This window comes from Amborella trichopoda, chromosome 10 (assembly GCF_054954075.1).
Source record: "Amborella trichopoda isolate Santa Cruz 75 chromosome 10, AtrichopodaSantaCruz75HAP2 v2.0, whole genome shotgun sequence".
Lineage (NCBI taxonomy): Eukaryota > Viridiplantae > Streptophyta > Magnoliopsida > Amborellales > Amborellaceae > Amborella > Amborella trichopoda.
In genome coordinates, this window is record NC_142345.1 from 8,696,577 (window position 1) to 8,768,665 (window position 72,089).

The window sequence follows — 72,089 nt, forward strand, 5'->3', positions numbered from 1 at the left end:
CATGCTAAACGCAAGATTGGGAAATGAACAATAAAAAAAGACCAACCACATGTACAAAGACCAACCACAACTCTCTCTCCAAAAAAAAAAAAAAAAAAAAAAAAGAAAAAAAAAAAAAAAAACCTCTCTCTCTATCACTCTCATGCTTTTTTTTTTTTTTAACCTCGGTGCCAATTACATGCCCCTACCCGTTTTAGAAATAGACAGATTTTTATTGCATTAGTAAAACGAGGCCGTGACTTTCAACTGGGAGACGGTGGTACTACCACCACGACCCAACCCCATTCTCTCTTATTGTGCACATAAGCTTTAAAACCGATGGGTTGATTTTTGACAAATAAAATATGAAAAATAAAATTACGAGAACACAAATATTCATGGGCATGACAAATTGAAATCTATTATACTCATGAGTGAACTATTTTAAACCACTCTTCATTCCTTCTATTTACTTCTGACAATCATTAATGATAATATCAGATAGAGATCCAAGAGCAACAAGAAATTGACTTTCCCTCTAACTAAAAGGAAAGACTACTCAAAATCTTTATGGGAACTATTTCTCACTTCTCTATAAAAAAAAACTCTCTCAATCTTCACCATCACAATGTTTCTCTCAATCTTCAGAGTCCACAAGAGGCACCATCACAATATTTCTCTCCATAATAAGCTCTCTTCTCTCTAAGATGAAACGCGTTTCTCTCCATAATAAGCTCTCCTTTTTTTAATAAGATGATTGCATCTTATGCACAAGAGGCTTTACTTCCCTCTCTCTATCTCTCTCTCTCGAGGAGGCCATTTTCTCATAGGGTCCTAAATAAGCACACAAATTCATTGCACTTTTATCCCATATATATAATATTAGGAGTCCATACTAAATAGGAAACTTACTATAGATGTTACATATATCTCAAGGACCAAGAGATATATATCCAAAAGTCTTAATTCTTTTGGATTTCTATTTCATTTAAGAAACTTGTCAAATATCAATGTCAATCTCACATAATAAGAAAATATCTCAATCCCATATAATATAAAAAAATCTCAATCTCACATAATATGGTAATATCCTTATGTAATTGATTTTAGACAGCACCATATCCAAAAGTCTTAATTCTTTTGGATTTCTATTTCATTTAAGAAACTTGTCAAATATCAATGTCAATCTCACATAATAAGAAAATATCTCAATCCCATATAATATAAAAAAATCTCAATCTCACATAATATGGTAATATCCTTATGTAATTGATTTTAGACAGCACCATATCCAACACCTCTCTAACTCTCTCACGCTTCTTTATACTGGATGTTGTTTTGGAATAAATAAATCATTTTCTTTTCTGGTGCAATTTAAAAAGTGTTGCATTTCTTAAGATGATATAAAATTTAAATTGTTTGTATAAAATTGATTTTGTAGATTATTACAATCTTACTCCTATAAATAAAGTTAGAACTTTATATAAACTTTCACCTTTTTTTGACTCTATCTCTTTATCATACTACGTACTTCACCATGGACAGTGATGTGCCCATCTCATCTTGACCATTCGACCCCATGATCTTTGTGGATCGATTGTTGTTTGGTGACAATAGCATTTTGTTAGCCAGTGAGCCTGTTGATGTTTGATCTGGACTGGTATTAAAAAAAGGGTTGACCAAATATATTTTTTTATAAAGAGGTCACAATTATTTTTTGCCATTAGATTCAAAATTAGATGGTTTAGGGGATGCCATAAAGTTCGAAAATTTGTCTTTGAACTTTGAGTCTAGTCAATGACATACTCACAACCACCTGATTTGAAATCTATAAAGACAAGAGTGAGTGTGAACTTCTTGTAAAAAAAGTTTATAGATGGCATTATCCAAGTATTAAGGAAGTCAAAATCCCTTTTTTTTTTTATTTGTTGGGTCTTTACCAAAATGCACAACGCTTGCACGCCCATGTGCATGGCAGTGATCTGTTTTCCCTGCCTTTAATGATGGTTGTCATCCGATAATCTAAAAAACTATTATTAGTTATTAGCTTATTGTCGATAATATGAAATCGTGATCTAGATTGGGAATTGGCCAGGACCGGTCTAGTTTCAACCAAGTATCAGAATCGGCCGGTCCCCTAAAGCCCACTTTATTTTTCAACCCTTGTTATTCTTTTTTGGCTTTTTCCGTGTAGTCTAGTGTTTAAAAGCCCACTACAACTTCCCTCATTTGGTTTTAATTTTTTTTTAATATTTACCTAGAGCGGGATCAACAGAAAGGTGATAAAGGCCACCAATCTAGCTGTGTGGCAATAGGCGGGGCTTGGGCAGAGCCGCCCTTGGCTCTAGCCCTATCCTAGTCCCCATAGGGCTGGTCTTGCCTTGACCGGGCCAAAAAGGCCTTGGCCCAGGCTTGGGCCTAATCCTATTAGAGCCGGGTCAGCTTAGTCCCCAACTCCGGCCTTGGGCTGTGGTTGCTTGGCCTTGGCTTGGCCCTCGAGCCACATTTCGTGGCCCATGCAATAGTTTTTTAGGGACAGGGTAGCTAGGCCACCTGGCCCCTTGCCACCCTTACAATCTTGTTTTGAGCACCGGTTATTAATTTATTTTAGTTTAATTTTTATTGTTCTTTTTGTAGGATAAGCTTCAAGAGTCGCACCCCGAGCCTTTCATAGACCGCGTGGTTATACCATGGAACCCTAGGGCCAAATACGCCCTGGCCCCTACATGCACCATTGAAGGTAAAGAAGCCTCTATGATCATCTTGACAAAAATGATAGATTGCCAGAAGTGTCCACCACTGTCAACAGAGCGGATGGGTGTGGAGATGGGGAAGTGGGACCCACAAATATGGGTCATGGCCTGTCTTGGTCAGTCTCACTCTCGTTCCATCACCATCAATTCATTTCATTGAACGATGATGAAATTTATCGTAAAAAAACTTTCTGTCCTCGTTTAGATCAAGGTACCCTTCCCCATTGGAGCAGTGATACCATGCAAAAATCACATTGGGGATACTAATACCATTTGTTGAGTGCCTATAGACCGTGCATTTTGTTAAAGAAAAGTATATTTGGAAACCATTTATTGTTTTAAATATTAGTAATAAAATAAAAAAAGATTACAAAATATGTCAATCTTATGCTATTCCAGCAAGGTACATATAAAGAATCCTACATAATAGATTATTCATAGTTGAAAACCCCACCAAATGATCATCTCAACCTCGTGATGTACCAATGCAAAAAAAAAAATAATTCAAGTCTTAAAAATAAAGCATCTTATAAGAAGTTAACAGGACTATTTGTTTTCAAGATTTTCAAATGTTTATTGATTTGTCTAATCTGTACCATTTTTAGAATTTTAAATTTCATAAGGAGGGATGAAATTTGATTTTCAAGCTATTTCTAACCAGAACTACATCTCAAGGCAAAATTTTGAGGTGCGCCGAACTTGTACAGTACAACGAGGCCACCTTATAGAAACCTCAAACAAAATACATGTCTCCATAATGCTCTTGAGGACCTGTAAATTGTATTGGTCTCATAAAATACATGAGATTAGACTCCTAACGACAGTATGTTGTAGGGCTGCTCCAAATCTAAGGGCCATCAGTGGCCCACCCACCGGAAAAATTTTGAGACCATCCCATCCTAACCACAATTTGGTGACAAGCATGGAGAAAGTGGGCTCACATGCTTCCCCACTTGATTAAAGACAATACCTAGCCAAAACTTACCCTTGTGTGCATATAGGATTTGTTGTTTTCTCCCCCTCATCTCCATGGATTCAAAAGCTTGTTTGCATGGCTCTCTTTCTTCCAATAGTCACATCTTTGCCCTATGTTCTATCCATCAAATCCTACCCAAAGATAGAGAAGACATTGAAGAATTAGCTGCATTTTTTTGTGCAAGTTTTCAACAAGGGGGAAAGACCTCCATCCTCTCCTTTGTTTATGTCTTTGCAGTGCCCGACCAAGGATTTGTGGTGGTCTTAGCTATGGCCATAAGGTGCTTGGGGTTTAGGCTACAGTGGCTAGATATGGGGGTCAATGACAGTTGTTGTAACTATGTTGATTGCTCCATTAGGCATGATCTCTTCGCTCGGTTGACAGGTGGCTTACGATCTCATAAAATTTGAAAAAATAGTCCATCCTACCCTTTTTGTCCTCAATTTTTTAGGGTTTGGTTCCCTTATGGCATAAATCTTTGATTTGGTTCCCTAATGTGAACCAAGATCTCTATAGTTGTAGGGTTTGGTTCCCTAATGTGACCAAAATCAATGTTTACTTTTGTTTCCTAATGTGAATCAAAAGCGTAACTCTTTTCAGTTTGGTTGTATAGTACTATCCATATCTAAGGTTAAATTCAGTGTTCCTTACTCATTGGATTTTATTATTAAAATGACTTAGGGCATGGTTGGTTCCTTAGTGTGAACCAAACCAAGTGTGACTCAGTCCCCTGGATATGGTCCCCTGAGATGACCCACATCTAGGGATTGGTTTCCTAATAAACCCTAGGGCCATGATGTTGCCCTAGAAAATTTGATCAAGTGAACACCTCTCTTAGGTCCTATCCACAACGTGGCTTTCCATATATCACACATAGTGCCCTCTAACACATGCTTTATGTGAAAAGTGATACTATTTTTGCATGTATTTGCAAGACATAATATTTGATGGAGGGACTTCCAAGGGCACTAAGAGCACTATCTTATCTTCCAGAGTTTCAAGCTATCGTGCCATCTTTTTACCATATCTCCAAGCTCTCGTGTTATCTTTGCCTTATCCAAAAGCTCCTTTTTAAAATAAAAAAGGGAACACCTTTTTGGTTTCTCTTATTGTTTCCGTCACTAACTTTGGATCCAAGATATAAATTCATGAAATTATCCTTTTTGGGAAAGTAAAGGAGCTTGATATTTAGATATTAGTCACTTACGCCAAAAAAAAAAAGAAAGAAGATATTAGTCCCCTATAAAGATACAGATACAGGATATGAAGTAGCCAGCTCAAGGAAAGGAGGCAATGGACCACGCATAAAAAGTTTTCCTTACTCGAAAATTATCCATACTATTGACCCAACTTTTTAAGCATGATGTCCTCAATACTTTTGAAATTACACTATTAATTTCAATATGATTTATTTTGTACGCACTATTCAAGTTAAAAAGTTTTTTTTTAAGATAAAATGCCCCGATAATGCATGTTTCTCTCAAGGGAAAAAAATCAAGCTAGTTCAACAAAATGTGTGCCAAACCGGCATCAATAATATCAAAGCTAGATAAGGCCAAAATGAAGTTGGTCTGACGCAATATGTGCTAAACTGGTTTCAATAGAGACCAAAAACTAATTAGGCACACTATGTGCCAAGCTGATTTTATTATTTAAACTTTAAAATGATGTTGGTCAACAAAATCAATACAGTCCAGAAGTAGGTCCAATATGCTATGTACTGGAATGGCTTCATAAAAAAAACAAGGTGGTGAAAGAAGCAAGGGTTATAGGGGATATTTTTGTTTTACAAAAATATTTCATACTTAGAAAATGTACAAAATAATATTGAGATAAGTGGTGTGATTTACAAATAAAATAAAAATAAATAAAAAATTATTATTATTATTCTTATTAGGTTCGGATTTTCAGTATGTTTTCGTATATTCAGACACATATGCAACATAAAGTGTACCGTTAATCAAGATCGCGATAAAGCATGCATTTCTCTTTTAACTTAACTTTTAAATTCTATTAACAACTTTAACTTTTAAATTCTATTAACAACTTTAACTTAACTTTTAAATTATATTAACAACTTTAAGTTTTTCAAAAGATCTTCAAAATTTTTTTTATGTCTTTAAAAGAATCGATATAAATCCATATTTTTTTACTTTTTCAAATAAACATTTCAAGAAGTCTTCTTTTGTATAACTTTATTGAAATTTTAATTCTCTACATTGATTTAATACCTTTGAATTTTGATTTAGAGATTTTCATAAAAAAATTATTTAAAAAATTTATTAAAAAAGCACAAGCAATATATTCCCAAACAAATAATCTATCAACAATATATCTTAAAATATGGATAGAGTTCGAAGAGTAACCCAATGAAAAATTTTCTTCTTTTTAAGTGACAACTAAAAATTTAGACATCTAGAAATTCAGGGTGAGATTTTAATATTTAGATTTACGTAAATATTTTGTTGCTTTCTTTCTACATACAGAAGTTAATTTCACTTTTTGAAACTTGTTTTTATTATTTCATTGGTTATAAACAAAGCATTTTGGATGGACCATTATTTTACATTTTTAGTTTTTTACAATTTAATTAACTGCAATCCTATACTGAAGGCCTTTTGCGTTATTTTCTTCTAACAATAATCCTATACATTGGGTTATAGTTCTTGTTGTTTCATTATATGCTCACAATAGGCCTGTCATAGGTTTTGCGTTATGACATTGGAGTAAGCATTATTGTTGTACTTATTGAAAATTTAGACAAATATTTGTCAAGTATTACCCTAATGCTATTAGGTAAGGGGATAAAATTATTGTTCAATAGATTTAATGTATTCATAGAACAACTACAAATCATAATCTTATCACGTGTCATCTTTAGATATCTGATGTTTTCACTCTGTATTTTTTAGTTAAATCTGAAATATTCACGATTTTTAACTTTCCTAATTTTTAGAGATCCGTATTTTTTACCCAAATTTTTTGCCTCCGACTTTTTAGATAAAATCGATTTATTACTGATATTTTAGTTTACTGATGTATTGTTATTTGCCACCTAGCTAACTATGGTCGAGTCCAATGTAAATTGATTTTACAGATAATAACAATGATGTCTTCAAGTGGGATCGTTGACACCTTGGGTATATTTTTTACTTATATGTATTATTATTATTACTATTATTTTCTTAACAGAATTGTGGACCATGATTCGTGTAGCCAACCGTAATTAGTTAAAAAAACATTTTGACAACAATGATATATATATATATATATATATATATATATATATATATATATATATGATAAAAGATGGGATTAGCCTACTAGCTCATATGAGCACATGAGCCCAACGTCCGAGATTGAATCTGGGTCAATCTGACGATCACGGATGTCTGGTAGTGTTTGAATTTTAGTTTTTTTTTCTAAAAATCCAAATTACTTGAAATTTTAGGTATGTGTTCATAAAAAATTGGTGAATATTTTACATGAAATAAATTGACCAAAAGACCCCCGAAATATTTTGGGGGGTATTTTGGTCTTGTTTTTTTAAAATAATTTTTTTTATATTTTTATTTGGTGCGACTTGATGAGAAGAATACACACCTAAAATTTCAAATGATTTAGATATGTAAAAAATAAAATAAAATTCAAGCACTACTGAACATCCGTGATCGTCAGATTAGCCTAAATTAAATCTGAACCGTTGGGCTCATATGTTCATATGAGCTAGTGGGCTAATCACATCTCTTTCCTCTCTCTCTCTCTATATATATATATATATATATATATATATATATATATATATATATATATATATATATAATCTTGCCTTATTGTGAAAATTAACTAACAAAATTATTGATTGAGTCAGCCAAGAATGCTTATCCAAAACACTCATTTACAGACTTTTATATAAAAACTCTTACAGCACTCAGAGTTGCATGGATAATTCCACAATTTATATCCTTCTATATAAATTGTCATTTTATTAAGGAGCATTTCGTTTTAGAAATTTTTGCGTGTTCAGTTTATTTCAGCTGCAAAAAAAATAGTTGATATTTTCACCAAAGGCCCATCTCCTATTTGATTCTTTTTTCTACGTGACAAGCTGACCGTGTAAACCAGTCGCATGCTCAACTTTAGGGGAGAGTGTTGAGAGAGAATAATAGGGACACATTGGAGCAAGATCTTTCACACCTTGAGTATATCTTTGACTTACGTATTGTATATTTCTTTATAATCTTGTCTTCTTGTAAAAATTGACAGTATCTTGTCTTACATAAATAAGCTAAATTTTCAAAAATCACTGATGATAAACAGTTTACATAAGAAGTTAAAGTTAAATGACTGGTGTTTTGACAATTAATGGAATTTAAAGCTAAGAATAAAAAGGGTTAGACTTTATCGGGGCATCTAATTGTGATCCTCTTGTTTTCTGACAGAACATTACATGTAATTTGTGATACCCGTACCACTCGGACTAAAGGCATTTTTGGTCACTTTCAAATGATTTCAGCTTTAAGAGATTCTTTTCTTTTCATTAGAGGCTTTCTATTGATCTAATCATTGTACGTGAAATACATGTCTTCTTTTTCTTGCTCTTTAGCATAAGCCACTTAGCTTTAACTCAGATTGGACAAGTGACCAACAAGTTTATTTCAAGCAAAAAAATGTATAGTATGCTCCCTCATGAGCATAGTTTATTTCTACTCCCTCTGCCAAAATACTAGGATTTTATAATTTCAAATTTTGAGAACCAATTAAGAATTATTAGATGATTAAAAATAAAATTGAAATTTGATTTTTCTAACACTAGATCTTACAATCTGAAAATTTGATGGTCTCTATTCAATCCCACGACATTATTTTTTTAAAGAATATAGAGGGCACATTTAGTTGTTTTTTATTTTTATTGAGATTAATATATGGGTTGAAGAGGTTGCATCCCAAAATTTGAGTTCTTAACATCAATTCTAGGTTATGTTTTACCTGAGGGAGTAAATGTACAGCCTACTCCTAAGGGACTAGAATATCTTTCGGCTCTAAGGTAAGCCAAGTACAAAATCCTTTCAAAAACAAGGGTTTGGTTATGTTATTTCCTTCATTCAATTACTCATTACCTAAACTATTTCAAAGGGTCATCACCAAAGCCCTCCATCACTTGCCCAAAAATAAGTTTTCCTTTTATACGTTACCTCCACGACACCCGTACTTCTCAATTTCCATTTAGGAAGAAACATGAATTGAGTGAGAGACTTCAACTTAGAATAAAACTGTAAAACAATAATTTAAAGCACATCGAGAAACGTAAATATCGACCTTCTCAGCCAAACATAAATATCCATCACCAGATTTTTTATACTCCTTTTCCTGTTTTTGGATGGCATATGAATTGATGTGGTAACTTCCACTCAGAAAATAATGCACAATGATTACTTGAACGATGGGATATGTTATACTTTCCACGACAATGTGGTTATATTTGTATCTCTAAATGAAGGGGGGAAAGCTCATGAAAATAAAATAGGGTCCACAAAAATGGCGACATATATTATATTATATGTGTGTGCGAAAAAAGTTTATATTGGGTTACAACCTTATACTATAGAATTGAGGTGCACCTCAAAAATCATTTGAAAAGGGTCGTTTTGATGGTGGAAAACCTTATAATTGATTTTATCAATATTGAGATGTATGGATATTAAAAAAAAAATTATTAATTCCTTAAAATTAGTGGATCTTACAACACATTACCAGGAACTGGAACATCCATTTTCAAAATTTTCATGTATGTTAGATCTACTTGATTTGAATCAATTTTGGAGTTTAAAATTTTATAATTAGAGATGAAAGTAGATTTTCAAGCTACCCTAGGAATTTTTTAGAACAAAAAAATAGCATATGCTAAAATTTGTAGACCATTCTCCTATTGTACATGGAAGTCACAATCATTCCCACGCATTAAATGTCAAATTGGATGGCTTGGGATGAGTCATGAAGTCCGATAATTATTATTTTTGTTTATTCAATGACACTCTTACAATCACTCATTTTGAAATTTAAGGGACAAGAATGTTTGTGACCTTCATGTACAAAAGACAAAGGGGCGCTTTGTAAACAATCCCTATATATATATATATATATATATATATATATATATATATATATATATATATATATATATATATATATATATATATATATATATATATATATATATATATATATATATATATATATATATATAGGAAATGCTGAGATTAGGCCACTAGCTCATATGAACATATGAGCCTAACAGCTTAGATTGAATCTAGGCTGATCTGACGGTCATTCCAAATTTCAGCTCATTCCGATTAGTAAACAAAAAAAAATTAATTGAAACACTATCAGACAACTGTGACCGTGCGATGAAGTTTAGATGGTGAATAGGGTAGCCGAAATCACTGAACATATGAGCCCAACAGGCTAGATTGAATCTGGGCCGACTTGATAATCACGATCCAGTAGTATTTGAATTTTATTTTTATTTTTACAAAATAACTTGAAATAAAATTCAATTTCATTTTGGATGGGCTTTGTTTTAATCATCCTTCACTTGAAATAAAATTCAATTTCATTTGGATGGGCAGTGTTTTAATCATCCTTTAAATTTAATTTTCATATATTTTTTCAGATTTTTTTGACCAGCTAGGCTTTATCTGGTTAGGTTGGTTGAATGGAGTGATTTACCGGCTACTCAAAACCAGCCCTTGGCCAGTGTCTGAGGCCGGTTCGATTTTGTTTAGTACACTGTCAAACATAAATAAAAGTCTACCTCAAAAATTTGGAGATATCGATAGTTACCAAACTTTGAGGGTTATTCTACCTTACAAAAGTGTCAAACATAAATAGGAGTTAGTCTGCCTTAAAACTTTTGACAAATTTAGTGTACCTTAAACATAAATAGGAGTTAGTCTACCCTAAGACATTAAGGATCCGGTTTTTGTGTGGCCAAGCCTACATATATAGAAATGCGGGCTTCTTAATAAATCTATTTTTGAGATAGATTTTAAGATTTAATTTTTAAAGACATGTAATCTCTAACATGGAGATCATGAATATAAAAAAACTACATAAATTTAAAAATAATAATTATAGTAAGAAACATTTAGACTACTAGTTTTCATTATTTTTAGATGGAACTCCTACTGGCATCCATCTTTAAAATAGATGCTTTATACTTTCTAGACCGCATATGTAGAAATAAAATCTAGCCCACATGAAACAATTTTCCAAAACATAAATAAGAGTTAATCTAGCCTGCTCGGCCCAGATGAGGCCCAATATCGGCCCATTGGCTGCCCAAAATCAGACCCGGACTGGAAGCCCGAGGCGTGGCCCTGTCCATTGGCAGCCCTAATCTAGCCGTGTTTCCTAACTCAAAAATAGAAGAAAAAACTCAATTTTCTCAGCCACTGTTGCTTTCCCCAGTTTGAGTTTCCCAAGTTTGATAACGGTGAATAGCATGAAAATGCGGAGAGAGGCGAGGCAATTCGTTCTCACGTTTTCCCCCATTTCTAGGGAAAACCACAGCCCACCCTAAGGCCCCATGCTCTGTCCTTCTCTCTCTCTAACCCACGTTCAACCCTCTCTCTCTCTACCCAAGCCCCCATTCTCCTCTGTAACTGCCCTCTCTTTCTCCATGACCAATTCTTGCTTCTCTTTCTCTCTTCAACTCTAAACCCCATTTTTTGTCACGAGCTCTTCTGTTACTCTCTTGATACCCTAACCCCATCGATCCGCGCTCTCTCTTCAAGACCTAGACTTCATTTCCAGGTATGGTGTTTTCTTTTCTTTTTTCTCATTTTTGCTTTCATATCCTTCTTGTTAAGGTTATCGATTTCTTGGAAGGTAGACTTGATATTTAGTGACATTTAACAGTTAATAGGATATTTACTGATGTTTAACTATGGTATTTACTGAACTTTCACCAGTAAATGTGATAGTTTACTAATTTTACAGAAATATCAGAAAATTAGTGTGATGTTAATTTTATATAGCTGGTTTTGCTTTATAATTCAGTAGTCTGGTTTTCCTTGCATTATGGTAATATTTATAGGAAAATAATGGAATTTTCTGATATTTAGAATATAATATTTATCAGAAAATGGTTTATACTGATATTTATCAGAAAATGATAATTCTGGTATTTATTAAGAAAAAATAATTTTACTGATTACTAATATTTATTGGTCAATTTGGAAATTTGTTGATATTTACTGATATTTATCAGTAAATAGCATATTTACTAATATGCATAAGTGAAATTGACATTTATCAGTAATTGATATTAATCAACGATTGATATTAATCAATAATTATATTTTGTTTGCTAGTATTTATTAGTAATTCAATCGAAGTTGATACTTACAGGCAATGTTTCAAAACGCGGACCGCGTAGCGCCTAGGCGGTCCAGAAGGCGTGGGCGCATTGCCCAAGCCTAGGCGGCCAGCCCTAGGGCCTTCGCTCCGCCCTGGGGCTGAAATGAATTTTATTTAGTATTTAGTTTTTAGAAAATAAAAGCTTTTAAGGGTGGGTTTTAGATTCATTCTAAACCTAAACCCAATGGGTTCCATATTTTCATGGCGATAAGGATTTGGGTTTTCTTTAAATTTCACATAGTCCCCATATTTAAAACTTTGATTTTAATGCCGTGTGCAACAACTTCAGATTCGCAATTCTTAAAAATTTGGAATCAATGTTTTGCACAAGTAGAATCACATTATTGTGTAGCTAAGAATCACAAAGTCTGCGATGTGGAATCTTGATTCCAGGTTTCTAAGAACCGAGATTCATAAACTAAATTGAATCGCATTTCGAGAAACTTGGAAACGTGATTCCTTTGTTTCAGAATCGAGTTTCGTCCTGGGAAACACGAAATCGAGATTCCGAAATGGAATCGCCACCCTAGTGGGCGATTCGGGTAACTATAAGACAAAGCACCCAATCTAGACATGCTCACTAGGTCGAATTGTTCATTAGTTAGATCCCAATCATCCAATTGATGGGTTTTCTTGTCAATTCTGATATCCAATTTTCCCTGAAGTACAACAAATAGACAACATGTGGGTCACTATACAGATACATATACTTCCCATATGTTATTTAGAAAGACTACAATTTAAAAAAAAATGATGAACTAATGGACATAGAAGATGAATTTATTCATATACCTGTCCTTGCAAAATATAATAAGACGTATGTGTCTTATACAGCTGCAGCAAACTCGGGTCCTCAGGACTTCTTCACTAGACCCCATCTGGATGGGTACCATTCATGATCACTGAAATCCCATATGTACACCAAGTTAATCATAAGGTTTCATATGCGAAACTCAATCATAAAATGTTGCAAATCCAAATTCCATGACACACTGGATATCCTAGATAAACAATACTAGTGTGAATAAAAGCAAACGAGTATATAAATTTATAAACTTCCATACAGAGAATAGAGAAATCCATACTTATCTATCTATAGATATTGTATGAATTACTTACATGATTGATTCAAATTGAAGACAATCTTATGAAACCCATATTTACATAACTACATAATTTAAAACTATAGCAAAAAGATGGAGGTCCAGAAGATTGGACAGAACAGCGAAACCAATGAAATTCAAGGTCAAGGAACAAAATAGCTAAAAAACACACAAACACCATCATATAAAAAATAGTTGCTAAACTTTTCCCCAATGAATGATATAATGGAACAATTTAAAGAAAACCCAAATCCTTATCGCCATGAAAATATGGAACCCATTGTGGTTTCTATTATGAAGCCCACTTCGAGACCACTGCGAGCAAAAGATGAAATTGCAAAATCAACATGTAGAAACTACAGAAACCCACCAAGCAAATTCCACAGGGAATGATACAATAGAGAAAAAAAACCCCTTTTCCCTGCGCCATCTCTCCTCCACTGTTTCACTCACACTCTCCTCCCCCTTTCTCCCGCCCAAAAGCCCCTTTCTCCATGAAGAATCCCACTCTTTGCTCTGTAGAAATATTGTCTCAGATCTGGATGGAAGGTTGAGGGTCGATTTCTTGGACTTTATTTGACGGATTTTAGATTTAGGGAGAAGGTATGTATGTGAAAAATGTTGATTTGAGGGTCGATTTCAGAATCCTAGAATGTATAATATGTCGATTTAGAGCTTCTTAGTTGAGTAATGAATTGTTATTATGCGCACTATTTTCGAATTTCGTTGTCAATTTGTTTGAAGGATAGTAGTTTATGGAATCAAATACAATGACTTTAATGGATGGATTTTTTTGCATTATTATGGAATGATCTAAGCTTAATCAACACTTTTTAAGGTGGAAATTTTGAACTTTTTTGCTGTATTTGGTTTTTTGCTTATGCCTTCAATGATTAGTGGTGCTTATGGCCTAATCTTTATATGAAGTATAAATGCATAATTTTTGTGCAAAATTTATATGCGACAAGGATGATATTAGACAAGAAAGATATATGCATGTAATAACATAAACTTCGTGGTATTCTGTAATAAAGCTAAAAATAACGGATATATACATTGTTTTCTCTATCTATACAGAGCTCTTTAAAGATCTTCCCAAGACTATCTACTTCTTCCATTCTACTCTCTTTCATCATACTGCTCATTGATTTGTTTTGGATACGTTCTCGTAGAATTCAATATAAATATTAAAAAACGGTGTAAGAGATAGTTCTCCAGAATCTCTCAAAAAAACGAGACAGTTCTCTAGAGTGGAGTATTGATCTTTAATCGACTTTTGTCATGTCCTTAGCTGTTGGCTTCGAGATAGTTTAATTAGCGCTGGTGGTGTCACTATGTAGTGGTATTGAGTCCATTGAGGTAAACCTAAATCTTTAAGAAGAGCATGGAGCCAAGTCTTCTTCACGTGAGTGCCTGAAATGGATCATTATGCTCATTGAACTTGGACTCTCTAGGGTTTCTTCTCGCTTTTCAATTATATGAGAGTGGAACCCACTAAGATAGGAGCTACTTCCTTGTATATTGTTTTGAAAAATTGCTTAATCCGAAGCCAAATGGCTATGAAATGTCTAAAGAAATAGAAGCATGAGAAAGTTGCCTCAATGAAGCTCCATTGCATACATTGATGGATGATATGGAGAACACACATGTTATCTGGAGTTATCATGAAGTATGAGGGGTTGCACGTGATGTATTAGTAATGAATGGTGGTGCCCTTGTTAAGATGTTCTTGAAGCCCTTAGAGCCATACTTTGTTTAAAGACCTTCCATTTATTTTTCAATTAGTATTGTTTTTTAAATTCACGTACCTTTCATGTACCTTTACTATCCTATAAGTTACTTATGGTACCTTTACTATCCTATAAGTCACTTATGCTTTCCTTTGAGGTTCTTGCTGATCTGCATTTACGGTTCCTTTATTGTTTGCAAAAAACCCTCCTAGGTCCACCCGTGGACCCTCATGATTTGCCTTAATTGTGAGACTGACCCATGAACCTCCAACCAAACTTTGTTTGCATGACTAGGAGCAGCCCAAATTTTAGTTATTGGACATCATCATATCAGTGCCAATTGATTTCATATTCAGTTGACAGCCAATCACTCTTGGTGCTTATTTAGAAGGTAATTCTAATCCACCCTGCCATTTTTTCCAATGCAAATTTTCGAGAGAATGAATTTGATTATTAGTCATTTGAGGTACGCCAGAAATAGGTTTGGACAGTAAGAAATGGCCATGAGCTGCTCATAAACATGTATGGAACTGACAATATGCCTTCAACTTCACCATATGCTGGCAGAAGTCATATAAAGAACCCTTGAGAAATATGTTATGTGAAATACATGTAATTACTCCATGGCAAGCCTAAATATGAGACTCTCAAGTGCTAGATATTGGTGGGGCCCCTTTGAAATGTTAGCAGTAGTCTTGTCAATTTGATCCTTGGGCTAGTAATATTTGGGTCATCCTCCAAAATGATGGATGTAGTTATATTGTTGCTTCCCCCAAGATTGAACTCTTCCCTGTATGAAATAGTGAACCTTCTCTATGTGCTTATTCAGTTATTCTTGGCTTGAATTGTAGTTATCTTGAGTCATCTCTATGTCAAAAAATGAAGAATGCAAAGATGTAATATGCTGGAGAGATGAGAAGGGGAAGAGAGAAGTGGATTTAGTATTTTTATTACTTTTATGGGAGTGTCTTCATTGCACTGGCCCCATAGAAAAGATAATCAGGATAGAAAGAGGGATAGTCAGAATCAGAAGGCTGATATGGGAGAGAAGATTTGTAATGATTCAATAAGTAGTGTCCTTGAATATTTTGTTGTTCTCTTGGTGGAAATTTTGCCATCGTTTAGAAGTGAGTGTTCCCCAATAAAAAAAAAAGGTCATTGTCCCTTGTTATCTTGTGATGGATTTATTTTATTTTATTGTATGGTCCTGTTCCTACTAACTAGCAGATCCGACTCAGGTTTTGGTGTCAGTGCCTGGTTGATTTTCTGGTAGCGTGTTCATACAAGGTCATCAACTCTTGAAGGACAACTCTTGAATAATAGGTCAATACAGTTTGAGTCTTAAATTCAATGCCAGAATGGGAAATTAAAGGTGATTGATCCTTGTCTACGACTGAATAGGGAGGGAAATGTTGGAAAAGTTGAAAAATATGATTTTGAAAGAAATATTTGAAGGCAATGTGAAATCAAAGGAGAAGAGTTCCCTCAAAACCTTCAACCTACGAAGAGGGCGTGTTTGGTTCAAGGTGCCGTCAGTGGGCAACTTAAGGATACATTCTTTCGCCCAATCATGTACGGGCCTACCAAGGCCTGATACTTAGGATTTGGCAATGGCCAGCAAATCTTAAAGCTGCCTTCTAGCATGACACTGAAATGGCCCATCTCTAAAAATGGACTAAATACTAAATTTAAACTAAATAATAAAGAAGAGGAGAGTAATTACCTTGCTGGGCAAAAGGAAGTTCAATCGGACTTACGCAAGTTCCCTAGATAATGATATGAAAAAGTAATTAAGATGATTAAAGGTTGATATGGTTAGATTTGGTTAGATCTATGTAGTAATCTTTGCGTACTATTTAGGTCTAGGGTAATGAAAACTAGGCTTTGGGGTAAAATTAGGATTCAAGGATGTGGAGTAAGGGTTCAAAAATTTGTGGCAAGGAACTAAAAGATTTGGAGATCTAGAGTTGCAAATTTTGGATAGAATTGGAATAATTAGGGCTAATTGAGACAATTGGGGCTCATTAGAGGCTTATTGGGTACTTGGGACTTATTTGGGATTAGATAGGATTGGGGATTCGTGGTTAGCCCAACAGTTCAGAAGTAGGAACTCTAGGAGACTGGGTTGGGTATCGCGTTGGGGCTGCGGATGTAATTGGGACTCAAGGAGGGTATTTATAGGATGAGGACAAGGGAGTGTTTCATTTGAATGGTTGTGATCCCCTGATTAAAAAGCATTAAATCACATGCAGACTCTCTTAGAATCCTTTTAGAAACTTCCAAACCATTTTCCGAGGGGAGGGACCCATGAAATTGATCTTCAGTACGAGGCGTACTGGATCTGGTACATAGTTTACTAGAAGGACTATATATAACTTTTGTAATTCTTCAATAAATCGGTTAAATTTTTAAAATGGTGTATTAGATTAGTACTTGCTCTATTTCCTTCAAGTTAGTATAGTTTTTAACACTGTTGGAAAAATCGGGTGATCTAACCGGTAACTTCCCTGTTAGATCGGAACTGGCCACTGGCCGGTTTCGGTTTCGGGTGGTTTTAGTGATCAGCCCGTATTTAAACAAAAAATTAAAAAATGTATATAAATTCCTAAAAATAAAGAATTTGGTTTGTAATACATTTTTTAATATTCTTTACATTATGGTTAAGATCAAAAATTGTTTTGGTCATTAATACTCACTTTTATATTTTCCCATCTTTTTCAAAAAAATTTAAAACCCCTAGGCACAAATAGCTTCTTTAAAATCCATTTTTTCATTAATTTTCAACTTCATTTGAATGTGTTTTGTTTTAATCATTCTTCATATGCTTTTCATATTTTGGTATATTTTGTTTTGTATCTTTTTTATTTTTTTCAACTCTTTTTTCGCTGCCCGGGACTTGCCCGGTTAGAACTGTTGAATCGATCGGACCGGTTAAGCCGGTTAAATTGCTTCCGGGCCCATGTCCGGTTAACCGTTCCTGTTTGATTTTGCAAACATTGGTTTTTAACCTATTTTGGATGTGGTTTGGATAAGGCTAACTAGCTGGGTTTCTAGGGGTATTCTGGTAATCTAATGACTCATCCCAGGTTTTGTGTGGTGAGTTGTGCTCTGAGATAGGATTCTATAATCTTTATGATGTATTGAGCAAATTACTTGTCTCCATCTTCCAATAATAGAATTTTTTTTTTACTAATGAAACTTTATGTCAATTCTCATGTATGGCGAAGATGAGATGGTTGAATATTCAAATGAACTAATAATGAAAAGTTGCATGCATGTTCTAGGACGCCCAGATATGGCCATGGATGCATAGAACGGGGATGCAACTTGACATTTCTTGAAATCCAGGATATAGATATGTATACGACAAAAATATATGGATGTAGCACATTTATACTAATCTAGACCGTACTTAATGCATAATTCTTGCATTTTTTTACGTTTAGGCCATTCAATATTGACAATGTATCCAAATGAACTAATGAAAAGTTGCATGCATGTTCTAGGACATCCAGATATGGGCATGGATGCATAGAACGGGGATGCAACTTGACATTTCTTGAAATTCAGGATACAGATATGTATATGATGATCCTAACACATCCATAAACATATGAAATAGTTTGCATAGTACAAAAATATATGGATGTAGCACATTTATACTAATCTAGACTGTACCTAATGCATAATTCTTGCATTTTTTTTACGTTTAGGCCATTCAATGTTGACAATGTATCCAAATGAACTAATGAAAAGTTGCATGCATGTTCTAGGATGCCCAGATATGGGCATGGATGCATAGAACGGGGATGCAACTTGACATTTCTTGAAATCTAGGATACAGATATGTATACGATGATCCTAACACATCCATAAACATATGAAATAGTTTGCATAGTACAAAAATATATGGATGTAGCACATTTATACTAATCTAGACCGTACCTAATGCATAATTCTTGCATTTTTTATGTTTAGGCCATTCAATATTGATAATTTATCCTGGCAGTTTCCTCTATCAGTATCAGTATCAGTATCAGTATCAATATCAGTATCGACATGTTACTGCATCGGCACATTAAGCATATACAAGTAACTGTGCATCATAGTTTATGGTCCATAATAGTAATCAATGTCAAGTTACTTTCAAGGTGGTTACTCCAGCAAGAGCTGATGATTGAAGTTGAAACAGTTGGACCAAAGGGGAGCTTTTGGTTGTAGATTCCATTTCAAATGACTTCCATATCTGGCTATTGTGATTTTAGCTTATGTCAGAATCTTACATCATATAAGCTAGCAGAGTTACTTGGATTGAAGTCAAAATCTCATCCCTAATCTTATTTACTTTTGCTATTGCACAATATTTCTTCAGTTTTAATCGTAATGTACTTTCAAGTTTGCATAATCAGAAGGTTTAAATATGAGGTTAGCTGTCATAGCAATCCATTTTGGCAATTTCCAGTTTGCTTCGAATAGTCCCCATTTGTGGTATGGGTCCTATGACTATGCTATCTTTTACCGGAGAAAAAAATATTTGGAGGCTAGTCAAGGCTGGTGAAGGTTGTGGCATATATCTAGCCAAAACTAAAGATGGCTCTCCTTAAAAGCCGAACAAGCAGGCTCTACAAGTGTTAAATATTGGTAAAAATTGCATGTTGTCCTGAAACCATTATTTTCACATCCATGCTAGAGAGTATAAGAATATTGAACATTCTCTTGTGAAAGGAAGGAATTGGAGTGGCTTTCAGTTTGGAAACAAGATTCCTCGGTGTTACTCTATATTTGGCATGCATCGTCAATCAGTTCTTCAATATGATGAAACAGAGATGTAAGTTCAAGAGCTAGCGGATGAAGTAGAATGACATGCTTCAGAACCAGCAGGTTCTTTCATGGCTGTGTCAAAGAAAGAATGGGTTTATTTTATCTATTTAGGGGTTAGAGGCATCTATTGGGATGGGAATTCTGCAATTATGTGCAATTTTGCTACATAAGACCCATTTACCTTTTTTCTTTTTCTTTTTTTTCTCAATGGGTTCGTAGTGCAACTCAGGACTTATTATCATCTTTTGAGGTTTATTCTGATTTTCTTTTGCATGCATCATGTGACAGTCATTTCACAAGGAAAGTAATAGTTGAATTGTTTACTAATACAAAAGGTTGTATGGTTCGTAGGTCCACATTGTTGATTCGACTTAGAGTGGACAAGAACCTAAGACAAATTCAATGGAATCATACAGCACATCATCACAAGTGTAGGGTGCATGATCACAAGCATCATGCCAAACATAGGTTTCAAGTTGGAGATGTGGTGTGGTTACTCTTGGAGAAAGAATTTTGGGGTCTCCCTAAAATGAAATGCCTTAATCGCGGTAAGTTTATCCATGGGTAAAGTGGAGGAGGAGAATTTTCCTTTGGCTAATATAACTTTGGGGGGTCCAAAATCCTCTTAATTGGGAAGGGTGGTTGGATGTTTTTGATGAATGAAATGGAAAGAGAGAAAAAAAATGATGACGCGAGAAAGTGAAAGAAACAAAGTTGTGTAGTTGGCCAATTCTCAAAGCCTCTTGACCCCTTCTTGTTCAAGGAAGTTCTCTCTTTAAAATAAGGTTTTTACAACCCTATATATTTAAATTCACAATTCTACACAAACATGAACTCATGTAGCCAAATTACAAAAGATAGATCAATGCCAAATACATGGAAAATGTGAGAGATATTTGTCTTGAAAAGCCCAAAAGGTTTAGAGAGAAAAATTCAATAGTTGATTCCTTTTCATATTATATCATCCTTGCTTTGCCTCTTCTCCCTCCCTCTCTCACACATTCTCTCTTTCCTCTTTGTAACTTAATCCGGATGAAAGGATACCTGAATAGGATCATGAAAGAAGGTGGTGAATGAGGTCTCTATGGATTCGAGACGTCAGTGAGGCTGGGGCTTCTCATGCTCTTGAGGAGCAACCTTTGTAACTCGACCACTAGGTTCATGGGTGTGAGCCTTGAGTTTGCTGATGGGTGAGAAAGAGCAAGCCATGGGGTTATTCATTGTTGAGGTTTGAGCGTTGGGCTCAACACTGGGTTGGGTGGGTCTGAAGCCTAGGCGTAGTAGACCCACCACTCCAGAATAGGCTTAGGTTTGCACACACACCTTTGGGCTTGGCCTTGCTTCACTTGGTTTGCGTTTCTTCTGGTGGGTGTTTGTGGTATTGTGTTCCATAAGCTGAGACCCAGTGCCACGTTCTTTGCTCTCTTCCACTGTGTTACCATTTTCTCTCTCTCAACTATACTCGGACCAGCTCGCAATAACAGTTTGATCTCCCTTAAAGCCTTGCATGCACAAAGGTGAGATGTCTCTCTCTAAAACTGGCTTCATCTACTGTCAATGGGGAGTTCTCGTCTAACCTGGCTCTTAAATTCTAAAGAGAAAACCGACATCCCATATCATTATCTGGAGTTCTCTTATTGTAATATACAATCTCTCTCCCTCTAGAAGTGTTTTTTTTTAAGCTGTTAACTGTAGTATTAAGAGAGAAAGATTAAGTACAATGGGTAGCGAAGGTGGTCCACAAGCTAGGCCTCATCCCCAAAAAAGAATTAGAGTTCCTTGGAAGGGTACTCCTGTACAAAAAAAGGTCTGGTGTTATACAAAAAAGAAGCCACCTTGATAAATAGAATAAAAGTCAAGAATTGGCCACAACAATTTGCCCTTACAATAAGAGAAAGATAGGTTAAAACAGAAACCAGGCACTCATAAGGCTGAGCTATTAGCTGTCACTCCATCTTTAGCGAGATGATCCGCCATGTAGTTGGATTCCCTCCAGTTATGCTTCCATGAGACGGCGATATCCCTGCAAACGTGATAAATTTTATCAAAGATCGAAGCCAGGTACAAGGGAAGGGGGCCGGAGCCTGCTGCCTAAGATATAACGTTTTTTGCATCTCCTTCCACTAAGAGTGGTTGGGGCCAGGAGGGGTTGAAAAGCTTGAGACCAGTTAGCACTGCCATGGACTTTACCATTTGGGAGTCTGAGTGGCCAATGTTTTTGGAGTAGCAGGCGAGAACAGTGCCAAGGTGGTCGCGAAAGACCCCACCTACTCCATCCGGACCTGGGTTGCCCAAGGAGCAACCTTCGAAATTAAGCTTGGTATGGCCCTCCGGGGGAGCAGACCAGTTGCTCGGTCTATGCACCCTAGGTGACTGGGTTTGTAAGATTTCCTTCCACTGGTATATGAAAGAGGAGGCTGAAAGTCCTTTGGAGGCCTTGTGATTGGAAGCCCAAAATGCTAGATCAAAGGTTATTTTGCGGAATAAACCGAGAACTTCACATTGTTTCCTCTAAAAATCCTTGAATTCCTCTCCATCCGAATTGCCCAAATGGTGGCTGCAATGGAGGTTTTCCAGAGTAGCCTCCCAGCTGGAGGCCACTGGGACTCCCTTGCAATATTAAAGACAGCTCGAATAGGAGGGGTTACCCACGAGAAGCCGAAGAGATGGAGCAGGATACTCCAGAGCTCAAAAGCAAACTTGCAGTGAATGAAGAGGTGGGAGTTTGATTCTTTGTCCTTTGTGCACATTACACAGTGGCTAGGGATAAAAACTCCCCGCCGTTGTAATTGGTCCACTGTTAGGGTCTTCTTGGAGCAAGCTATCCAATTGAATGCCTGCACTTTTGGAGGTGCAAAGGATGACAAGACTTGGGCCAGAAATGATCTCGGAGAAAGAGGGAAAGTGGGAGGTTGGAGGAGTTTCTTATAAAAGGAGGCTATTGAAAAAGATCGTGAGGGGGCAGGGGTCCAGAAAATGCGGTCAGGTCCTATATGAGCTAAGAATGATGAGCTCAAGATGGACTACAAAGAGAGGAATTCTTCAATTTCGGAGCCATTAAGTGGTCTTCTAAAGGCAGGGTTTCAGACTCTGATGTTTCCTGAGATGGGCATCTCCTTTGCAATAGAAGAGGAAGCGTTTGTAGCCAGGGAGAAGAGAGAAGGGAAGAGGTCCCTAAAAGGGGTATGTCCTAGCCAAAGGTTTGGCCAGGGTTGCTTTGATCAGGGTAGATCTCCCAATGAAGGAAAGGAGCCTTCCTTTCCACCCTGCAAGCTGTCTATCGACCTTGTCAATCACGTGAGACCACTGCCTCTTTTTGGGTTTGCCAAGATCCTGTGGCATGCCAAGTTAACTAGTGGGTAAGTCCTCGACTTTGCATTCCCATTTCGGGATGAGAGCTCTCGTATCTGACAAAGAGAGTTCCACCCCGATCATGGTGGATTTTCCCATGTTCACCTTGAAGCCCGTTGCAAAATTGAAGCATTTGAGAAACAAGAGCAAGGGTTGCTGCTTCCTGGGGCACTGCATTGAGGAACACAGGGGTGTCGTCAGCATACTGAAGGTAGGTAACGACAGGGTACCTTGCGCTACTCTTGAAGCTTGTTAGCCGGCCAGACTAGTACATGCGGGTGATAGATTGGCTGAAGACCTCAACAACTATAAAGAAGAGAAAGGGAGAAAGGGGGTCTCCTTGATGATGCCCTTTCGACGAGGGGAAGTAACCTTTCGGAATGTACCATTGATGAACACTGAGAAGAAGGGTCTGAAGTAGCAACCTTTCATTCACTTTCTCCAATGCTCACCCAAGCCCATCTGGGTCATAGTTTCTTCCAGGATGGCCCAATCGACATGATCGTAGGCCTTCTCCTAGTCACTCATGCGCTATCAAAACTCTGTCAAGAATTTGCCTTTCCTTAATGAAGGCGCTCTGGAAAGGTGAGATCACGAGAGGAAGGGCCTCTTTGAGTCTAAAAACGAGCACTTTGGAAAGGATTTTGTAAGAGGAGTTCACTAAACTGATCGGTCTGAAGTCCTTTAGTTCTTCAACACCTTCAATTTTGGGAATGAGGGCCATGAAAGTGGCATTCATAGCTTTGTGAATTATACCTCGGTGGAAGAATTCTTCAAAGAAAAGTAAGAAATCAATTCTAAAGGTTCCCCAAAATTCCTTAAACGGTGCCAGGGGGAATCCGTCAGGTCCTCGGGATTTATCTCTTCCAAGATCCGCTAAGGCTGTGATAATCTTGGGTTCAAAAAATGGCCGTTAACCTGATTTGCTGGAAGGGAAAGGAATCGGAGGTCGGACATCCTAGGTTTAGGTCCCTATGGGGCAGAGTACAACGCTTTGAAGAAGGATATAATGGCTTCTTCAATCTCGGCCGGCTGGTCTAGAACTCTCAGATCAATCTCGGCCTCTCTCTCTAGAAGTTGGAGCTTTGGATTTCTGTTCTCCGCAACTCTCAGAGGCATTCGATGATGTGGAAAAATTGATAAAGAATAGTAAAATCAGCCAACTTCAGGCAAAGCGCAAGCAACAAATAGAAGAAGCCTAGGGTTTCTTCTTCAAACCCAACGAGGGTTCCAAAAATCTTAGGCTTTCTCTTTTTCAATAATCAATTGATTGGAAAATTAAAGAGGATGCCTACAAGCTAGTCTTCAATGGCTTTCCATTGATTAAACCAGAAAGAAAGTTCTCTAACTCATGTCTCTCGCCATTCTAAATTTTATGGATAGACCATATTTATAATTAAAAGACCTTAACTAGAGCCCAATAAATCCTTATAATTAAAAGACCTTAACTAAAACAAAATATGCCACCAGCACTCTAATTACTTTTCTAAAGAACTCCTAAAATACCAAAAATATAAAAAAAACTAGAATCCTAAAAACACTTAAAAAATCAAAAAATAAACCTAAAATTAAAAGTAAAATATACATCCTTGGAGATTAAATAAAATTTTTATCCTACATCAGTCTCCCATGGTTGGAGAAGACTTGCCCTCGAGTTTTGAATTAGGTGAAGATAAATTCAGCATTAAACCCACTTTCTTCAACCCCCTTCTTTGTTGGCTCAAATAGTATTTGTGGTAGGAAGAAATCCTCAAGAAACAGATCCTGATATGTATATTGAGCAATCAATACAAATTTATGAAATTTGGCTATGTTAGAACTCGCATTGAAAATCCTATAGGAAACTGCAAACTCAATTTTCTGGCATTTAGATAATTGAGCTTGCGGATCTGCTGGCGAAGGACGGAGCCAAGGCCCATGAAGAAGGCTAGGCCCCTAACTTTTTTGCATTGGGCCGGTCACAAAGAATCCTGCTAGGAGAACACTTGTCTTCGAACGAGCAATTTATTTTTGTGCTTCTTTGTAAACTAACTGTATACTCTGTAAGGGGACTTAATCCTGCTAGGAGAACACTTGTCTTCGAACGGGCAATTTATTTTTTGTGCTTCTTTGTAAACTAACTGTATACTTTGTAAGGGGACTTACTTATAACTCCATTTTGTATAGGGTCTGTTCACCTATTCTTTTTTGTCGAGAGTCCCGGTTAGTAGGGCACTCTCGGACTAACCTAAACTTGTACCTTCTCTCCTACAGCAATACAAAAGTTAACATTTATAAAAAAAAAAAAAAAAAAAAAAAACTTTCTTTTAAAGGGTTTCTCGTCATCTACTTCATTCCTCTATGAATCCAGGGCCACAACTTGTTGTTTATGAGTTGACCATGCTTCCACTGTACTACTCTGATTCCAATGCCCTAGATATCTTGAATGTTGCCCCTCTTTGATATCCTTGAGATGTTCAATATTTTATTTTGATTAGTCCTCCTATTCCTTGTCTCCATTGTCTTCATGAACAAGATCCTCTTCTGAAACATCTTATCTTCACCTAGAACCTTATCATGGATTGGATCCCCTAAGAGATCTTGTTGTTCATCTTAGCATGCATCAAAGATTGGTGTTGAATCCCAATTTACATCTTGTTGATTTTGGAAACAATTTGATGCAAATAAAGATTCTCCATGGTCGGCCTCCTCAATAGCATGAACCAAATTGTATCCACTCATAGCGAGATTACCTCTCGTTTGGTTGTGTCAAATTATGCTCGTGAAAATCAAGAAAGTCCACCTTCAAATTGACATCCCTACAGTGATGCACTCAATGTCTACGTTTTCTGTCACTCTCATCTTCACTTGACTTTTCACGTGGAGCACGACGGTGAAAAGGGCCGTACTTGACATCTTTTTCGGAGGAAAGACCACTGTCTTGTCCATGAATGATGTCTGCGAGCTGCTTGTAAGCTGCCAAACCTGCCTCTTGAGGTCTTCAAACGCCTCATCTATGAGATCATGGGGTAGGTCTATGAGTGCCCTTCTTCCTTGGGCTCTTCCTATTGCCATGGGTTCCCAAAATCACAAACCCTAGGTACAAAATCATCAATATGAAATCAACAAGATCTAGGATGAATTGAGAAAATCTTGGGCTTAAATTAACAAACATTTGGCTGAAATTCACACGTCATGGCCCAAATTCAGCAACCATAGACTTGGTTGTAAAATTCTTGCCCTACTATTGAGGAAACCTAGGCTCTAATACCATTGATATGGGAAAATTGATAGAGAATAGCGAAGTAAATAAACTTCATGCCAAAAACAAGCAACAAATAGAAGCAGCCAAGGGTTTCTTCTTCAACCCAACTAGGGCTCCTGGAAGCCTAAGCTTTCTCTTTCTTCAATAATCTATTCATTAGGAAATTAATGAGGAAGCCTGTAAGCTAGGCTTCAATGGCTCTGCATTGGTTAAACCCAGAAAACAGATCTCCAACTCAATTCTAGCTCTATTCTAAATTCTCTACATAGACCTATATTTATAATAAAAGATCACCTAGAGCCCAAGAAACCCTAATTCTAATCGAAATAAAAGTTTAATCAAAACAAAATTCATACAACATTTTATCTCTAATAAAACAAAATTTTCCATAAGCACTCTATCTAATTTTGTAAACAACTCCTAAAATGCTAAAATTATCAAAACAACCCTAGAATCCCAAAATTTTTTTAAAAACCCTAAAAAAAAACCCTAAAGTTTAAAATATACATCCTTATGAATTAAACAAGAATTCAAAATAAGAGTAATTTCGTCTTGCATCATGCGGTTATCAGAATTAACGGGTCTCTATAATGGTCGCTGATTGGCAAAAGAAGCATAGAAAAGACATGAGCACACTTCTACTTACTCCCTTTTTCTTCATATTACTCTCTCTTTTCTTTCATTTATTAAAGTTTCCCTTTCTCTGTCTTTCTATCTCTTCCCTGTCGCTAATAAAAGTTCCCTTTGCCTTCTCAAAACCCCTCTCTAACCAAACTGTCTTTAATCAGCGAAGATGAGAAGCTAGTTATTGGGTTATGACCAGATTTTCTGTCAGGTTCATTGAGCATGGTATCACCTCTCTTCTTCTCCAATGTTATGGCTGCGTCAATAGGAGTCCCCATAAAATCTTGAGCTCATCATAAGCGTTCCAATCATTTTCTTGCCACTTGTTTTTCTCCTCTGGTTGATCACCACCATTTTGTTAATCTAAAAGACTAGAGGATTAAAACCCATCTTCTCAGTATTAATCTTCGTTGCAACAACTGCCGTAAAGGATGAGGGAGAAGGTGGAGGAGAAGATGGTTCCTCATTGATAGAACTCTATTAGATATTCTAGAGAGAGAAAAAGAGATATTGTTCGTTCTCTTCGAATTTTTTTCGGAAGACTTGGCCATTTGAGTTTGTGATGAACCATGACGAAGAGAAAAATTGGTTCAATTTCAGCAATTCAGAATGCTAGTTCGAAGGTGTGAGAAATATAAGGCATGAAAGAAGAGTGAGAAAGTGGAGCGAGGAAATTATGAGTGGATCCATGGAGTTGAGTAAGGGCATGGACTTGGAGAGAGAAGACATGGAAACTCTAGCAATTCTGAAAGAGAGTAACAGCTGGATGAGAGAGAATGGGGATAATAGATTGAGAGTGGGGCCCTTTTGCCATGCATTTTGCATAGATATACTTTTCTGTAATATGTCTACATGAGTTCATGTTTATGTAGAATGTTAAAGTTCAATTCTGATGACAAAAAAAAAAAAGGGTGGGGGGGGCAAAAAACTCTCGACCTTTCCTTTTGTTTTCGAAAGCAGTTTTTCTATGAAAGGAAGTAAGAAGAGGGTGTTTGTGTGTTTATTTTTGTTTATAGTTTGTATCGGAGTCCCTCGGAAAGTATGAACAAAAGAGAGCAATAGAGGGAAAGGACTTCATTAGCAAGATTAGAAATAATTTTGCTAAATGCAAAGAGCCTCAATGGCCTCTGTTCAAATTATTTATTATTCTCTTAGTGGATTTTTACCATTTTTGACCACATGTTTCTTAAACTGTTAGTTCCCGTATCGAAAGAAAAGATTGTTCCTTATTCTTTTGCAATTGGTTATGCTTTATTTGATGTTATTTTCTTGATCCTTCTATCCTAATATTGATGTGATCTGGGAATTGCTTTGGTGTTTGAGTAACCGATGTAGTTGGATCAAGTAAGGCATGCTTAGGAGAGTGATCAACAATCTGGAATAATGCAGATGATGTGTAAGCATTGTGAGTCTGGGGGCACTACTTGCCTCCTTTTGCTCTATTTAAAAATCATAGGACAACTTGTTTTCTTGTTAAGTATTGGAAATAAGGTTCTCAACAAATATTTATAATCCTAGTTTGCAAGAGCCTATCATTTGAGAAGCATACCAAGAGCAAGTGGCGTAAACGAGTGAGGCAAGAATTGCTGAACTGGTTTTGAGAAATAAAACGAGAAATTAATATTTCTTTAATGTATCATCAGGTTTTCCTGGATTTCTTGTGGTATTTTCTTGGAAACTAGCATATTTGATTTGCAACTTTGTATCGAGTGGGCATAATATGTTTGGCAAATCTTGTGTGACTTGAAACTGTTGGGGCATAAGGCCTTTAAAGGCCTTGAGAGCCTGTAAAAATTATGACTATAGTGATATTGTACTCCTGTGGGAGGGTGGTCCATGTGGGCCTGAGGCATGTTACATGGTGCTCGTTAGCTTCCCAGGTTGAGCGATCTAGGTCTGAGAGTGGAGTTCAGAACCATTTTGCCGTGGTCATAAGGCACAACCGTGGAGGGTTAGCCTTTGTTGAGGTCAAGATTCCTAGAAAGGTTAACTAGGAGGTTACCTGTCTCTTGTGTACAGTTGGTACCTTGTCAGAGCAAGGGCCAAATCTTTGACATTACCACCGCCCATGTACATATAATAGCTGTATCTATGGGAAGCGACCCATTGGGTAATATATATACATGTGCTAAAGAGAGGTTCCTTGGCCATAGCAATAGTGTGTACACGTCTATGTGAGACGTGACTTTTCCATAGGGGGAAACTTGTAATCCACGCACTAGACCCATGTTCCCTTTATTTATTTGCCAACTTTGATAGGCTAGCATCAGCTCTTGTGATCGATTGTAGTTCATGGGTTCCATTAGGTTGTTTTGAGAAGTAAGACGATGGACTACGAGAACTAGCATAAGTGGGGTATCTTAGTATTTTTACATATTCCTGACCTGATGGATCCGATTATCTTTCCATCATGTTTGCCTATGTTTTAGAAAATTTATTAATCACAAAAATAAATTTTTTAAAATGCATTATATATTTTATTTTTGCATCATAATTTTTTAATTTACATGACGTTTTAAAAATACTTAAGAATGGTTCAGAAATTTGTTTTGGGCATTTAAAATTGTCTATGACCCATGTGGAGCCTTGTGGCCAAGGGCCCACATGTGGGAAGGCCCATTAGGCATGGGGCGTGGGGCTCACTATGGCTCCCAGGCCACAAACCCCTTTCTTTCCTTTTGTTTCCGCTTTTGTTGACCAAGGAATTGGTAATTATCTTGAAAGATGTTTGGAAAAGTTAGGAAAGGTTGGATAAGTATTAAGAAGGTTTGAAAAGCTTCTAGATGATTTGTGATAATTGTGATAAGATATGCAAGATCTTTGGACAAATATCTTATCTTTTTGTGTTAAAAGAGAATGGGTCAAGGCTTATGTTAAAAAATTTGGCCGTCCACCTGCTTAGGCGGGTGGGTGGGAGGCCTTACCACCCGGCGCTTGGACAATTCAGCCTAGTACAGGATAGTGGCCCTAGGCGGCCGACTTGTTGCCCAAGGCCCCGCCTGCGCTTGGGGGAAAGGATATTTTTTCCCTTTTGGTGAGGCCCATTTTCTGGTCTCGCCAAAAGGGTCCAAGGCCGACACCCATCTTAAGGAGATTCAGTAGGGAGTGAGAACGATGTGCTATCGAGCTAGGTGATTCGGAGTGGGGTATACCAAAGTCCTTTGGAAGTGATTCGAGGCAGCTTGTTTGGGTGAAAAGGCTTCCCTATTCCTAATTCACTTTGTTATTATAGTTTTCTATTTTTTCATGAATAAAAGAGTTATATTGAATGCCAGCAAGTGAGGATCTTTAGATTGTAATTATTATTTTTAATTGTAAGTGGTTTTTGGAAGTAGACTTGCCGGTATGGATGCGGAAATTTTTTAAATACATATACCGTGCTCGATCTGCATCTCAGCCTTTCAAAAACTTGAAAGAGAATGTAGCATCAATTGCCATTGGACTTGTAGTATGCGATTTATTATCTTATATATGTAAATTTAGATTTCTCAAATAACAAATACCTTAATGAACAAAAGACTCAAGGCCAGGGGGGGGGGGGGGGGGTAAAGAAATAATTATAATAAAGGCTACCAACTTCATTCCCAAGTCATAGCTTTGGTCAACAAATCAATTTGCTGGCCGATCCATTATGGAAATATGGGGTGGCTGATCTATTGTTGAGCCATAAGGTAATGAGGTCAGGGCATCAAGAAATTTCTACTAGATGAAATTGCTACCCAATCTCAAGGTGCTTTATCTAGTCGAGGAAACATGATCGAAAGGATTTTGAAGCCAGTTTGACATTTTTCCAGTAGAAAGGTGTTGGTGTGCAAAGATAAGCAACAAAATCCAAATGGAAGATACTAGAACTACTCCCCATTCCAGCAACATAGTAAGTACCCAACTTGTGAACGTTCTATGTTTCTCAAGCTGCAAAATGTCATGAATTTAAGAGTATTCATATATTGCTGAAAAAAAAGGTTATAAGCTGAAGGGATCTAAAGAAGAAAAGGAAGAGATATGGAGATCTTAGAGTGAGAACAAATGTAATGAATGGCGTGATTGACATCTGACAAGAATGGCATCTTTGGAGAGACTATGAACTAACAAAATGAGTTGTATACATGTTATGTGACAAAGTTGTCAATTAAATAAGGTTCCTATCAAGTTTTGAGAAAAGGGTGGCATTGAAGATGGAAAAGACAATCTGAATAGGTAATTATTCTATGGAATTGTTGAAGCATGATGTGACCAAGCAGCCTTGGGCCTAAAGATGGCGAAGATGATCCGCATCAATTATATGAAATTGTGAACACAATTAGTGCTTGGTCACGATCGTTGTTAACCATAGCTACTGGGATCCACCTACCAAGTGTTCGATGCAGCTCTCTAATCTTGATCATGGCCTCCGGGAAGGGGATCTTGCTCCTTCTTGATTCTTTAATTTTGGAATCTTGATCCTTCCTATTAGGCATCGAAGTTTTGAATTACACGGGATCCACATTCTTAACCGTAGTTACCTGAAGCGAATTCAGAAATCCAATCGATTTATGAATCTGAAGCGCGAAATTGCCGCTCACTAGAAGATTCTTGTTTTTTGAATCGACATCCGTACAAGAGGAATCATGGGGGACGAGATTCCTATTTTTAGGAATTTAGATTCGAGTAAATAGAACAGAGATCGCTACATAGATGGAATCGAGATTCCTAGCTCTTTTGAATGGAGTTTATGACCTAGTTAGAGTCGACTGATATGGAGTTGAGATTCCTTCATTTATGGAATCGAGATTCTGACATCATTGGAATCGGGAGATAACTGAGAGGGATACAAGACATGTCTTAATGTCATTCATTGATTGACATGCCATACATGCATGTTTACATTATTTATATAACATTATTTCTAACCTCTTGGAGTTTCAATCTCTCAATTGGATCAATAGAATGCATACTTAAAGAATTAAGTAGAGAACGTGGATCACCACTTTGGTTTCTATTGGTCATTTCATGGGAAAAAAGATGACTACACAATTCTATAGATGTTGGAATCGAGATTCCTGAAATAAGAAATCGAGATTCTAGACTTCACAGAAACTAGTTCCACGAAGATTTCTAGTTGGAATCGCCAAATCGGGGTTTTGAATCAAAATCGTGACATTTGGTTAGAGATTCGGGTAACTATGTTCTTAACATTGTAGTATAGTATTACTGTATGATAAGATTGATAGATATAATGTAGTAGAACATTATAGGATAGATTAGCAGTATGGTATAGCATAGTTATATTCGATACAGTATAGTATAATCTAGCATTTTGGTATAGTATAGTTATATTCTATACAGTATAGTATAATCTAGCAATTTGGTGTAGTATAGTTTATGTATTATTTTTTGATATATTCGATTGATAATCCATGATAATGGAGAGACTGACAAAGATGTCGCACATAAAAATAGAGCTGGTTGGACGAAGCAGAGATGTACTTTTGGAGTCATATGTGATTGTCGCATACTAAGGAAACTAAAGGGCAAGTTCTATGGAACCGCTGATAACATGCTTTATGGGACAGAATGTTGGGTGGTCAAGAAACAACATATCCATCTAATTAGTATAGTAGAGATGAGGATGTTGAGATGACTGAGTGGCAAGACAAAAAAATATTGGAATTCAAAGTGAATACATTCGTCGAAATTTACGGGTGGCTCTAATAGGTGATAAGATATAAGATGAGGGAAAATAGACTTAGGTGTTCTGGCCATGTGCAACGTCAACCTTGAACACCGGTTGGGAGGGGTGGTGTAGTTCAAGTGGAAGGCTCTAAAAGGGCAAGGGAAAGACCAAAAAAGGCATGGAAAAAAATAGGGAAAAAATATATGGTGACTTATAGTCAGGTTGAGGGGTATGACCCTCAATAGAGCAGAATGACAGAACAGGTTCGTGTAGTATATAGCATAATATTGTAGTATAGTATTGTATAACAATGTGGTATTTTATAATAGTATATGCTATACAACTACACTAGTTGGTCCTCTCTGGTTCCTTGATTTTTAACTAGATGTAGCTCAGTCTTGTATAATTTATCACTCGATTACAATTACATATGGGTCGAGCTCCCCCACATATTGGGATAGAGATCCCTAAATTTCAAGGTGTACAAACTGTGATCCCAACCATAGGAGCATTCTGCATGTCACAATCTCGTTGTCTCGATCCCAATCCCAACTCTAATTCAATCTCGATTACGATATCTTTGTTGTTAATATTCATCAATATAAGTATTTACTACTACTTCCCTAGTTAGAGAAGTCCACGAAGATTTGGAGTAAACACTCTGAGAGAACCCAACCACCATAAATTGCTGCCAAATATGTCCAACCCAATTTTTGATTATTGGTTTGAGTCCATCTAGTGCCTTGCCATTTTGACTAACCTGTAACATATCCAATAACAAACTAGGGGTTGATCGCATGTTGACATTAACTCAGAACAAAACTGAAAAGAATGTCATCTATGCATAGCTTCATGAATGGAATTGGGGTCGACTCCTATGTTCTTGTAATTGGGAGGAGAAAAGTTGCCTCATAATCATTTCATACTATAGTAATGTAGCCTATTGTGCGGAGTTGGAATTTAAACGATCCATGTTTCCATCCATTTGGTCTTTGCTTTTTACACCCATCAACAAGCAATAGCTTCCGTCCCAAATGATAATGAATCTGAGATTGAGGTTTTGGGTTTTGTGAGGAGCGTCTAGGGCTGGCAAATGGCGGGGCCCTAGCCGGGCCATCTCTAGCCCTAGCCCAGCCCTAATACACATAGGGCAGGCCCCGACCCCAGCTTACCTGGCCTTGACAGGACAAAGGTGGCCCTGGCCTATGCGGGCTGGGCCGGGCCAATTTAAAAACACATAAAAAGTAAAGAGAAAAAAAAAAGAAAAGAAAAGAAAAAGTGCTGGGCCAGGCCACGCAGCCCATTGCCACCTCTTAGGGCATCATGCTTTTCCTTGCTTCCTTGTGGCCAATAATTTTGGAAGGAGTCTTCATACTGTAAAGATGGCTCAATACAAGAATCTGAGCCAGTAAAAGAAGATCTATGAAATGAGATAATGAACCAAAACCAAGAAGGCCCAAGGTCGTTCAAAAACTGGTTTCGAAAGAAGGCCTCAAGTAACACTTATGCATGCCAACCTTTAAAAGCGAAAATGGAATGCTCCATTGAGGAAACGAAATAACTTCCTATGAGTGGGCAGTGAAATATTTGCGCTGGTGTGAAGCTGGGGTTGCTAAAAATCTGTATATTTTGGGTAATGCAAAAAACAAAATGTGGTAGGAGATGCATTTTATATGTCAATTGGAGTTGAAGGTAGAAAGAAAGAACTAAGTCATCCAAATGCCTGAAGGAAAGAATTATGTAGCGGCTTCACAACTAGTATTTGAAAGAGTTGTCAAATGTGCATTCCCTACTAGTTTTGAGAGTTGTGTTCATTCATGTGTTTTACTCCTTGATTTATAGTAGTTATATATATATATATATGGAAAACACTATGCAACGCCTATAGGCGAACATGAATAGTGATTTCGCTTACCCCCATCACCGTCCAAAGTTCATCTCGCAGTCACGATTGTCAGGTAGTCTTTCATTTTTCATTTTTTTTTCTACAAATTGGAATGACTTGAAATTTGGAGCGTGTATTCATCAAAAATAGGGGAATCTTCAAAAAATATAAAACAAATATTTTACATGAAAATAATGGACCAAAATACCTCCAAAATTTTTCAGGGGTATTTTGGTCAATTTATTTTTCGTAGATAATTTTTTTAATATTTTTATTACATGCACCTCAGTAAGATGTACATACCCTCCAAATTTCACGTCATTCCGATTTATAGAAAACAAATGAAAAACAAAACACTACAATACAATCGTGACCGCACGATGAAACTTGGACGGTGATGTGGGTAGGCAAAATCACTATTCATTTTCGCCTATAGGCGTTAGGAAGATTTTTCCATATATATATATATATATATATATATATGTGGGAGTCATTGTTGTACGCCCATACACCCATATGCGAATGGTTCAGATTGAATTTGGGCCATTTTGTGGCTGATCTGACGATCACGGATGTCCAATAGTGTTTGAAGTTTAGTTTTTTTTCTACAAATCCAAATCACTTGAAATTTTAAGTGTGTGTTCTTAAAAAATAGGCGAATCTAGGAAAAATATCAAAACAAAATTTTACATGAAATAAATTGACCAAAATATCCCCGAAAAGTTTCAAGGGGCATTTTAGTCAATTTTGATTTCACAAATTATTTTTTTTATATTTTTATTACTGAGAAAAACACACATCTAAAATTTAAAGTGACTTGGATTTGTAGAAAAAAAAAAAGTAAAATTCAAACACTATCGGACATGCGTGAACTTCAGATCGGCCTAGATTCAATCTGGGCCGTGGGCGTTTATTGTAGTAGTACGGACTTGGGCGCACAACATATTTTCCCTATATATATATATATATATATATATATATATTTATATTTAAATAGGGCAATGATTTAATGCAACCGTTGTATAGTAATAGGATGCAACAACCTTAAAAAACCATCTTATGGTCATTTGTTTGATCCAAATTTTGAAATATACACTCTTTTCATTCTAATGAATAATCACAAAAAAAGAAAAAAATTGAAAACACAACTTAGAAAGTATTTTTTAGCCCAATTAACATAGGCCGTTCATTTTGGTGAGATGTTTAGATCTAGGCCTTAGAAGGATTTTTTTCATTTCCAACTTTTTTGGATAGCTTTATTATCATTAGATGAACAATGTTAAAAAAGAAAAAAATGATTTTGAGTTTATAAAGGTTAAGATCTTGAAATTCACAAAATTAATGGTCTAGATTTGTTTTTGGTGGGGACTCATTTTGATCATATCTAGGGTTCGAATTGAACTTTTTTTTTTTGGGGGGGATTGATTATTGAAATGAAGAGAGTGTGTGCGCAAAATTTGGGGTCATACAAATACCACAAACATGGTTTTCTAGAAGTGTCGTTGCATTATACTATGATACAACCGTTGCATTGGATCATTGCTCATATATATATATATATATGGATTGTATACAACGAGACCATTTACCTTTGATACAAGGAAGTCACAAGTATTTATAACCAATGTGAAATTTAATAGCGTGTGTCACAAAGTTCGAAAAAATTTATTTTGAAGTTTGAGCTTGGTCAATAGAATGAATGCAGCCATCGAATTTCACATCCAATGGTTAAGATTAATTATGACCACCTTGTACCAAAGGTGGTCAAGATTCAATGGACAAGGTGGTCACTATTAATCTTGACCATTGGATGTGAAATTTGATGGCTGCATTCATTGCATTGACCAAGCTCAAACTTCAAAAGAATTTTTTTCAAACTTTGTGACACACACGCTATCAAATTTCACATCAGATGGTTATTAATACTTGTGACTTCCTTGTATCAAAGGTAAATAATCTCATTGTATCAAAGGTAAATGATCTCATTGTATACAATCCCTATATATATATATAGAGAGAGAGAGAGAGAGAGAGAGAGAGAGAGAGAGAGAGAAGTTACAACAAACCAAGTAGTAAAACACGTAAATTGCTATTGACATTTGAACAAAACTTTGTTGCTCCATTGGTGTCTTTATTATACCAGTGCCACCTTGTGTTACAAGTGGATAAGATAAATCCATGTTTGTGCGTGCAGGTCTCTAGACGTGTGCAGGCAATATGGTGATTATTGTATGCTCAAAGTGTAAGGGGTGATTCACATTATACGGAGCGGTAACTGTAGTCTCCCTACCCACCACCCCCCCAACCCCTCCCTCTCCCCCCCCGCTCTCTCTCTCTTTCTCTCTCTCTCACAAAAACATGCATACCCTTTGGGAGAGGCATAAGAAAATGCCCTCTCTCTCTTTCTCTCCCTCTCCTCTCTCTCCATCTCTCAGATTCCGTTAATGGTTTGGTCTAGAGACATGGGTATGTTTTGGACCATTTCTAGGCCGAGAACACTCTGTCTCATTTTGCAGGCCACTACCAGGGCCCCATTTTGGAAACATAGGGTTTGTCCTCTCTCTACTGAGGTACTAGCGACTCCCAATTTCATAGAATGTACTGATTCTGAGAATTCATTTGATTTCAAGAGTTTGACTTCAAGAGTTGAGAAGCTTGAAAGGAGAGAATCTATAGTCTATGCATTTCAAAGTTACATGAGTGAGGGTTTTCCAGTTCAAAGGGGAGATGTTTTTCACACCATTAACAGGTTGAGAAAGCTCAGGAAGTACAAACGTGCACTTGAGGTAGGGCTCGGTTGAATATTTCTGAATTAAGTTTCACAATGTTTTGTGGGATTTTATGTTGAAATTGGGGTGGGTATTTTTGTATTTTTTCTCCCCTCCCTTTTTCTTATGTTTTTTGTTTTTTGGTAAAATTATGCTCTACACATTAACCCAGAAACTGTGAATTTGGATGTGCTTTGAGAATCCATAAAATTTGCAATGCTAGAACAGGCTTCTCACAATGGTATTTATTTGGAAGTCACCTGATAGGAATTTTTAGTTGCGCATTTCATGGTTGTCAATCAATTCCTAAGTGACATTTGGCAGTGTTTTTACGTAGGATGTGTAAGATCGTTTCCATTCAATGATGATTTTGGATGATCATCTAATAACTTACCATGCTTCGTTGTTTTTCAATAACTTGTTAGCGTTTCCTCTCTCTGTGACAATGGTTGGAGCCTGTTCAATTGAGAATCTGCAAGTTTTCATCCAATTTGAGTCATGAATAAGTTCATAGAGTAAATGGATTATAGCAATAGTAGAGCTAATATATTACTGAATAGTATTAAGTCAATTGATAAAGGCCTTTTTTTGAATGATAATAATAATATACCTGTGAGAAGAGCTTTGGAAGTCTGTTATTGATAAAATAGTATTAAGTCAATTGATAAAGGCCTTTTTTTGACTTGATAATGCCAAGGTTTCCTCTGGTTAGGTACAGTCAAATCCAGGTTTATGATTTGGTATTGATAAATTCGGGGATTTGTTGTTCATCCCTTTCTGCACCAGGTCCAAAGTTTTTAATTATATTGATTCATCACAACCTGATGATTGAATATAGTACTAATGGATTGGAAACATCTGCTCTCCAATATCTCAAAAAATAGGATCCCATTGGGAGATCTTTGAAGCTATATAGCTTCATATTGCAAAAGAAACAAGAAACCAACAAACAAAGTAAACCTACTTTTCAAGCCATAGTGGTTTCCAGTTTGTCGTTGTATCTTCATAACCTCCTAAAACTTTTCACGAGAAGAGCCCATCAATATCATTTTTGAGATATCACCTAATTCAATAGACCTTGAATGTGTCTCACTGGGGCTCAAAAATCGTTTTACTCACCTTGTTGGAGTACATGCATTTCTCTGGTGGGTCTTAGAGCTAAACTTGATTCAAGTTATGTTATGTCTTATTAATGTTGCTAGAGCTATGCTATCATATAAGTAGTTAAGCAACAATTTAGGATGCTTAAAATAGCATTAATTACGAAAAGGATGACCTTGTTTGAGGTGGTTTCTGACATTTTCTCTGTTACTAATTTATGATAAACCAACCTCTTTTTCAAAATTTACTTTCTGTTTATTTTCTATTACTTAAAAACCCTGTCTCTAAGATCCTCCTTTTGTCAGAAACCTTGGTTTCTTTGAAAACTCTGATTTTTGTGAGTGTGCTAGTGCTAGAGATTGTCCTTGCTGAAAAAATGTACAGCTAAAATTTAGTTGAACTCTCCCCTTCACCAATACTTATTTTTGAAGATATGGTCCACAAAATAATCTAATGATTTCCATATAAACCACAAGCTAACTTAAGAACTCCGTCAAAGGATCATCCCAGCTTGTACTGGTCTAAAAATGAACTGGCTGGCATTTAGATTGTACTTGTAGTATGAGCAGCCTTTTTCAACTTCAATAGATTTAATATACGTAACAACACAAACAAACTATCCAGGTATCATAATCTGTTAACGGACAATATTCAATGGTAACTGAAAAGTATCAATTACAGCTGTTAGTAAAGATTGTACCAAATATTACAGGCAAACATGATATACCACAGTAATTGCTATACTGTATGCATTGCTTGTACCAATTTTTTGAGTGTTAATTTCCACATAGTGTGGTCTACATGTATATGATGTATGAATTTTCTTATTATCTGTTTGTTTTCCATTTTGTGGATATGCAGACTTTGAGTTTAACCCCACAAACTACTTCATCCCAATCAATCACTTATGAGCATGCGTACTAGTTTTCAAATCCACCAGTTCTCTTTCAGTGGGACAAATCTCTCTCTCTCTCTGTGTATGTGTGAGACAACAAATCCTAATTTGGATATCTTTCCACTAGAGGACTTCATTATCTTCTGCTGAGCTCGACCTGTTTTGGCTTTTTTTGTTTTTTCCTTTGAACAGGTTATGGAATGGGTGATTAGAGAGAGGCCTTACAAGCTGAAAGAACTGGATTATTCGTGTCTACTCGAATTCACTGTTAAAATCCACGGGATTTCACGAGGTGAAACCCTCTTTAGCAGAATCCCTGTAGAATTCCACAATGAACTACTTTACAACAATCTCACTCTTTCTTGCTTGGACAAGGGTGCAATCACATTAGCACTGGCTTACATGAAAAAGATGAGAGAGTTAGGGTTTCCTCTTTCTCCTCTAATTTTCAACCGTTTGATTCTCCTTCACTCTTCTCGTACACAAAAGAAAAAAATTCCAAAAATCCTAACCCAAATGAAGGCAGATGGGGTGACTCCAACTACATGTACATATAATATACTCGTGAATATAGAAGCCCAAGGGCATGATATGGAAGGACTGGTAAAGGTTTTTGATGAAATGAGGCTTTTACAAATTGAGCCAAATGAGATAACTTACTGTATTTTAGCCTTGGCACATGCAGTAGCAAGACTACATACCGTTGCTGAGTCTTATGTAGAAGCCATTGAAAGGGCTCAAACCGGTAGAAACTGGTCTACTTTAGATGTTTTACTTACACTCTATGGGTACTTAGGCAAAGAGAAGGAACTAGAGGCCACATGGGAACTTGTGCTTAAGCTTCCTCACATAAGGCGGAGAAGCTTTTTGGTGGTGATTGAAGCTTTTGGAAGATTTGGCCATGTGAAGAGAGCGGAAGAAATATGGTCAGAAATGAAGCGAGAGAAAGAGTTGGGGTTTACAGAGCAGTTTAATTCTCTTATATCTGTGTATGGTAGGCATGGCCTTGTTTCCAAGGCTTCTGAGATGTTTAGAGCGATGAGAGATGTAGGTTGTGAGCCTAATGCTATAACGTATCGGCATCTAGCCATCGGTTGTTTAAAGGCAGGTCTTGTGAAAGAAGCAATGAAGACTTTGGGTTTAGAGAGAGAATGCAGTGTGAGTTGTAGGGTAAGGAGGTCAGCACCTTGGTTGGAGTCTACGCTTTCGATAGTTGAGATGTTTAGTGAGATGGGTGATGTGGAAAATGCAAAGAAATTCTTCGAGGAGCTCAAGGAGTCAGGGTATAGCAGGTATACATTTGCATATAATACGATGTTGAGGGCTTATGTGAAGGCTAAGGTCTATTATCCAGACTTTCTAAAGGAGATGATTGTTGGTGGGGGGAGGCCTGATGCTGAGACATACAGTCTTGTAAGATTGTTAGAGGAATTTAAGACATGATGAGTTCTGAGTGATATTTAAGCAATAGATATTTACCCCAGTTCAATTCTGTTTCTGCCAAAGAGCAGTAAATATGATGTCCTTGTTATTAGCAGGTCGAGGTCCATCGGTTAAGCACACACACAGAGATTGTGACAGAAGGTCATGGTTGAGGAAGAACAGATATCTGGGTGATGACGACAATTTATGAATGTGGGAAACCAAGTGAATTGTCACAGAATTTTATCCAGAGCTTTCCTCTTGATGTTTTTCTCTGTGAATTTGTAAATCATTCTTTATAATCTTATGTTGAACGTTTATTAACAAGAACGACCTGAAGATTCTTGCAAGATACATGTTTTTGCAGTAGATTTGTTGTGTCAAGATCTCAGTATCAGGTTTGTGGCTGTGCACTTTGTGACAAGCAATGGGCATATCATTAGTGGGGAATTTTGTGGGGTTATTATTGTGTTTGTCTTTTTATCAAGTATTAATAAGGTCAGTACTGAGACTTTACAATATTGAATTAAATGTATTATTATTATGAATTATGAAATAATTGTTTGTTGATATTAGTAAATATGAAGTCAAATTATGCACAATTAAAAACTTAAATATGTTAAAAACATTTTATAAATTATAAAGTTGGAGAACATTTTCAAATGTATATCGACTTAAAATATCATGAATCAATATTCACAGTAGTAACTTTTGAGTTATATAATCTTCATCATTTCCTTGCAAATTGAGAAGATGTCTGTCACATTAAGATTTTACAGCTATTTTTAGGCAATTTTAAGATAAAGACCTGTTTCCTCTCACATTCATATGGAACCTTTTGCCTTTAGGTTACATGCAATGTGTACTCAGGAAAGTTTTTTTACCACGATGAAGCCTTGAATTATTGTAATAAGTTAATTTTACTGATTTTATCCAGGTTATTACGGGCACCAAAGGTTTCCTGTTTTTTTTTTTTTTTTCGTTCTTTTTGGTAGATTATTAGGGAATGGTCCTTCATCTACGATAGCAATGATTTCAAAGTTATTATTATAAAATATAGGAAAAATTACATACATATCCGTTATATTTTGCGTTATTATGGATGTATCAAATAGTTTCCGTTATTACATGTATATCCGTTTTACCACTTATAACGTAATTTTTTAAAAAAGACGACTTTACTTTTTTTTAGATGTTGAACATCCGAAAATAGGTCGAAATTTTAGCATTCACATTTCCATTTTCGGGTGTTGAACATCTGAATTGAAGGGTTTTTCGGATGTTCAACATTCGAAAATAGCTCAAAAGTAAAATGTTCAAATTCCCATTTTTCACATTTCGCAGTCACATTTTCAGATGTTGAATATCCGAAAATGGTTTCGAATGTTGGACATCTGAAAATGTAATTTTCGGATGTTGGACATCCGAATTGGATGTTCACTGCAAAATTATAGAGACCTTTTAGAAAGTCATTTTTGGATGTTGAACATTCGAAAATGTGATGTTTTCGGATGTCCAACATTCGAAAATGTGATATTTTTGGATGTCCAACATCCAAAACTATTTCACAGTCACAATTTTGGATGTTGGACATTCGAAAATGTAATTTTCGGATGTTCATCATCTGAAAATGACTGCGAAATTATAGAGGCCTTTTAGAAAGTCGTATTTTTCGAATGTTGAATATCCGAAAATGTGATATTTTCGGATGTCCGGATCAACACCCGAAAATGAGAATATGAACTTTCAGCCTATTTTCGGACGTTCAACATCCGAAAAAGTAAAAAAGGGTATGTATGTAATTTTCGGATATTCCACATCCAAAAAATGGGTATGTATGTAATTTTCGGATGTTCAACATCCGAAAAAGAGTAAAGTTGTCTTTTTTAAAAAAATTACACTATAAAAGGTAAAAAATGAATATACATATAATAACGGAAACTATTTGGTACATCTATAATAACGTAAAATATAACAGATACGTATGAAATTTTCAAGACATTCTTGTGCGACAGTGGGAACTGGAAAATGGGAAATGCATGTTCCGGCATATGTTAAAACTTAGAGAAAGAGAGAGAGAGGGTATAGGTTCAGGTCCATGTAAAAGAGAGGGGGATGACGGTTGTTAATTGTTCAAGTCTGGGTCCTAGTTGAACTCAAACCCATCCTAGATCTCTCTCGAATCCATGGCATTGGACCTACCCTCCAGGTCGGCGTTGAGTCTAGATTAAAGAAAACACAAATTAATTATAAACATTTGATAATATATAAATAATATTACATATATACCTATATTATATTTAAATATTGGGTCGGATCGGGTCGGCCTTGATCGAAACTTTATCTAACCTGATAAGGTCTAGGATTGATCTAGATGCTAACTTGATCATAGTTCGGTCTATAGGTCATTTGCCTGGCTCCGACCCACCAAATCCAATTAGTGGGTCTAAACCTAGAACTGTCTGGTCAACAACCCAAATTTCCAACCCTAGGCTGCATTTATAATCTCTACTCAGTTTTGAGATTTATCCCGTTTGGGCACGTATTATTTAATGGGAAAAGTTTATATAAGATTGCAACCTTAAAATGTAGAATTACAAATGCACCACAAAAATCTTTTGGAAATATTGTTTTAATGTTGAAAAAACCCTTTAATCAATCGTCTCAACATCGAGATCTATGAATATGGAAAAAAAAGTTTTTGAGTCTTGGAAATAGTGCATCTTATAACACATTATCTAGACTGTCCATTTTCAAGATTTTCATATATTTATAGATCTACTTGATTTTGACCATTTTTGGAATTTAAAATTTTCTAATTAGGTATGAAAATAGATTTTAAGATAATGCTAAAAAAATTTTACAATAAAATTACATGTTATGATAAATTTTTAAGATGCGCCTTAATTGGATTGTTTGAGGTTGCAACCTTATAGAAATCACACACTTCCAACGAATATTTCTAATTCATTGAAATTTTTACTCCAAAACACCTGGGCTCAATGGGCTTTACATGCTCTTTAATTTTCTCTCTACACTTTCAACTTGGCCTCAATGAGCTTTACATACTTTTTAATTTTCTCTATATACTTCCGGTCAATAGACTCCACCTCCCTTCCCCCTCCCCCACCCCCTCCCCCACCCCCCAAGAAACAAACGTATTTCCAACTTTTCTATATTTCTCTCATGCCTTCACATACCAATGCCTCACCCCCCAAAAAACAAACATATTTCCAACTTTTCTATATTTCTCTCATGCTTTCACGTACCAAAGCCTCATGTACCTCCATGTATTTATAGGTTTCTAGCTCTTGACTTGTCCTATAAATTAAGTACTTACCATAATAAGCGATAAACCCTTTTCTTTATTTTTGAATAATATAAACTCTTCTGACTTCTGTAAAAACCAGTATATGGTAACTCCAAAATAAGGTACTTTCCTATTACAATCAATCTAAATCTCTCACCATCCTATTTTGGCGATGTAATAGTTTAACAATGAATCTTTATCTCTCTTCATTAAAAAGCTGCTTCCCCTTTGAAATAACAAATTTTTTTTTGAATAAATTCCACCAATAAATTGAATGGGTAGAAATAACAAAATTTTCTCCCTTAGAAGTCGAGCTCATTGATTGCCAGATGCCGGATTACTCGAATATTGGTGATCATGTTAGGAATTTTTGCCATATGATGAAGGACATTGAGTTGGCTGGCATGACATTGATATGCCAACTCAAGTGAGCCTCTTCTTGTCCACTCTCTCTCCCTCATGGGAGAATTTTACAGCCAACTTGGTGGCACATGACTCCCCCATAACATTCGATGACCTCACATTCTTCCTTGAAGCCGTGGAGGAGTGTCGAGCCGTGAGCATGCATGGACCTAAGACCATGGTCCATATGATAACTCTAACCTTTCTTGTTCCTCTATCCCTTCCCTTGATGTGCATGTGAATGTGAATGTTAATGCTCTAAATTATAATATTAGGAATGGTAGTAATAGTAAAAAAATAAATGAAAGGGTAAATGGAATTGGTCAAAGGGAAAAGACAATTGAGTAGTTCATACAAGCCACTACTACCTTATCCAATTAAAAAAAATTATGGGAGTTATAATCAAAGGATTGAAAGAGGAAAATAGTCATATCAACCTAAAGATTATTCTAACGTGCAATACCACAAATGTACGAGATTCAGGTATATTGCTAGGTTTTGATATGCAGCTTCCCTCTCTAACTTGACGCTTTTCCACCCCAAAATTAGACCGGTAGGGCAAGGCATAACACCAGTCCTATAATTAAGAAGGAAGAGAGGGTATTTTTGGTGTTTGAGGTCATGGTAGCTGATGAGGTGATCCATATATGATGCCTTGATTCCGGTGTTACGGTTCATGTGGTGAACTTCATGTATGGTTTCTGGTCCTTTAAGGAGAAGACTATGTGGGAGGAAACCGAAAGGAGCAAGTCCTAGGATGTGGGGACTATGTGCTAGATATTGTGAATGGAGAGGTTGTAGTCTTGAAAGACACTCTTTATGCTTTTAGTATGAGGAAAAATTTGATCTTGAGATCCAAGATGAGTAGTACCAGTTATGTACTTGTTTTAAAGGAAAATAAGGTGTGTCTATGAGGGAAATTTTGATGGAGAGCTTGTCTTTGTAGCAAAATAGCACAATGGGTTTTTTTAATTGGAAATAAAGAGTAAATTTTTTTATGTGTCAAACCATGTGATGATTTTCTATTATGGCACTTAAGATTAGGATACATGAATAAATCAAGGATGGAAAGGCTTATGAGAAAGACAAAGTGATTAAGGATTTCTATAAGATGGTTGAAAGGACTATTAGCCTATTAGAAGTAATACACATCAACATAGGTGGACCCATGAATGTGCGTTCCAAAGGGAACAAGAGATACATGATTACCTTCGTCGATGTCACTCCCAGTATGAACACACCTACCTCCTCCAATATAAAAGTTAAGCTCTAGGCAATTTTAGGGAAAATAAGGCTGATATTGAAAATCAAATTGGAACTAAAAATAAGACCCTTAGGTCGAACCGGGGCAGTAAGTATACATCCCATGCTTTCCATGACTTTTGTGTACAAAATGGTATCATACACCGAACCACCACACCATATTCACCCAAACAAACCGGGGTTGCCCGAAGAAGGAATAGGACATTAACTGCAATAGTTTAGAATACGATGGGAACCCGCCAAACTTGGACTTGAATTTTGGGGTGAAGCGGTTTTAACCACGACTTATATTATTAGTTGGACTCCCACTAAGGTGGTTCCATCAACTCCTTACCAATATATTTATGGGGTGTCAAACTTCTATTAAGCACTTCAAAGGTTAACCCGTGTTTTGATTCCCTGTGAAAATAAAACCATACTTGAGCTTAAAACCATCAAGTATGTTTTCATTAGTTACCCCTCACATGGTAAAGGATATCGGTTTTATGATTTGGTAATGTGATTGAAAGTTGTGATGCACATTTCTTTGAGGATAAATTTCTTTAAAGAAGGGTGAGTGAGTCATAAACAAATAGATTTTTATGAAATGAAAAAGGACAAACAAGTCACCGTACCCGTCAACTCACTTAGAAGAAGTCAAAGAATGAAAAGACCATCTAAGTTTTCACATATCCTGAAGAAGTTTATAAGAGAATGAGTGATGAACTTGATCATAAACCCGTTACATAACAAGAAGCCATCAATTGTCCCGAGAGAAAACAATGGAAGGAAGCTGTGGATGATGAATTGGAGTCCATTAAGAAAAACGAGTGTGGGAGCTTGTTTCATTACCACCTAATAGAAGATCCATAGGTTGTAACTGGGTTTTCAAAAAGAAATTAAACTCAAAAGGGTATTTAGAGAAATATAATATTAGATTGGTAGCTAAGGGTTTTGAAGGGTTGATTATGAAGATACCTTCTCACTTGTTGCCAAAATGGGGTTTATTAGGATAATACTTGCCATAACCGCCTATTTAGACTTGAGCTTAATGGGAACCTAAACTGCAACCTAATGGTTATGTGGTGAAAGGAAAAGAGAAATATGTGTATACAATTATCAGCTTCTTGTATGGCTTGGAGGTGGTTCATAAAGTTTCACAAAACCTTGGTTAAATATAGGTTCAAACCTAATGAAGAGGATAATTGTATATTTACTAAGGTGAGTAGAAGTGACATCATTTTCTTGACCATGCATTTGGATGATATTCTTTTAGCTACTAGCTCCTTGAATTTATAAGGGAAACAAGAACCTTGCTATCGGATAATTTTGATATGAAAGACCTGGGGAAGCATCTTTAGTGTCCGAAATAAAGATAATAAGAGATAGAGCAGCCCTGATTCTACAATTGTCTCAAGCTACTTATTGCAAGAAGATTCTTGAGAAATTTAATATGAGTGAATGTAAGCCTATAAACACACCTATAGATAAAAAAATTAAGCTAAGCATTAGCATATGTCCAAAAGATGATAATCAAAGGAAAGAAATGGAAGGTCGAACATATAAAACGTCGGTTCCCTTTTGTATGTAACTATGGGGAACTAGGCCTAATTTGGCATTTGCATAAAGATTAATTGGAAGATTCCCAGGTAATCTCGGAATGCAACATTGGAAAGCTGTTAAGAGAATATTAAGGTACTTGAAAGGAACTTGTGATTATGTTCTTACTTATCCGAATGTTGATAGTCTTAATGTGTTGGGTTATTCCGATGCGGATTTCTATGGAGATCTGAATGAGTGTAAATCTACTTTGGGGTATCTATTCATATATAATGGTGACGCTATCTCCTGGTTGTCTACGAAGCAAAACTTAGTTGTTTAATCTACTATGGAATCCAAATTCATTGTATGTTGCATAGTGGCTAAAGAAGCTTCATAGATTAAGAAGTTCCTTAATAATCTAAGATATCCACCTTTAAGATGTGAGACTATAAGGATTATGTGTGACAACCAAGCGACCATATATAATGCTAAGGAGCCAAGGTTTTATAGTAAGTCGTAGCATATAAAGGTCGTGTTTAGTACATAAGAGATGAGATTGAAAATGATGAGATTGATGTGGCAAATATACCCATTGAGGACATATGCTTGTCGACCCCATGACCAAACGCTTGGTTCATAATGTGTTTATGAGACATGTATATTGTATGGGACTTGGAAAGATTAAATGTTAATTTCCTTCTGGGGGTGGCAATTGCAATTTTTTTTTCTTTTTGTACATTACATTTGTATTATGGATCATGTGATATGATTATATGATTTAAGGCCTCAAAAGATTAAGTGGGAGAATATTGTAATTATATCATTTCAAGGCCTTATCTTCTGACATTTTGGATAGATCTTAAGTTCAGCGGGAGTAATGGAATGACATGACTCTAAGATATTGGCGCATTGGGGTCAAGAGTCATAGAACCCTAAGTGAGTCATGAGGAGGATTTATATGCATGGAAGGTACCGAAAGGGTTGCAGACTACCTCTTAGTCAGGGTCGGTTGTTATGTTTGTACCTCATGATTGTGTGAAGGGCCAGGGCAATGCAATTTATTTGTTTATGTGATATGTGAAGGTTGGGGCCAATAGAGGGCATTAGCCCAAATCCCTGACTCTTAGAACTTTCTTGTAGCATGCACATAAACAGTCACAATGCATAGGAAGTCACTCTTTTTAGGGATCCACTGTTAAGAGGTATGCATATTTACCAAGAGAGGAACCCTCGTACCATCTATGTGCATGTCCTCTAAGGGGTACACCTGAAATCCACTTATACTTGAGGATTTTGGGCCACTCATTGATTTGACTTTGATAGGGTAGTATCATTAGCCCTTGATTATACTTTGCGAGTCATAAGTCTCTTGGGTCATACTGAGAAGTTGGCATTGGAATTCAAGTCTAACAGAGTGGAGTACTCTGATTCCTAATTCAGCTCCAAAGATGCTAATTTCTCTTATAAATTTTCTAAATAGTATTAAAACAATTTATTCAAAAAAAAATCATTGAAATGAGTTTTGTGCATTTTTTATATTTTTCATATTTTCTGAAATTATTTGGGCTAAACGATGTTAGAGGACATTCCTCCAGGACCTACCGGGACTCCCATAGGGCCTATGGGTGTCCATGTGGTGGCCTAGTGGTCCCACGTCTGTCCATGTGCAGGATGGTGTGGGGGTGGGGATGTCAAACCCCTTTGGACCCCCATGTCCTTTTGGTATTTGTTCACTTGAGTGAGGGACATTGCATTATGATATTTTATGAAAATTTGTGATTTTAGAAAAAAATTCAAATGTGAATAGCAAGGGGTTTATGCATATGTGTAAACCTTTTAGAAGGGGCATAGGATTTGTAATTACAAGCCTAACCCTAAAGGTATGGGTAATTGTGCACGTAACCGCCTAGCTTATGTGACGTGATTTGATTAGCCCCACATGTTCTTATAAAATAAAAATAATTTTTTAAATTTATTTTTTGTTGGAATTTTGATAAATCACCACAAGGGTATGCTCTCCACTTTGGTTTTGGTTCAATTAAATGTAAAGAGGATGGATATTTTAATACAAGGGAAATTAGAGTCAATTATGGTTAATTAAAAATGATGATAAATGTGTTTAAATCCATATCATACATCTTGATAACGTGATGATGGATGGTGGGTTAGGATCAAACCTATCTTTGTAGCTATTGGATGATGACATGGAGGACCTAGATTCATCTATCTATAAGTATCTATACATTTTGATGGTTAAAACCTATAAATACCCTCTAAAACCTTCATACCACACATTTGAATTCATTCTCTCTCTTTCTCTAAATGGCACGCCACTTTCTCTCTCTAGCTCTTTAGTGTGGCACGCCCTAAGCAATGTCCTCTCCCTTTCTCTATCTTCAAAAGTGTGAATGAAGATGATGTGGGAGAAAGCTCCATTGAGGCTCTATGAAGGTTCCATTAATGGTGATTCAAATCTCAAATTCAAGCCCCGAATGATTTAGTTTTAAGACCTTCATCAATTGAATAAGATCTCATAATTTTTATTTGATTCCAATTAAATTCTTTTTGCTGAGAATTCCATATTACAACAAGCTTCCTTCTTCAATTTGACATTAGATCATTGATTTCTTAGATCTACTTTGATTTCCTTTGACTCATACATTTGAAGGCATCATCCATGCACAAAAAAATCTAGTTTCTATGAGCTTTTCTAGTTTCCTTGAGCTTTTCCTTGTAATTTTTGAAATATTTTTTACTGATATTTTTATGAGATTTTCATAACTAAATCAGTCAATTTGATATTCATTTTGATGCCTCAAATTGTTGTTTTCATAAGAGGTGACTGTGTGGCTTGATTTGTGAACTCTACAAACCAATTTTGTGATCTAAGAGCCATGATTTCTCCAACGGTTTTTCCACTTGTTTTGAGCATTTGATCTCTAAAAATCCTTCAATAATTTAAGAGTATATCAGTAGATGCTAGTTTGCCACTTTTGAGATGAAGAATTTGGCTGAACTTTGAGTTATGCAATCACATTTCACCCAATGACACATTGCTAAGACCCAAGGCCCTAAACTCGGCACCCTAATACTCTAATTGGCTTCCCATGGACATTGCATTATACACGTGAGCATACGTGTGCTATAATGTTGGAGATCATGTCATATTGAGTTTTATGAATTTTATTTATGTATAATTTTGCATTATAATCTTGAGTGGTGCATAATTTTCAAAATCACCTCATACTTACGCAGTTTGATGATCTCCTTGTGTCGTTTATTTTTTTGGACAAAGGGCCCTAATTGAGTTGTATCCTCTATTTTGAGAGTAATTTGAAATCATATATTCATTGTAATCACAGAAAGGTTGCTGTACTTTCAAGTTGTACTTGCAATTTTCAAATGTATTATGTAAAATTCAAGTTATATTGTTTTAAGTTTTCGATAAGGTTGTAGTCCAAGTGTATGCATTTTGGTTTCTCCTATACTCTCAACCCTTACTACTTAAATGCCCATTTTGGGGGGTTTTAGAAAACAAATTCGTTTGATACTTCCAGAGCAAGCACCGAAGTGGTCAACCTTGTGGGTGTGCGCAGTTGTGTAAACATGCACTTAGTGGTGGGAGCAAATCAATATGGCAAACAAGAAATTTCAAGCAAGCAAATATTCTATGTGAAAAGCAGTATGGTCTGGTTGATAGGAAAGTAGTTTGATTGCTTTGGAAGGAGAGAAGTCTGGTTGGAAGTCAAGCCGTCAAGTGTTAAAGTTGTACATGAACGAGGATAGCAGGGATTTAAAAAACTCTTTCTCTTGTCAAGTAGCAAGCAAGTAGATATTCCCCCTGAGGAGGGGGCTAATGCTCAATTTAAGAAAAAGAGCCGAGCAGGAAAACATAGCTAGTTGAACAAGACAAGAGTCAGTATTAAGGAAGAAGAAAACATCCACTAGCAACGAACAGAAAGAAAACAGAAGGCGTTAATCCCCGTTTTTAATGATCTTTTGAGTAGGGAGTTCCTTCAGAGCAGCCGCTTCTCGGGATTTGAAAATCGTATATCTATTTCCAATCCGTGAGTGTTGGGTGTAGTTTAATCACAAGCGAGACTAGATACATTTTAATGAACACTTGATAGAGAATGAGAGGCACTAATGCACTCCAGATGAAAATCTTAATGATGGTTGCTTGAAGATATGTTTCTAGCCCTTGTATAAAGCTTTTAACCAATGCTATGGATATGAGAGTGTTAAACTGATGAGTAATAGAGGTGTTAATAAAAGCGTGAGTTTTATAACAAGCATGGATAGGTTGTCGTTACAAATGTTGTATGGAAGAAAGATATATAAGCTTAACAAACTTGGCCTTTGAAGATATATTTCGGATAATAAATGTGTCTCTTTGTCCTCATATGAGGCTAAGTGTATTCCAACAAATGCTTGATAGACGAAGTCAGTAACGAACGTTGGATGAATGTTTTAACCGACTGTCGATAGGACATGAGCCCAAGTTCTTAATAACACATGCTCAGATATGCCCCAAGATATGATATGCCTCAAATTCATCATACGAATGCTCCAATATGCCTTCAAAATCTTTATTTGTTAGTCAGCCTGTATATATCATGACTTACGACTGATAAAGATATGATATCAATAGCTTGTCAGTTAAGCATATTCAAATTTAACTTACCTTCGATGATGGAAGATATAAAAGCCATCTCATTGAGAGACAATATTTGGGATACATGTGCTCCTAAAGCCCCGATATGCCTATCCATGTGATATGTGGAGGAATCTGATGTGGTTTGATATATATGTTTTTCTGAATCCATCGTCAGTTGCACATGTGCATTGTACCTTACGGTCTATAATAAGAGATCATGAAGACGTTTCAATTTAAGACGAAATTATGTGATACATATACTCCCATGGCATATGTATGCTTGTCACAACCCCGCCCCCTGCCCCCATACTGTACTTACCGGAGGTTAATAGGGTGTGGGACCATGACTAGAGGTAGCGAATGCCACTTAGGTGACAGTGTGCTCAACGCTTTTGAAAATAAGGAATCAAAGCAAACCACGAAAGAAAATAGAATCTCCAAACACAACCAAGACTCTTTAGGCTAATAATCCTATCCTGGCAGCTCTGATACCATAAATTGTCACAGCCTCACCCCCTGCCCCCATATTGTACTTGTCGGAGGTAATAGGGTGTAGGACCATGACCAGAGGTAGCGAATGCACTGAGTGCATTCGCTACCTCTGGTCAGGTCCTACACCCTGTTACCTTCGGCAAGTAGGTGCATTTGCTACCTCTGGTCATGGTCCTACACCCGATTACCTCTAGCAAGTACAGTACGGGGGCTAGGGGCGGGGTTGTGATAATGCCTCTCCAGTGGATATTGGAAGAGTTTTGGGTGAGATACGATATGAATTTTTTAATCCATTGTTAGTTAAGTCTATGGGGTTTTAATAGACGGAGCATAAGAAAAACCTTGCCATATGTTGTATATTGAGATAAGATCCTTGAAGATATATATGTTGAGGCTTGATATTAAAGTCCAGGAATGATATAATTTGGGCAATATTTGGGCTTGGATTAACCTATATCCACTGTCAATTAACATATTCCTTGATTGATACCCCAGAACTTCATATTTTGAAATTGAGCTGAAACTCATAGGGACTTATGTTTGAGGCCTTATAACCCTCAACCTGAAGTTTCATATCAATCGGAAGATGGCTTAACTATCATTTATATACCTCGGTTGTTAGATATTTAAGAGCTTTATATTCCGTATGTTACAACTAAATTGACATGCGGTAACTAAAATTGAGATTTCTCCCTCAATATGACGAATTTTCTCTTGGGACTAGGGTCAGTGGATTCCTGACTTGATGCTCTATCACTCTTAAAAGGTGTGCAAATATTTGATATGTATGGAGGAAGAAATTGCATCCGCAATCCCTTATTATTGGTGACACAATTTCCAACAGAAACACATAATTTGAGCAGACCATATCTCTCTCGTCTGGGATCTATTCAAAGTGAGACTAGGATCATTGCGTTCATCTTTGAGTCCTATTTCAACTTGCCAAATTTTATGATAAGAAGATAAGCCATCTAAAAGCAATTGAAGAAATATGAAAACATGTCACAGCTGCACTCAGTGCTTAAATAGTGGGCATTAGAAGATGAAGTAACAGATTCCTGATTTTGCTCTGGCAATATCTCAGTTGAATATGGAATCAGAGTGTTCAAAATTTGAATGCCTTGAGAATGAGTATTTACTGCAAAGGGCGATTATCATTGGGAGATACCTGTGTAAATAGGTTAACTCATCTTAATCCATTAAGATAAGCAGTGAGATCACTATCAATGAAAATCAGCGTGAAAAGATAAAGATGGAAATAATCAGAGTAAAAAGACAAAGATCATGGAGATGTAGATCAATACGAGGTTGACGATAAAGGTTGCAGATTTAGAGATCACAACTTCATGATTATCAGGCGAAGATTTGGTTATCTAATAGTGGAATCTATATAAACCCATTTCTCACTGGGAGAAGGGTCACATTAGTTTTAGGGAATTCGGATACTTTCGGAAGTGGACTTATGTTAATTTCATTTATGTGAGAATTAATAAATGAGAGATATACACAAGACACAAAAAGTATATAGTTTTGATATATGAGTATTCTCTGAGGGAGAAAAAAGATTATTTTATGCGATCCACTTGAAGCCTGTTCTTAAAGGAAGACCAGAGTTGAGGATTGGTATGCTTGTGTTTAATCACAGGTATAAGAGCTGATATGCCTTTTGATATTATTTTCTCTTTTGATATGTCTATATATTTTCTCCTCTAGAAACGAATATATATGTTTCCAGGCCTGTATCAAGGGTATTCATCTTATTTTCCTTTTCTTTGGCTGATGTAAATTGTAACAGAGGAATAACCCTCTAGAATTGTTTTGTTCCCAATAATATATATAAAACCTATATTTCTATGTTATGGAGTGCACATGCAAATTTGGCCCTAAGTGTGATGTTCTCTGGTCACTTGTTTGGAGTCTAATGTTGGTTTAAACATCCTAATCAATTTAGGCATTGCATTTTCAGAGTGTCCAATAGGTTATAGAGGTAAGAGAAACTCCCTGGTAATAAAATATTGCAAGCGAATATGAAGCTGCCAAAATGTAGTGAGTGAGTGTACTGAGATATAACAAGTGAATCACAAGCATATACTTTGTGCAATCAAAATATTACTTACTAAAAAGAGCAAGGAACTAACTAAATAGATTAATTTTTCTTCCTTTTTTGTCTAGTAATGAGAAAAAAGCTATAGCAAGAATTAAATTAAGGAAGTTTTTTTTGTTTGTGAAAATCAATCAAAATAAGATATCATAATTGACAATGGTGGAGACAAATTTTTTTTTTCGAATAGGATGGCCTTCAAAAATGAGTTCTTTTCTTTTTTTCTGTAAAAATATAAAAGTTTTATTCAAATACAAGGCGACCTAAAAAAAATTCCTTTAATGAGCTTTCTTTTTGCAGATTTCTTATCAGCTTTTTATTTCTCTCTCTAAAACGCGATGGATTTGCTGGTTATTGGCGGCTGGTAATTTTCTACTGCATCAAGTGGTATCAGAGTGTCACTCGATTCTTGAGATCATGGGAATAACAGATCTATCAAGAAATAAAGCTAAATAACTAAAGAAAATAATAAAGCATATCAAAAAATAATGAAAAATAAGATAAGAAGAACTTACGAAGCATGGCCCTTAGGCTCTACACCCAGAGTTGGGCCTAGATCTGACGATGAAGATGGTCCTTCTTCCTCGATCTTCAAGTTGAAGATCCTGATTGAATAAAAGTACCCTAGGGAAAGAGAAAGATGTATAGGAACTTAACCTCCAGGGCTTTTGATCACTAAAATAGGTTGATTTTAGTCGCTGAAGTTAGCTAGAGTAAGTTTGAATGGCCTAAAGCTAAGGATTGGGGGACTACAGGGGGACTACAGGGTTTCTACGACTAAAATTAGGGTTAGGGTTTTTGTTCAAGTCTCTGGATGCTGAAAAGGTTGACATAGTAACTTTTATAGGCAAAGTAGACCCCAAAACAGGAATGCGGTGGTCTGGATTGGTATAGAAGTGCCACATAGTTCACATCACATTTCCCAGGCCTTCTACCCTTATGTAGTGCGACTCCATCTCGGTTTCAAACCTTGCGAATTTTGATCAAAATGTCGAGTTCAGTCTAATGGTCGTGGTCGATGAACTTTGGAGATCTCTATAGGGTCATGATGCATGCTTGATCCTTTTCAGGTTGTAGAAATTGCTTGATCTAGAAATCTGGTTTCCTAACTAGGATCATGTAATATAAACCTACTTGTGCTGGTTTTTTAGGAATATTGGGCTTCTAAAAATGAGATATTCAGAATCTAGGAACTTTTTTGAAATTTTTTAGGAATAATTGATTTACTAAATTTGGGATTTATGCGATTATGGGATATCGGAAATTATTTAGTTTCCTAAAAGAGATATTTAGGGAATATGGAATATCCTGAGAATATTCTAAGTTGGACTATGATTTGGGTATGACTATGGCTAAGTGTGCCCCATAATAATATTTTTCTATATTTAATAAACTTGAATTAATCATCCTCCCATCTAATGAAGGGTAGTTTTCCATAAGTCTAGCTTAATTTTCATTATCTTAACTATCGAGTCCCAAGTTGATCTTCCTACCCTTCTCTCCATCAACGGCGCACCCCAAGCTAGCAGCTATATTCTTCACTAAATGACTATCGCCGTTACCTCCAACAAGCTTGGTTTTCTCTCTTAATAATTTCTAATCCGGATATCACTTCATAGCTTTTAAAAAGACTTTGTTATCTGCTCCTCCTCAGCTTCTATGAACACCTTGGTGTCATCAGCATGCTACAAATAGATAATGGCTTGGCCCTGTCTTCTTAGCATTAGACACTTCATTCGTCATGATGTTGAAAGGTTCAACAGCTATGGTTTTTTTTTATAACACCCTAATATCCTAATATTTAAAGATAATATAGAATCTACTACAATTTTAATAATATAAGTTCAGATTTCATGTTTGATTGGGTCAAATAATCCCCAAATATATGAATCTCTAATAATTCAACTGGTAGTTGAATTTTACGGGGTTTAGTTCCTATGTAAATTTTTTTTTGTTTTGCGGGTCTTCCTCCCACCCCTCTCTCTCTCTCTCTAAAGTTTAATCCCTCTCAATCTTAAATCAGCTCACGGGTATCAAAATCTCTCTCTCCCTTAATTCCCCACTAACCACCAAATCCGATCAGTTCACAGATTGCACATTGTGCATGTGTTGAGCAGGGTTTCCTCATAAATCTTTACAAAAAAAAGCAATGAGATAGATCAAGGACAGAAGATGGGTTTGTTTTACAGTAATAAGAATGATCGAGAACGTAAGGTGGGTTTTCTTACGGACAGAAAAAAAGATTTGGGGTGTGATTTTTATGGTGAGAAAAGAAATGTTGGTATGATTTTTACAAAGTTGGTGCAATTTCAATCGTTTTTCTCATGTGGGTTTTTCTCACATGGGTTTGTCTAACATGGGGAATGCAACATTGATGATGATTTTCACCTGCTTCTCTCCTATCTAAATCTTTCAGTTTCTTCCTGTGTATATCCCAATTGGAACCTTGATTTTTTACTACTTTGAGCTTGCAAGACACCTGCCTTGATTCACATGGAGTGAAACTTTGTCATCACCCATACATAAAAAAGAATTGAGTGATGAAATTAGTGATTTTTTGGGGAAGGGAGAAAATAGGTGAGTTCTTTTTGGAAGGGAGAACATCATCTTCAATATGGAGTCCGGTTTGTCAAATTGTCATTGATGCAATGCTTTTAAGCTTTGAGGCATAAAGGCTCCTTGCAATTTTTGCTACCGTGACACTGGAAAGATATCCCCTTCTATTCAGTTGTCCCTTATGCCCTAACTAAAGGTAGTTTGGAGAGGTAACCCATCTATTCAGTTGACCCTTATGCCCCAATTAAAGGCAGTCAGGGTATGTTAAGGATGTTCTGCAGTGACAGAGACCCTGTGAAGATCCCATGTGTATTTAATAGTGAAAAAGATCTAGAAGAGACAATGAGAATCATGGCACCATTTCCATTCCTTACCCTTTATTGTGCAGGTAGACAACCAAACATACACAAAAAATTACTTATTTGGATAATACATAATTCATATAAATGAAAAACAAACCAATGGCTTTATTTTGATTTTAAGAAATTTGAATATTTAGATTCTGTTTTATCCAACAGACCCTATAGTAAATAAGAAGAGAGAATGATGGCATCCTTGTTGGCTTTGAAATAACCTGAAGCCCTTCCATTTATAATAATTGGAAAGCACGCACTTATTAAGCACCCCATGATCTACAATCTCCATCTACCAGTGAAATCAATCCACACCAAAACTTTGAAAAGGAAGTCCTAGTCGATTCTATCATAGACTTTTTCACTAAGGTCCAAGGCTATTCTCAATCTTCTTGAGTTCGCATACTCTTGAGCAATGAAGATACTATCTGTAATTTGGTGGCCCTTGATAAATGCATATTGAGGTCTTGAAATGACCATAGAAATTGCCTCATTTAGTCCCTCAGCTAAGATTTTGGCTATTATCTTATATAGGCTATTGAGGTGACTAATGAATTTGATGTCACTGAGGGCTTTTCTTACACCCTTCTTTCATATTAGGGCAATAAAAGTCGAATTAATCACCATACTGATTTTTATCTTATAGTGAAATTCATCGCTTAATATCACCTTAAAGCTCTTCCTAAAATGTTGGAAGAAACCTAATGGGAACCCGCAGATCCTGGTGGAATATCTCGCCTTATACCAAGCATTGCATTCTTAATCTCTTATTCTCTGAATGGTTGCCCTAACCTTCTCGCTCCAGTACTGGTCATTCAAAGGGCACTTGGTCAATACAGGTCCTCGATACGACTTCTAGTTGGAATGCTAATTTATAAAATTTCAATATGGAACTTTCTATCCCCACCCTATAATCATATCAACTCTTTCAATTTTAATTCCTTGTATACTATTAGACCCATGCTTTGCATTGGTTATTCAATAAAAGAATTTTGTATTTAAATCTCTATCTCTCATCATTTTCACTGTCAATCTTTGTTTCCAATTAATCTCCTCTTGCCTCAAGCACTCATTTTAGATGCTTTGTTCTCAATTTTATTTAGCCTATGTTCCTCACTAAGGCCATTCTAATTCAGTTCCAATGGGTCAATCTCCTTGTCTCTTGATATGTGTTTGTGCTTAATGTTCTCTGTTATATGTCCCCCCTCCCCACCTTTCTCTCTTATATTCACTTCTATCTAACATCTCTAACATAAACATTGATATGAGTACGATTATGAATGGCATGGACTTGTCCATACAGAAAATAATTGAACACATCTAATAAAAACATTCAATTATAGGTACGATTATGAAAATCGCATCGACTTGTGCATGAAGAAAAATTGATCATCTTATTTTGAGAGGTATGCCATATTACCTGTTTGAATTCTATGTGGATATACACACGTTTCTCAACTATCCTATCTCAATAAATAATAGTTTGGAGCTCCATCCTCAGCCCAAATTTCATAAAATTTATTGACAGATTTTGTTTCTTTTTTTTTTTTGGGTAATTCAGTGGAGATGACGAGCCTTTACCCATTTTTAAAATTGTTAGCGGTTTTTGAATGCGTTAGGTGAAGACATGTTGACCATAAATGTTATGAGATCCTGCTTATATTCACGCAAGATATATGCTTGCACAATTGTATAAGTTGGTATACAAAAGTTGTAACCTACAAATCCCTCGGATAGGTGTTTGGAGAATGATCTAACAGGTCGAGGTCTAGTCAATGAACCGACCACGATTTGGGCCTAGGCTTCTTTAATTAACGTGTGAACAATTGTAACAAGTCTCAATTGCTCGTCTTATTGATGAGTTGTCCAAAATATTAAGGGAAATTTATGTCCGTGCCAGTTTTTTAAACCATTACAACGAAAAGACTTCAAAATAGGCCGTTATTATTTTAAAAGACGGGCTTCCTATAATTTTTTTATTTTTGATAAATTTCTCCCGGTCCGATGTTTTAGTCATTGGACCGCTTGGTAACATCAATTGCCCATTCAAAACTCATTTTATGAAGGTTTAAGGCGGTCCGATGTCAAAAACATCAGACCACATTTAGACGTCATGTTTTGAAGGTTTAAAGCGTTCTTATATTATAAATATTGGACCGCATTTAGATATCACTTTTTGAAGGTTTAAGGCGGTCCAATGTTAAACCATATTCAGATCTCATTTTTTGAAGGTTTAATGGTGGTCAGATGTTTCTAACATCGGACCGCATTTAGCCCTCATTTTTTTAAGGTTTAAACCGTTCTAATGTTTCTAACATTGAACCACATTTAGACCTCAATTTTTGAAGGTTTATAGCGGTCATAAAATCAAAACATAAATTTAATATGCGGTCCGACCGAAGGCAGACTTGAAAAACAATAAAAAATTGGGGGACAAAGACCTCCGTATAAATATTGTATATTTTTGGACCATATGGGTCAAATAAAACGATACGGACATAATTTTCTCAAAGCTAAATTCTCATGTAAACACATGGTAACTTATGTTAAAAATGCCACATACTTTGTGTCAAGGTCTAAAATGAATAAGAATGTCAGATATGCCAATGTGAAAGTTGGTAGTCGGGAATTTAGGTCACATTGAATACTTTTATACTATAATTTCGATTAAGAAAGGTTAAGAAGAGTTATCTAGATTTCCCAAGTGCTAGACACCGTTATTACATTGCTACTGAGTCCTTTCAGTTTACTCCGGTATTGCACTGGTATCACATTGCTATTTAATGAAACTTGATAGCACCTGCATTAGACTGGTATCACACTGGTATCATATTACACTGGTATCACACTGGTATCATATTATGCTTATAATAACTTTAATGAAACTTGGGATCCATTTTGATGATGTGCATTACTCAATCATTAGGGACACCATTTTTTGAACTTGATAGCACCTGCTTTCAAGTTTCTTGTGATAGTATCCATTAGTAGCTGGAAAGATTTTAGTATACACTTGCAGGTTCTCTAGATATATATCCGCCAAAAAATTTTCACTTTGATCTCTTTTTAACCACATAAAAATGTGTTTATGGATGATTGTTGTGCAATTTTGCTCTCTTTTTCATATCAAATCCATCTTACGCATTATAAACCTTACTCTCTGATGTATAGCTTCCCTATAATTCACCCTTACGTAAGAAAACTCTTTGTTTCTCTCATTGATAACTTGGGACATAAGTAAGAACGGAAGTCTAGGCATCACGTTGTCGCATCCAACTTCCTTATCACCCAGTCCTAGACGTAATCTCTCTCTCTCTCTACATGTGCATGTGTGGTGTATGTGTTCTCACGCATATGCAGGTGCCTAGGTTCTTTTATATGGGCATGATTGCACATGCATGCTTGCTCATTCTGGTCATATTTTAATTTTTTATAAGGAGGTGTACAGTAACATCTCATTCTGGGCATGTTTTAATTTTCTTTTTTTTCTTTTTCCTTTTTTTTATTGAATCAGTGGGGATGGTGGGTCCCTACCCCATTATTAACAAACTTAGAAGATGCTATATGTACATTCAATTTACAGCCCTTTGAAAGGGCTGATTAACAACATCAGACAAAAGAAAAGGGTCTAGAAAATTTGTTTGATTCATCTATAGATGCTCCCCCTTTGGCCAGGCAGTCAGCAGCCTCTCTAGTAGTCCATTCAAGTGTTCCAAGTACTATAGTACCCCAGTGGAAGCCTCATGTCTCTCCAATTCAGTGGTGGAGACAACAGTCCACCACCACAGAAGAAATGAAAAGATGGATTGGATGAGTTGTTCTTCTTAGCCACAATGAGTGGCTCAAGAAACCACCTCTATGGTGGGTGTCAGTATCACAATGGGGGCATGATTTAAATGGGAGCCCACATTCATCTCCCTTTTAATTCCAAAATGTAAGTTTTTTTCTTACGGAAAAAGTTTATATAAGGTTGCAACTTTAAAATGTAGAATTAAAGATGCACCTCAAAAATCTATTGGAAAAATTTATTTTAATGTTTAAAAATCCTCTAATTGATCATCTCAATATCAAGATGTTTGAATATTGAAAGAAATTAAAAATAAAAAAAATATTTGAGTCCCAAAAATAGTACTCCTTGCAACACATTATCTAGACTGTCCATTTTCAAGATTTTCATATGTTTATAAATCTACTTGATTTTAATCATTTTCGAAGTTTAAAATTTTATTATTAGATATGAAAATAGATTTTGAGATAGTCTTAAGATTTTGTTATACTAAAATTACATATTATGATAAAATTTGGAGGTACCCCTTAATTGGATTGTTTAAGGTTGCAACGTTACATAAACCGCCCCCCCTTCTCTTATATCTCTCTCTACCAAGAAAGTTACATCTTACACATCAAGACTAAGATAAACCTACGTGATTCTTTCAATCCTAATAGGACTCAAAATTATCATTCATCATATTCCTAATCCTAAAATAATATAATCAAAGATAAAATATATGGATGCAACCGCAAATTAGATGGACTCTTACCGTATAAGAGCTCCAACCTAGACTTGGTAATGGATCCAGACCCGACTCGGGTCCGGGTATGGCTCCAAACCTTGGGCGTGTATGGTCTGGGTCCTTCATAATGGATCCAAAAGGTGTATGGGTCGGGTACAGGTCCAATCAATAATCCGGGTAGGGGTATGGGTACATGCATTTCAGACCCAGTTGGGTTTGGGTCAGCATAGTAATACTATGGGTCTGGGTCCTAGTCCGGTTGATCCTGACCCGTTGCCACTCCTACATCAACCTTAATTTTATTAGGATCACAAATTTTTAAGCAATGATCTTTAGATTTCACCCCTCGCACTGATTCTCTGTTCAAGTTGATGAGTTGTCCCTTGAACGTCGTAATCTATCACTCAGCAACGACCTTCACCTCACTAAATGAAATTTGCTTGACGACATCAGCAGAAACAACAGTATACTATACAAGTGAGGTGTCCTGCACATATGACCCATCTGTGTACTTTCCAATTTGGCTTATGAAACCATGAAGACCTTGAAGATTGTGATTTACCTTCAAGATCTTCTAACAGTTGCAACTTCTTTGTTGTAAGAGCATCTTGCGACTTGCCACAGCACTTACCGAATGCTCCTCTTCTTTTTCTTTTTTTTCTTTTTTTTTTTGAATAAGTGAAGATATCGGGCTCTTACCCATTTTATTAAAAAAAAAAAGAAGTAATATATAACATGAATAATTATTATACATCCCTTGACAAGAGAACACTAACAACATCAGATAAAATGAAAAGTGTTACAAACTCTGGGGGGTGAGAATCCACACCATTGTCTTATTCATAGAAGCCGCAGCCTTGCCCAAGGCATCAACAACCAAGTTGGCCTCTTTATAGATGTGTATGATCTTCCAATTATTTCCAACAAAGATTCGATATTAGAAATACAATTATCTACCATTGTGCACAATCTCCAAGGAGGCCTACTGTTGAAGTTGCAAAAAACAAAATAGAGAAGAGAAGAGAGAAAATAGATCAACAAAGCATATAAGTGGATCGGCAATGATGCCTACATCCACAGAAGGTAAACCGGTTTTGCATTCATAGGGATTGTTTACCAGATATGTATAGAATTACAACTCTTGTATTTTAGGAAACAAATTTCACTACAACTGTAATCCCACAAAGTAGAAAACTCAATACAAGAAACTTAATATCTTGTAATATACAAGATAGGACATTCAATATCTGATTCTATAACTATCAACACTCCCCCTCAAGTTGGTGCATAGATATCAATGGAGCTCAACTTGGATAATATCTGATGGAACTTTGTCTTCGTAATAGCTTTGGTAAACATAACTACAAGTTCACTTCGAACATAGGGAGTACTAATAATTTTTAACTGACTATTTTCTCTCACAAAGTGACAATCAACTTTATGTGCTTGGTTCTTTTATGAAAAACTAGAATGGAGGCTATATGCAAGGCTGGTAGATTATCATAGAACATATCCATTGGATTGACCGTTGGGAGCCCATATCTCGAAGTAGGTATTTTACCCACATCAATTCACTTGTAGTTGAAGCCATAGATCTATATTTGGCCTCTGCATTGGATCGAGCAACTACATTTTGTTTCTTGCTTTTCTAAGTAACAAAGTTTCTTCCGACCACTGTACAATAGCCGATGGTGGACATTCTGTCAATTGGACTACCTGCCCAGTCAGCATCAGAATAACCAATAATATTTGTGTGACCATTCGGTTTTAACCAAACACCTCTATCGGGTGATGACTTAAGATATCTGATATTCATATCGACCACCTCCATATGACATGATCTAAGATTATGCATAAATTGGCTCACAAGACTAATCGCATACATTATATCTGGTCATGTTACACTCAAATAAATCAATCTGCCCACAAGTATCTAAAGCGGCCCACATCTTCAAGAGGTTTTTCATTTGTGAATTAAGTGTGCAATGAATATCAACAAGAATGTCAACTGGTTTGACTCCTAGTTTTCCAGTTTTTTTTAACAAATCTAATACATATTTCCTTTGAGAAATGAATAGTCATTTTTTTTTAATGTACTACTTCAATGCCAAGAAAATACTTTAGTTGTCCAAGATCCTTGATGTCAAATTTCTTGTGAAGATAATATTTAAGATTCATCATGCTTTCTTTATCGTTACCTATAATGATAATATCGTCAATATAAATGAGTACAACTATTGTACCTGAAGTTCTCTATTTGTTAAACATCGAAGAATCAACAGAACTTTTAATTAACCCGATACTCGTTAAGGCTAAGCCGAGTTTGACATTCCATGCACGAGGTGATTGTTTAAGCTTATACAAAGCCTTCTTTAATTTGAATATAAGGCCTGGTGGAGGAATACTCCTATAGACTTCTTCTTCAAGGTCATTATGTAAGAAGGTATTTTTAACATCGGTCTGCTGCAAATACCACCCATAATTAACTGCGATAGACAAATGAATATGAATACTATTTATTTTGATAACTGGAACAAAAGTCTCTTTATAGTCAACTTCATAAGTTTGGAAAAATCTTTTGGTCTCCAACCTAGCCTTATGTCTCTCAACAGACCCGTCACTATTATATTTGATTTTGAAAGACTATCTGCATCTAATTGCTTTATTCCATTTAGGTAACTTGACAATGCCCCAAGTATGGTTTTTATCAAGTGCTTAAAGTTCCTCTTTTATGGCCTTTCTCTACACAGTTTAAGAAATAACATCTTGAAAATTAGTTGGTTCAGAATTATTAGAGATAGAACTCAAGAAAACAAAATAGCCAGGAGAGATGTTTTTATAGAAAATACGATTTTGAATAGGATAAGAAACTGTATGGTAAGTATAAAAATCTTGAAGTCTAGATGAATGTTGAAAGATACGAGAAGACCTGCTCAAGAGGGATCAGGTGGGGCCATGATGGAGTCTTCTTCTTTTAAACCAGCTTGGTGAGTTTCAAAGGTATCTTCAATTTTAGCTTGATCATCATGATTTTTTTCAAATTCACCTTGGTCATCATGAATTATTTCGAGTGTGTTGAACACATCACTGGTACTAATATTAGGCTAGGGGAAATGACCTCTTGAACACTTCTCCTGAGTCCTAGATTCCAAACCACTCTCTAATGGGTCATAAAAATATGACTCTATTTCAACAAATTGAACATCTTTGAAAATATGTAATTTTTGGTAATGGGATCATAACATTTGTATCCTTTTGAGTAGATGAATATCCAAAAAAGATACATCTACTGGAACGTTTATCAAGTTTATCCCTATTGTGCCCAGCCACATGAACATAAGGCACGCATCCAAAAACTTGCAATTGGAACAAATCAATTTTTCTCTTTTTCAAAATTTCAAGGGGAAATTTATCCTTACGAATTTTACTCGGAAGTCTGTTAATCAGATAGCAAGTAGCTAAAACAGCTTCGAACCAATAAATTTATGGAACATGCATATGAAACATCAAAGACCTTGTAGCTTCCAAAATGTGTCTATTTTTCCTTTCAACAACTCAATTTTGTTGAAGTGTTCCAACACACGATATTTGGTATATAATACAAGGATTCAATAAATGTTCAGAAAAAGCTTTGTTCACATACTCTGTGCTATTATCAGTCTACAAAATTCTAATCTTGTCATTGTATTGTTTGGAAATCAGTTTGAAAAATTCTTTGACCATAGGGAAAACTTCTGTTTTTTATTTCACTAAATATACTCAAGTAGCACGAGACCAATCATCAATAAAAATGACAAAATATTTAAAGCCTACATAAGAATCAACTGGGGCACATCAGAATGTATCACATAAAAGGTTTCTTTTGAAACATACAAAGAAGACTGAAAAAAGAAATCTTGTCTGTTTTGAGAATTTACAAACGTCACAAGAATATGAGTTTAAAGATAGAGAGAGCATTAAAATATTCAAAACTTTTATTGAAGAGTGTCCAAATCTCCAATGTTATAATTTATTAATAGCGGAATTATCTTGACTGGTAACTAAAACCTTATTGTTCTGATTAAATAAATGTAGCCCTATGAGACAATCTTCCTTCACCAATCATCCTCCCATGACCCAATCATAAAAAGTCACAGAGTTGGGTGAAAAAATAACATTGCAATTCACGCTCTAAGTAATTCTACTAACAACATCAAGTTAGAAGAAAACGATAACATAAATAGAACTTTAAATTTATGAGACATTGATAAGAACTTGGTCTTACCAACACCATGGGCATGAATCAAGGAATCATTAGCAATAGATATATGGTTCATATTTTCATTATTTTTGAGGTTGGATAGACACTGTAAGTTACCAGTCATATGATCTGTGGCCCCTCAGTCTATTATCTAAGAAAAAGTGTCATACCTAGGACACTATCTATTATCAAGATCCCTTCCATCATCGTGATAATTATTAGGGCCTCTACCTCCACCACTATTTTGAGACGATTTTGTTTCATATTTCTCATTGTTAGCAACCAGTGAAGATTTCTTAACACTTTCTTCAGAGGATTGGAAATCAAAATTCATGATTTTCTTCCTAGTTATGTGTCCAAGTTTAAGTTTCCAAAATAGAGAGCGAAAAACAGCTTTTGACCAAGCAAGATAATTAAGTTCATTCAAAGGAGTAACAATAAGTTTCATGTTGGAGATATTTTCTAAATATGTCATTATGAAGTGATAAAAAGAGCTAGAAGACTAACCTGATAAGTAAATAAAAATCAAAGAGTAGAAGACTCCTCAATTGGTAATAGCTAAAGACCCCAATGAACACTATGGTGTCTCTCTCAAAATCGCCAATATATATCCAAAAGCTTGTAAAATAAATGCTCACAATAGCAATAACAGGTTGATTTTCTTAACACCAAACCTTAAAAATATTGGATCAGTAAACATTCCGTGACAAAAAGTACCCTCAATGTAATTTGCAAAACACAAGCCAATAACTGCTTCCAATCCAAAAACCTTTGCAATAACACTTGCAAACTATTTCGCAATACCTGTTGCAAATCAAACCTTTGCAATAACTTCAATAAAAGAGGGAGAAATATGGGACATGTCTTGCAAATCAAACCTTTGCAACCGTTGCAAATAAAAAGCCAAAAACAAAGTGCATACCAATGCGGAGTCTTGTTAGAGACGGAGAAAGCAACTCTTCATCCACAGCAGTAGGTTTGCATAATCAGTCTCAAAAAGTCTCAATATAGTCCGTCAAGGTACAAGAAAAATAGTCCCTCAAAACAAAATTGCAACGAGCGTCTCAAAAGACTTGTAACCTAGTGAAAGTTATATAAGGAAAATAGTCCGAAAGTTTCCTGCGCCCTCCCTGAGTTTTGAAATTGCAAGGTTGCAGAGTAGTCGAGTGCTGTGGTTGCTCAAGTAAGGAATAGATCGCAAGTGCTGTGGTTGCTCAAGTAAGGAATAGATCGCTAGTAATGGATCAACCAGCTCTGATACCATATTGAACTTGCAACAAACGAAATATAGAAGATAAGAGAGAAAATAGATCAATAAAGCATATATGTTGTTCGGCAATAATGCTTACATCTACGGAGAGTAAATCAGTATTGCATTCATAGAGATTACTCTGGCTTACCAAAGATATATAAAATTACAACTATTGCCTTTTAAGAAACAAATCTAACTACAACTGTAATCCCATAAAATAGGAAATACTAAACTTAATATCTTGTAATATACAAGATAGGAAACTCAATATCTGATTTCCATAACCGTCAACCCCTTCAGCAACGACTCATGGAATCAGCAAGAAGCTTGGACTCACTTTCAATAACAATAGATAGACAATGTAATTCCCTTGCTAGTGATATCCCCTTATCTAATGCATAGAATTCAGCTGTGTTATTATAGTTCCTTCGAGTCATTGATCCACTCAAAGAAGTTCCAACGCCCATTATTGATATGGGTGACTCATTGCTCCTCAAGCATGTCCACAAAACCATCATAAAACCTAGCTCCTTCGACACTGTTAAGAGTATCATCCAGGACATCCAGTGGTAGATTGACTGTCTCTAACCTTGTCTTCATCTTGTCTATGAGATGAGTGCAGTAAAACAAGATCTTCAGCTGATCACCACAATGAGGTCTCATCAAACGTTCCTCATACATTTTGTCTTCCCAACATGGTCCGTTTTGGCTTCGGTCATGACGCTTTTCTCCCTGCATCAGTTCACATTACACAGCCGAAAACTTTAAAGTGATACTGTTGGTTTCCTTCCCGTAACCTTCTCATATGGGGACATGTACCCTAACTGTGGCTGGGGTGGGTGGGCGATTGATTATGCGTTCCTTAGTGTGAATTCACTCTACCTGATATTGATATTCCACGTTCCTCCCATGCATCATGCTTCCCATTGTCTCCGCATTCCTATTCTACCTCTCTACAACTCGTGTCTTTATTTTGTTAACCTTCGAAAACACATCAAACTCCTTAGATACATACCCGTCACCATTATTAGTTCGTAAGCACCAGATCTTGCAACTTATCTCTCCACTTACCTGTTGACAGAACTCCTTGAGCACTGCAAAAACCTCAGAATGTGCCCTCAAAATATATACCCATATGTACCGTACTCATCACCAAAAGTGAGGAATTGTAGTTACCTCCATTAGACTGATGCTCCTTTGGCCCACAAGCATCAAAATACGCCACCTCCAATGGTTCCTTCGGAAAACAATTATCAGTTTTCCATAATCTGTGCACATTGGAAGACCTCTCACAGGTTGTCACTTTGCAATAATCTGTAACTTGTCACATGTGACATGAGCGAGTAAGTGTACCACAGATCCAGTGCAGTGCTTTAGTGGTTTCTTTCCTTACGTACACTCCCCATGAATAGAACGTATACCTCCTCCATTTGATGCTACTGTACGATTGGAACTCCTTCAATCTTCACCTTCTCAAATACCTTCACATCATTTGGTCCAAACACTATATTAAATCCAGCACTAGTTATTTCAAATACCTTCAAGTAACATGCACATTAGCAACATTTGTTAGAGGATAAGTCGAGTTCTACTGTCACTGTAGCAAAATTGCCCCCAAACCTTCACAACTGCATGAAAGTTTTGCAATCGCATGTTGAGTGGTACGAATAATCTGAGTCAATCATCCAATCATTTGTCCATAGCCTCTCTTGCAAAAGGCTTGGTTACTTCCATCTCCGATGCGTTGAGTGCAATGGAAATCTTGCCCTTACAGTGAACTCCGGTTGAGGACATGTCCATGACTTGCCCACTTATGCACCTCGGTCATCGTTGTTGTCTTGTAACTCTTTTGTTTCATTTGTCACTGCGTTCCCTTCTCTGTTTGCTTTGGCATTCAGTATTTAATTGGGGAAATTATAGATACCTCCAATTTCAACTTTCTATACATTCTATCTCAATATTTTTTGTATTATACCTTAAACCCCAACACTATTTTTTCTTGTATTTACCTCTCTAATTAAAGAGTCAAAGCATTTTGAGACCAAAATGCCCTTTCTCCTTTTCTCTTCCCCTTTTCAACATACTTTTTTATATTTATCTCTCTCAAACTCTCTCTCTAATTATTAAAAAAAAACTCACTTGTCCTCTCTCTTTCTTTCTCGACCTATTTCTCTCTAACTCTTTCTCTCTACCCTCCCTCATTCTTTCTCTCTCTACCCTCCCTCACCGTTTCTCTCGATCTTTCTCTCTCTGCCCTCGCTCACTTTCTCTCTATCTCTCTTTCTCTCTCAACTCTCCCTCATTCTTTCTCTCTCTACCACTCACAAATGCAGTCCAACACAAGGTGTGCCGGACCGTATTATAGGCATGTGAAAGTTATTGGAATCCAATGCGGTCCGGCACAAGGTGTGTCGGACCGCATTATGGGCATGTGAGTGGCAGAGAGAGAAAGAGAAATGGGTAGAGAGAGAAAAAGAGAGGATGGGTGGAGAGAGGTAGAGAGAGAAAATAAGATAGAAGGTCACTTGTCTAAAAGGACAAAGAGAGAAAAAAGGAGAAAAGAGAGAAAAATGATATTTTGGTCTCAAAATGCTTTGACTATTTGACAGAGGTTAAATACAAGGAGCAATAGTATTGAGGTTTAAGGTATAACGCAAAAAGTATTGAGTGTAGAATATGCAGAAAGTTGAAATTGGGAGGTATCCATAATTTTTCCTATATTTTCACAAAGTGGTCAGGGTTTCCATGGGGATAACAAGCCCTTTGCCGTTGCATATGTTTTGATCCGCTACTGCTGGCTTGCTTCTTGTGAGCGTCCAACTTTAGTGGCTAATTTTTGTTTTCCATCCCCTTGTCGATGGGTTGCTATAAATGTCTCCTCACTGTCCTTCAAAAAGTGCTCTGTCATCTATCTTTCTCAAGACACTTGGTTAAAATTAATTGGTTCTTAGTGTGGGTTGCTTTAGCCGTCCTTGCATTGTAATCAAGAACCCATGAAACTCTAGTATTAACCCATGGATGATCAAGCTCCACATGCACTTCCAACAGATGTCCGACTCCTCATCGATTGATCTCATCACAAATGTTCCTCACTTTCATGATTTCAAGAAATATGGAGAAACGAAGAGTGAATCATGTGTCGACTAAGTACCAACCTCATTCTATACAAATTGTATCAAGGCCTTGTACATGAGCGAAAACAAAGACGAGACCACATCACATGCTTCCTTCGATGTCTCTGCGCCCTTAATATAGTCGACGAGCTCCATTCGCAACTGTCATGCTACAATATTGTTGTTGTTAAGAAATTTTGCCCTTACAAGTAGGATTCGATGCTAGATCGCAAATTTATCTGTGGTTGAGGAGCTTCTCGATCCCAACCAACGAGCTTCCGTTGTCCACCATGTACCTGTGTTTTCTTTGGTTCTGATGCTCCAATATTAGTACCCAAATCACAAATCTTACTCTAATACCATTTCTTAAGTCATAGTCATGTAGTGCAATATCACATCAACAATGGGCACGTGAGCAAACAAGAAAAATTAAAACAAATCACACCAAAATCTATCGAGAGGAACTTCGATATGTTAACAGAGGATAACAAGGTACAAAATATTAGATGAACCTTTTTTCTTTATACTTTTGAGATCTCTCTCTCACTCTCTCTATCTACACAAACCAAGAACAACTAAACCAAAACCAGGTTAGATTTATCCAAAGAAAGAAGAAAAAAAGGGAGAATCCTGAGGTTTCTCTTTCGTGGCTCTCGATCCAGGACTTGTGTGATTCCAAGCTCAGTGATTTTCAAATCAATTCATCTTAATTTGTGTTGGTGTTGTGGCTAAAGTGATCCTGAAGTCAAAACTGCTCCGACTAGTCTTTCATCAATTGTAAATTTTAAATGTTGACTCCACATTATAATTAGCAATAGTGAGCAACCAAATTAAGCTTTTATTTCTTTCTTCTTTTTCTTTTTTTATTTTTTAGTTTTTATTTTTTATTTTATTTTATTTGAGAAACTACAGCGGAACTAAGCTTTACGAAAAATAAAGAAAACTAGAAAAAGGTGTGTGCTTCCCTTTTACTTGTTTTTTTTTTTTTTGACAGATTCAAATCCTTGACTTCCGTCATACTACGTTTGTCATTAGGCTGAAGCCTATGGAACGAAATACTAATAGGAGACTTTTTCAAAATTGCGAGTGCTTTTAGGGCATGGTTGGTTCATGTGAAAATAATTTCGTAAGAAATTATTTTCTTCCAAAAGAGGCAATTTCTCTTGTTTGGCTCGTAAAACTCTCAAAAAAACTTTTACCTTGAAATTAATTTTAATGAAAAGGCCAAAGGCCCCAAATTCTAAGAAATTAACCATATGATTCCAATTTTTTTCAAAATAATGGGGGGAGGGGTGTGCACACAAGCCATTTGCATCTCAATAGGGCTGCCACGGGCCTGGGCCCAGCTAGGCAAAGCCCATCCCGGTTCGAAAAGAATTTATTGGGATGGACTGGACTCGTCCTGCCCATGAAGAAGCCTTTTTTTTTTTTTTTTTTCTCTTCAAATATTTGTAGTAAGCCAAAAAAAAAAGAGTGATTTATATACGCTTTTAAGTAAAATACAAAATGCTCCACTTATATGCGGAAATTATAAAGAAAGTCTGTCAACCTGCTTTTTAAATTTTTTTTCAAAATTACCTTTAAGTCAA

General features: G+C 36.2%; 1 protein-coding gene across 14 annotated transcripts; it reads left to right on the forward strand.

Annotated features, from left to right (window-relative positions):
- Positions 1 to 11,296: 11,296 nt before the first annotated feature.
- On the forward strand, positions 11,297 to 41,306 carry LOC18446189 (Tetratricopeptide repeat (TPR)-like superfamily protein). Of its 14 annotated transcripts, none has more exons than XM_088848689.1 (5): positions 11,297 to 11,523; positions 18,247 to 18,321; positions 36,735 to 37,326; positions 39,271 to 39,386; positions 39,497 to 41,306. In XM_088848689.1, exon 5 carries the CDS (start codon positions 39,500 to 39,502, stop codon positions 40,745 to 40,747), a length of 1,248 nt encoding a protein of 415 aa, XP_088704815.1. In that variant the 5' UTR covers positions 11,297 to 11,523; positions 18,247 to 18,321; positions 36,735 to 37,326; positions 39,271 to 39,386; positions 39,497 to 39,499; the 3' UTR covers positions 40,748 to 41,306. The 14 variants fall into 14 exon arrangements, with proteins under 14 accessions (XP_088704815.1, XP_088704818.1, XP_088704820.1 ...); XM_088848692.1 differs by lacking the exon at positions 18,247 to 18,321 and adding an exon at positions 18,469 to 18,543; XM_088848694.1 differs by lacking the exon at positions 18,247 to 18,321 and adding an exon at positions 18,478 to 18,543.
- Positions 41,307 to 72,089: the final 30,783 nt, after the last annotated feature.

Bases quoted from the DNA above. Each gene is read 5' to 3' on its own strand.
- LOC18446189 (XM_088848683.1), top strand. From the start codon at position 36,985: ATGGTTTGGTCTAGAGACATGGGTATGTTTTGGACCATTTCTAGGCCG. The intron at 37,327-39,496 runs GTAGGGCTCGGT...TCCTTTGAACAG, and splicing joins AGTACAAACGTGCACTTGAG to GTTATGGAATGGGTGATTAG.